Source organism: Cornus florida, unplaced genomic scaffold (genome assembly GCF_030987335.1).
Source record: "Cornus florida cultivar Cherokee Brave unplaced genomic scaffold, ASM3098733v1 CherokeeBrave_3.0.0_Hap2_Chr05, whole genome shotgun sequence".
Lineage (NCBI taxonomy): Eukaryota > Viridiplantae > Streptophyta > Magnoliopsida > Cornales > Cornaceae > Cornus > Cornus florida.
Window position 1 is genome coordinate 15,293,256 of NW_026775575.1, and position 72,089 is coordinate 15,365,344.

The 72,089-nt window shown below is 35.9% G+C and overlaps 6 protein-coding genes across 6 annotated transcripts; 3 read left to right on the forward strand and 3 right to left on the reverse strand.

Annotated features, from left to right (window-relative positions):
* Positions 1 to 2,175: 2,175 nt before the first annotated feature.
* On the reverse strand, positions 2,176 to 5,679 carry LOC132309045 (uncharacterized). Its single transcript, XM_059807399.1, has one exon. It carries the CDS (start codon positions 5,677 to 5,679, stop codon positions 2,176 to 2,178), a length of 3,504 nt encoding a protein of 1,167 aa, XP_059663382.1.
* Positions 5,680 to 7,772: 2,093 nt separating this feature from the next.
* On the forward strand, positions 7,773 to 8,478 carry LOC132306140 (copper transporter 5.1-like). Its single transcript, XM_059803392.1, has one exon. The coding sequence runs from the start codon at positions 7,776 to 7,778 to the stop codon at positions 8,433 to 8,435; it is 660 nt and encodes a 219-aa protein (XP_059659375.1). The 5' UTR covers positions 7,773 to 7,775; the 3' UTR covers positions 8,436 to 8,478.
* Positions 8,479 to 16,068: 7,590 nt separating this feature from the next.
* Positions 16,069 to 18,879, forward strand: LOC132309046 (uncharacterized). Its single transcript, XM_059807400.1, has 2 exons — positions 16,069 to 18,018; positions 18,163 to 18,879. The coding sequence occupies exons 1-2, from the start codon at positions 16,069 to 16,071 to the stop codon at positions 18,877 to 18,879; spliced, it is 2,667 nt and encodes an 888-aa protein (XP_059663383.1).
* An 18,402-nt stretch (positions 18,880 to 37,281) lies between these two features.
* On the reverse strand, positions 37,282 to 37,796 carry LOC132309047 (TMV resistance protein N-like). The gene is made up of 2 exons (XM_059807401.1): positions 37,735 to 37,796; positions 37,282 to 37,678 (listed from the first exon to the last, which is right to left on the reverse strand). Exons 1-2 carry the CDS (start codon positions 37,794 to 37,796, stop codon positions 37,282 to 37,284), a joined length of 459 nt encoding a protein of 152 aa, XP_059663384.1.
* Positions 37,797 to 67,343: 29,547 nt separating this feature from the next.
* On the forward strand, positions 67,344 to 68,688 carry LOC132309048 (uncharacterized). Its single transcript, XM_059807402.1, has 3 exons — positions 67,344 to 67,493; positions 67,559 to 67,822; positions 68,179 to 68,688. Exons 1-3 carry the CDS (start codon positions 67,344 to 67,346, stop codon positions 68,686 to 68,688), a joined length of 924 nt encoding a protein of 307 aa, XP_059663385.1.
* Positions 68,689 to 69,623: 935 nt separating this feature from the next.
* LOC132309050 (uncharacterized) lies at positions 69,624 to 70,610 on the reverse strand. Its single transcript, XM_059807403.1, has 2 exons — positions 70,531 to 70,610; positions 69,624 to 70,392 (listed from the first exon to the last, which is right to left on the reverse strand). Exons 1-2 carry the CDS (start codon positions 70,608 to 70,610, stop codon positions 69,624 to 69,626), a joined length of 849 nt encoding a protein of 282 aa, XP_059663386.1.
* Positions 70,611 to 72,089: the final 1,479 nt, after the last annotated feature.

The window sequence follows — 72,089 nt, forward strand, 5'->3', positions numbered from 1 at the left end:
TATAACATGACCTCAACCAGAATAGACAGTGATCACTTAGACTCACACTAGGTGGTCAAGTGTCGCCTTTCCCTACCCGGGAAATCAGCTATTATACATGGTGCACGGTACTGACAACACAGACTATAACGAACTACACAGTGATAACACCTCTCAAAGTACTGATGAATATACTGAGCATATCAATTAGGCAACACATGCCAACAATATTAATAAATATACCGAGTATGTCAATTAGGCAACACATGCCAATAATATTAAACCACATACCCCGACAGCCACACATCTGTCTATAGCAACGAATGCATAAGGTATAAATGAGTCTAAACTTATTAGCCAGCTCATATGGTTCTATATGGCAACACATCCATATAATATAAATGCGACATAATTAAACAGGCCATTTATTTCCTGAAATGCACACAGCGTAATAATCATGGTTTATATATCTTTTAACAGTATAAACATCCCATAAAATATCATGGATAATTTATCTGAAACACTATTTATATTTAACAATGTCGTTAAATAAATCACATTAGTATCCGTACTGTAAACGAGCCAATAAATGCTTATAAAAGATTAATTGGCCATAAGAATAAGTAACGGGTGTTAAAATAATAATTTCGTGGCCCGTTAAACCCTTAAATACCAACACAGTACCTAAAAATCCAAGTTTAAGGTTCTGGAATTTACAAAACAGTCCCTAGGGGTATTCTGGACTTTTTCAGTAGCTGTAGGGGTCCCTCACGCGCCCCCACGCGCCTCCCCGAGCTCCCCACACGCGCCGCCAAGCTTTCCCACTCTCCCACGCGCCTCCACGCGCGTCTGGCATCGGCCACGCGCGTGCACGCGCTCCCACGCGCGTCTGGAGCGTTCCACGCGCGCGCACGCGCTGCCACGCGCGCACTAATGGTAACTTGCTGACACGGCGGCTCCTGATTCGGTGGTTGCATCATCCTACTATGGGTGCGCTACACTGAATCATCTCACCCTCTCATCACTCAATCCTGTGCTGATGGATCCGGGTGTACCGCGGTAGCATGGACCACGATGCACCGGATCAATCAGACTCTACCAATGGCCAGGATGAACGCGCGCACTAACCTACCATGCGCCGCATCACACCGGATCACTCCGGTCATCTTCTTCACTGCCGGTGGCCGGAATCCTCGCCGGAGGCTCGCCGGAAATTGCAGAAAAGCCCCGGAAAAATCTAAAAAATTCTAGAAAAATCCCTAAAGCCTTATTTAATTATTTTCAGCTATATTTTAATTACATAGGCTAATAAATAAATAACTAACTTCTTGAATAATTAAAACACATTATTTTAATAAACTAAAAATAATTTATTGAAACTCCTAGCATGGTTTCTAGTCTCTAAAAAAATCCGAAATAAATTAAATGAATAATTTATGGATTCAAAGGGGAAAAATAGATAATAACTTGCCTTTTGGATTTAAAATAAATTCGCCGATTGCGCGTAGTCGGGTAAAATCGCCTACACCGGTCCAAGCTTCTTTTTCTCTCTCTTTTCCTTTCACTCTTATAAAATAGCTCTCTGTAATGTTTAAGCTTTCTAACTTAAGTAAGTTGCCTTTAGAGTGAGTTGGCTACTAATATATATATACAAACTTATATAATATATATAATACAAATATCTAATTTATATTAACTTCTCACCCATTTCTCATATCCCTACCTATAACATTTAAGCCAAGCAAGCCAAGTCAAGCAAGATGTCCTAAGGTAAATCCTATCCTAAGATTTAATTTTTCATCATTACATTGATTTAATACTAATATTATTATTACTAATATTATTTTTAATAAAACTTTTATTATTATTATTATATTATATTATTATTATTATTATTATTAAACTAATATAATCATTATTATTGTTATTACAAAATAATACATTATATCATCATAATACTTTATAACACAAATATAATACTTTAATTAACTAATATTGCTTAATTAAACGTAATCAACAAATAAAATTAATTATAATAATACATGCACAATTAAATGAATAAATTTACTATTTTAACATACACAATTAATTTACATGCACCATTAAATGAACTTAATATAACAATGTAGCATGCACAATAATAGGTAAAGGAATTCACACATAATTGAATTTAAATAAACTAAACTCTTTAATTAATTACGGGGTATTACAGCAAGTCCTCACATATGTCTCCACATCATCACGCATCCGAGGCCAATAGTAAGAATCTTCTAGGAGTGCTAGTGTGCGCCGCATACCTGGGTGACCAGCCCATTTGGTGTCATGGCACTCCCGTATCAACTCCTTTCGTAAGTTGCCCCACCTGGGCACAAATAGTCGGTCCCCTGTAGTGAGAAGTAAATCATCCCTTAGCCAAAAACGCCGAGTCTTCCCTTCCTTAGCCAGCTGAATAAGGCTTTTGGCTAAAGGGTCATGCTGTAACCCCTCTTTGATCCGCTCCACAAGAGAGTGTTGGGGCCGACTGATAGCTGCGAGCTCGGCCTTGCGACTAAGCGCATCCGCCACAACATTGGCCTTGCCTGGCTTATATTCAAAATGATAAGTGAACTCCGCTAGGAAGTCCTGCCAACGAGCTTGCTTGGGGCTAAGCTTCTTCTGTGTCTGGAAGTAGCTGGTGGCAACATTATCCGTCTTGATCACAAATTGTGCCCCGAGCAAGTAGTGCCTCCAAGTACGTAGGCAATGGATGACCGCCGTCATTTCTTTCTCCTGCACCGTATAGCGCCGCTCGGTGTCATTAAGCTTGCGGCTCTCATAAGCTATGGGGTGTTCTTCCTGCATTAACATGCCCCCAGTAGCGAAGTCTGATGCATCTGTGTGCACCTCATATGGTTTGGAGTGGTCGGGCAAGCTAAGTACCGGCTCCTCTATAACTGCCCTCTTCAAGTCATCAAATGCCCCCTGGCATGACTCTGTCCAACTCCAAGCACGCGCCTTCTTGAGAAGGTCTGTCAATGGGGCTGCTCTCGCCGAGTAACCCTTGATAAAGCGGCGGTAGTAGTTGACAAGCCCAAGAAATGAACGTAACTCTGTCACCTTAGTGGGCGGCTCCCACTCTTGAATGGCCCTCACCTTTGCCTCATCCATCATCAACTTGCCATTCCATATCTTATGCCCTAGGAACAACACCTTCTCTTGGGCAAAGGAGCATTTCTCCATTTTCACATATAGGTCATTCTCCCGTAGGACTTGGAAGACCGCCCTTAAGTGCTGCACATGCTCCTCTAGAGTGGCGCTATACACAACAATATCATCCAAGTACACCACCACAAAGCGATCCAAGTAGGGATGGAAGAGCTTGTTCATCAAAGTACAGAAAGTAGCAGGTGCATTGGTGAGGCCAAACGGCATAACAAGAAACTCATAGGAGCCATACCTCGTCACACACGTAGTCTTAGGCTCATCCCCGTCCGCTATTCGCACCTGGTAGTACCCTGAGCGCAAGTCAAGCTTAGTGAAGTAGCATGCTCCACCAAGCTGATCAAAGAGATCGGCAATGAGAGGAATGGGGTACTTGTTTTTTATAGTCACCTTGTTGAGCGCCCGGTAGTCGATGCACATGTGCAAGGACCCGTCCTTCTTCCTTTGGAACAACACCGGTGCGCCATATGGGGCCTTCGATGGTCGAATATACCCCGCATCTACCAGTTCCTTAAGTTGCCTCCGCAACTCCTCCAACTCTGGGGGTGCCATCCGGTAGGGCACCAAAGCAGGGGGTTTAGAACCCGGTTCCAGCTCAATCTTATGATCCACCTCCCTCCTAGGTGGAAGCTTCTTGGGCAGCTCCTTAGGCATCACGTCCGTGTACTCGTCTAGCACGGCTCGTATCTCCTTACGCACCTCTTCTTGTGGGGAAGGGACTAGCTCATCTTCGGGTGTCTCCAGTAACGTAGCAAGGTAGCTAGTCTCTCCCTTCTTGAAGCCCTTCTTGAACTGCATAGCTGACAAAGCTTGGGCTTCCAACTTGGCGCCTCGCTCCACCGGCACCATGCATGCTGTGTTGCCTTCCATAATACACATAGTGTTAGCAAAAGGAATGGGGAAGGCTCTCACCTTGTCTAAGAACTCAAACCCAAGAACTAGTTTGAAGTCATCCATGGGTACCACCGATAGATCTATGTGGCCACCCCACTCGCCAATGCATGCTTGGACGCCATGTGCCATGCCATGTATAGCCTTTGCTGCCGAGTTAACTGCCTTCATGGAGCCCCCTTCTTTGCTATACTTGAGGCCCAACCTCTTGGCCTCGTCAAGGCTCACAAAGTTGTGGGATGCACCCGTGTCCACCAAAGCACGTGTGGGTGTCCCATTGATGCTCGCCTCCATGAACATTAGCCCTTTAGCCGCCGCCTTAGGGACTTCAGTTTTACCCTTGATGGCATTAAGGATTTGTAGTGAACCTATCTGCGCCTCCTCCTGTTGTTGCTCTTCATAGCGGCTCGTTATGGCATTGAGGGTCTTCCGCTTTGGGCAATCTCGTACCCAATGTGGTCCGTCACATATGAAGTAAGAACCCTTAGGCTTGGGTGCTCCTTCCTTGTTCTCCCTTCCCTCTTTGCCTCCATGGCCACCACCTGGCTTACGGGACCAATCCTTGTGGGGTGCAGCGCCCTTGTCTCCCCCACCTTTGCCGGCATACCTTCCCTTGTCCTTGTCTTTGTCTTTTGGCTTGGACGAGGGTTCCTTCTTGGAGCTGAAATCAATAAAGGACTCCGCCTCTGCAATAGCTGTGGCAAGGTCTTGCACGTTGCGCCGCCTCAACTCCGTCTTAGCCCACAACTGCAATCCATCCATGAAGAAGAAAAGAGAGTCCTTGTCGGATAGATCCGGGATCTCAAGAGTCAAGTTAGTGAATTCCTTCACATAGTCCCGAATCGACCCAACTTGTTTTAGCCTTCGGAGTCTGCCCCTAGCTTCATCCTCGGCATTCTCAGGATAGAAATGCTTCTTAATTTCCCTAGTGAAATCAGCCCAAGTATCAATAGAGACCGTACCTTTGCCTATGTCACCATACTTTTTCCTCCACCAAAGCATGGCATGGTCGGTGAGGTAGTGGGTCGCCGTGCGTATCTTGATGGTCTCATCGGTCATGCCCGTAGCCTCAAAGTATTGCTCCATGCTGAAGAGGAAGTTCTCCAACTCCCTCGCTACCCGGTTCCCACCATAGCACTTAGGCTTGGGAATATCAACCCGGGGTGCTACTACCCCCGTAGTAGCTGTGCCGGACGCCACCGCCCGTTTGCACAATGTCCAATCCGCTCGCATTTCCTCCATTTGCTCGCGGAAAGTGCCAAGCTCCTGATCAACATAACCACGTAGGGTGGCAAACTCCCCCAACATAAGTTCTCGAAGTGCTTGGAGCTCCTGCCGAAAGTCACCACTTAGGGCATTGAGTGACCCTTTGACAGCATTTTGGACCTCAGCATCCTCCGACTCCAGCCCATCCATGCGCTGGTGAGCATCCTCAAGCTGCTCCAACACGTTGGCTATGGACCCCTCCATGTTTGCCACACGTGCCTCTAAGCCCGCCATAATGTCCTTCGACCTAGCCCTCGTCCTCACTCCGCCTGGAGGGGGATTTGTTTCCCTTCCACGTAGAGTCTCCTCTTGGGTGCCAGTCACGTCTGATAGCTCCGCCATAGCTTCCTCCACACAAGGTGTGACTCCTCACGACCTTAGCTCTGATACCAACTGTCACGGACTTGAACCTTTTCAAGCTCCCATGCGGCCTTAGACACTTTCAAGCCCCTTGAAGCGCTAAGTCAGCCTACCGGAGTGTGCTAGCTTAGTGAAGACTAAGGCTAGACAAGTGTTTCGCTTACTTGGGTGTGTAGGAAGAGGTTAGGCAAGTGAGCAAGAGAGTTTGGAAATGTATAGAACTTGTATTGCTTGAGAGGAGAGATTACAACTTGGTTGCTTGGTAAGGTGCAAATGAACTCTCACCTCCTATTTATAGGCCTTTGGCCTTACAAGAACATTCTAGATGTGTACAAATGTGTGGCCTAGATTTAGTATCTAGAATCCTCCAGAAATATCTACACAACACTAGAACTATCTACTATGTACAAGACAAGTCTAGAGAATTCTATACAACTCTAGACAAGTCTAGAAAAGGCTAGACAACTCCACACTAATCTAGAGAATTCCAGAAAGTTCCATACTTGTGTAGAGAAGTTTAGAAAGCTCCAGTCCATGCAGGCTCCATGTCATCGTCTGCTGGGCGTCTGCGTGGCATAGCCTCTTGGTTGCGGGGTGTGACATTAGGCTGCAATCTTTGCGAAATCTCTTGAACAATTTGTTGGACAAACTCAGCCTAATCCCTACGTATTAAGTATAAGGCACGTTAATTCTAGTGCAATAGATGGTATAAAAAGGAGAAATATAAAAAAGTTGAGATAAGTATAGTAATTAGTGTTTTTCATTATAACTTTTATACTGGCAAAAATATTAGTAAATCACCATTTGCTAGAAATAGAATAAAAGTATAAAAATGTTGACATCTGTTTGATAGTTACAAATTAGTAACAGAAGCCATGATATGCATATTCAAACTCTACTCCCCTACTCAAATGTTAAGTTTAATTATCAATAGGGATAGGGGTGACAAAAAGACGAGTTGAGTTGAGTTGGGTTGGGTTAAATATGAATTGTAATTCATATTTAATTCATTTATACTGGTTAAATATGGATTGTGTTAAAACGAGTTGGGTTTACCCATAAAACCCAATAACCCGTTTCTTCTCTATTTCTTTCTTTATTTACTAAAACATTTTGGAAAAAATAAAAAACAATTTTAACTACTATACAAGTGGGTTGAAGGTAAGCAGGTTTACAAAATCCACTTAATCCATATATATTCTACAATCTTTTATTAAAAATTCTTTAAATTTTATACTGTTTTATGAAATTTTAAGTCAAATTAGTATGGGTAGCCCGTTTTACACAAATGCCCGTTTCATACAACCGACCCGTTTTGTATAGCTCTATCCGTTTTGCACAACCCATTTTTTACTTTTTTATAAATTATATATATATAAGTAATTTAGGCTAGACAAAATTCAAAGCAATATATCCAAGTTGGCATGCGCTTACCCATTTATAAAGATCGACCCAGTTAGAAAAATTATATGTTATTATAACCCGACCCATTTAATGCAGCCTGACCCATTTCTGAAATTGAACGGCTCACTATTTCTCTCTCTCATACTAGTCTGGGTTCTTACATACCGAACTACTTTGTCAAAAATATTAGTAAATCACAACTAATAACAGAAGCCATGATATGGAAGGAATTAATTTGTAGTATTTTAGTAGAACTCTGAAATAGAATAGAAGTATAAAAATGTTGACATCTGTTTGATAGTTACTGTAATGATTCGAATTTTTAAGATTTTAAATTTAATTTATTTCATAATTTTTAGTGATCTTATTTAATTTTAAATTGAAGACTCAGTATAGTGGATTTGGATTTGTTGCATTATATATATATATATATATTTTTTGTGTGGCATCTGAAGAGAGCAGCGGCGGCGGATAAAAAAATGAAGATTGGATTTGTGATTTTTGCGGGTCCCATGATAATTGAATTTGGTTTGTTTTATATATAAGAATTTTTACATGGGCCATATTTACCTATATATTAAGTCCAAGTCAAATAATTTTTTTAAAATGTGTTTGACTCCAAAGTTGACGTGGCATATGAAAAAATATTTGTGTTGTCTAAAATACTCTTTTTCATGCCCTTTCCTCGAATAACCCAATTACAAGCCCTAATGCTCTTTGATATCCATTCGGTGCAACCAATCCCATCTAATCCAAGCCCCGCTCTCCCTTTCTCTCTCTCTCTCTCTCTCCTCTCTGCGGAAGTACAACCGAACATTCCTCCTCTTTCTCTCTCTAACGATAATTCATCGGAAAATAATCAGACGGCCAAGATGATGCACATGGCCTTCTACTGGAGCCGAGAGGTGACTCTGTTGTTCGACTCGTGGACGACCGAGTCATGGACGAGTTACGGACTCACCCTCCTCGCTTGCCTCCTCTTCTCCATCTTCTACCAGTACATGGAAGCTCGTCGCCAACAATTTCAGCTCCTTTCCGTCAACAACAAGCCCTCCTCCGCCGCCGCCGCGACGCAGACTGCGATCGACACGCCCCTCCTCTATCCCAAGCTCACGCCGGCCTCCCGGATCTGGAGTCCGGCGAGGTTCGCCGACGCCGTTCTGTTCGGCATCAACTCGGCGATCGGATACCTCCTGACGCTGGCGATCATGTCGTTCAACGGCGGCGTCTTCGTCGTTAAATTGGATCTGTTTATCTCGAATGACCCAGTTTCATTTTTCGATAATTTCATTTCTCTCTATATAATATATATATATTTGTCTCAAGATATGTAAATTGTGGGGATTTGAATCAACACCGAATGGACATGAAAGAGCATCAGGGCTTGCAATTAGGTCATTGTATAAAAGGACATTTTAAGCAATACATAAAATTGAAAAAAATTAATATTTTAGACAAAAATCACTATGTTTTTTCATGGGTCATTTCAACTTTTGAGTCAAACATAATTTAGGAAAATTACTTGAATTTGAATGTATGGGTAAATATGAATTCTTAAATTTATTTATACGTAAAAATCATTTATATATATATTTGAGTTGTAATATATAGATATATATATATAATATGTTTGTCATCTGATGAGATAAAAGGGAGTAGCCGAGAATGGTGAAAAGAAAATGAAATTGTAACGATGGGTGGTGGGATCGGTGGAAGATTTTTTTGGCTAAAGTTTCCTTTGTTTTGGTTCCTTCACGTGGGTTTTGATGGAGTAAGTTGTGCTTTGGTAAGAAAAAGATAGGAAAGGAAATTGAAATAATAATGTAAAATGATGATGTGGGACCACTTAGATTTTTGGTCAAATTTTCTTCTGCGTTTGAATTGTTCACTTGGGTGGTTTGTTTGTCTGATGGAGGCGTAAGTGGTGAGTAGTTGGATTGTGTCAGTGGAGGCCATTATAAATTAAAAGAGTTGCGCACTGAGTGAATACAAAGACACAGGAGAAAAATTAGAGAAGATATGAGAGTGAGTTTGACAGACAGAAAGAGAGAAATAAAGATACAGAGTGAGTTTGCAAATAGAGGGCCTAGAGTTTGAGGATAGAAAGGAGCTAAGTTGCATAGAGGACAAAGGTTTGAAGCTTTGATGATCCAGTGAGAAAATATATTTTTTTCAATGTAGGATTCTCTATACCTTGAATGGCTTGGGGTGATTTTATTTCAATAATTTTGATTAAATGTATATGTATTTTGTTTATATACTCACATGACTATGTACATTTTGTGAAGCTGTTTTGTTAAATCTCCATGAAATTCTTGTTATGGTTTTATTTATTGGGACTTCTCGTCTTACCAGCCTCCAGTTTCAGGTACCGAAGATGAACTGGGATTGCTAGATTCAGGCTTAGGATGAAGAGTCGGTGTTGCAAGATTTATTTTGTTTATTTGGAGAATTTTTTATGTATATTGAGGAAATTGACTTGGTATAAAAGAGAGGGCAAATTTTTTGTGCATTTTGATGTATTTGTATTTAAATAAATCGAAAATTTTATTAGAAAATTTTGGATCGTGTCAAAATGGTATCAGTTTATGGTCGTTACAGTTACAAATTAGGAACTGAAGCCATTATATCCTTTATTCAAAACTCTACTTCCCTGCTCAAATGTTTAGTTTAATTGTGTCAAAATGGATTGGGTCTACTCATAAAACCCAATGACCCGTTTCTTCTCCATTTTTTTCTTTATTTTTTTGAAAAAAAACTTTCTTACGACTTTTTTTAGTCTAATTTCATCTTTATTTACTAAAACATTTGAAAAAAAAAAAAAAAAAACAGTTTTAACTACCATACAAGTGGGTTGAAGGTAAACAGGTTTACAAAATCCACTTAATCCATATATATTGTACATTCTTTTATAAAAAATTCTTTAAATTTTATTCTGTTTTATGATGTTTAGCTCAAACAAAAAAGGAAATAGCAATAAAGTTGAAGTCAGTGATATAATGAGATCGAACATACCCATTTGCTGCATCTTCCAAGTCCAAACCGCTTATATTTGCTGCTTCCTTCAAAGCCTCCCTCCTTCTCTCCGACCTTTCAGTCTCTTGAGAGCAGAATATGTATCTAAATGCTTCCGCAAAACTTCAAAGCAGAATATATATCTAAATGCTTCCGCAAAACTCCTCTTTTGTTTCCGAAGTTGCGAAGGTTTCACATCGTAGAAGATGGGCAAAACTATCTGTCCCTTGGTCCTCCTGCACTCGAGGATCTCCACCAGTTCATCCAAGCACCACCACTAATTAGAGTAGTTTTTAGAGAAAACAACCACTGCAATGTTGGATTTGTTAATATTCTTGAGGAGCTCCAGAGATACGGATTTTCCTCTCTCAAGCTTTTCGTCATCCTTAAAGGTGATGATTCCTCTCTGATCTAGAGCCCTGTAGAGATGGCCTACAAAAGTTCTTTTTTCGACGGCAACAAAAAATCTCTGCAAGTGTCTTCACCTCTAAAGCTCAAGAACACTTCATATTCCCATCCAGGCAGTGAGGAATAAGAAGAAGAAGCAGCAGCAACTGCCATAAGAACCTTGCTAGTGATCTGGAGAACAATGAGGGCTAGTTTGGTGCGGTGAAATGAATTGGAATGGAATAAGAATGGAGGTGAGAATTGAATAATTTTGATGGAATGACCATTCTCCAAGAATAGTGAGGAATGATGATTCTAACTTTAAATTTGACACTAAAAAAAAAAAAAAATCATTTTATTCCTCTTTTTTTTATTTCATTTCACCGCACCAAACTAACTTTGAGTGTCTATGTTATATATAGACGCGAATATGAAATAGTAGAAATTAATAAAACTAAAATCATATTTAAATCATATATAGCCACTTCCTCCTACTGTATACATGATGTATTTCGTTGTGAATTTCCACAAAACTTCCCGTCATTCATGGGTGAGTTGGTGTCCGTAATAAATACACGTATTGACCCCAATAGTAAACTTTTTCAAGAAGTCGGTTCAAAAGCATCCAAGAAGCAAAAACTGCAGCGTGTGATGAACGGTTAAAATATTCAAGCCCCCATGTGAACAAGCAGTCCAAAGCCATTTATGTTGTCTAGTCAATAACCTTTTTAGGTAGTGCCATTCCACCGAAAGCCAGTTCTCTTATTTCAAAGCCATTTATGCTGTATGTGTTGGCACCAAAACTTGGCAGCCATCTCAGTGATGACGTGGACCAATGAAAAGCCGATAAGTATTTTTAACATGGCGTAAAGGGAATCAGCCAGTTAAGAAATATCAGGAGCAAGTATTGGAGAAAGTTATTCAGCCACTTCATTAACAAGGCAGTTGCTAAAATATAGCAACAAACATTTGACTTTATTCAAGTTGGGTTATCAACAGGAAATGAAAGACTAAAGTTTTAAGGAAATCAGACAACTGAATTCCTATTTTATAGGAATTCTAGTTGGATGGAATAAGGAAAAATACAAAAGGCAGCTGCGTCATGAATATAAAAGCGATAAATGGCTTTGGGGCCATTTAAGGGAATGAAACGGGCTGCTAAACTTAAGGAGGGGAGTTGCTAAAAATTAGCAACTTTTCAGCAACTTTCTAGCAACGTTTTAGCAATATCTCGGCAACTTACATGTGATTAAATCGAGGAAGGTTGTTTTTACAGAGATTTCCTACTGAAACAAAACAAGAAAGGAAGCAGAATAACAATAGGATTTGACTGAGTTCAAATTGTGAAGAAAAAGAATCAAAGAAGGAGAGATTTTCTAGCAATAACTTAGGAAAATAAGTTGAGATAGAACTTCTATAAATAAAAGTATTGTATTCCATTTCTAACTCGTCCAGCACCACCACAAAACATGCATTTCAACTAAAAATGTTTTCAATTGACTCTACGTCATTTTTCCTATCAATTTCTTTATTTCAATTTAATGGCAATTGATTAGATCATTGTCAACTATTTCGATTCAGCCATTTACTTTCTTTCAATTTCAATTATGCCAATTTTAATTACGCAATTTTAGTTAGGCTTTCAATTCAATGGCAATTGATTAAATTCTTGCCATTGAATCGTAGTGACAATTGATTAAATTCTTGTCATTACTTGGCTGATGGCAATTGATTAAATTCTTGCTATCACGTTTCAGTGGCGATCGATTAAATTCTTGCCATTGTGTTTGGCTGATGGCGATTGATTAAGTTCTCGCCATCACGTTCGACCGGCGATCGATTAAGTTCTTGCCGCCTGTCTTCACTCGGCCATTCCATCCATTCAAACATTCATCAGCCGTTGCATTTCTTTAGACACTCTAAAAAGTCCTTACTACAAATAAGGCATAAAAGAACCTTGCTGGGAGTTCTTACTAGTCTCTCTCTCACACAATCGCCTGAGAGTCAGCCATCGGAAAAAGGGATAGGCTGGTGTTCAATTACATATTTTGGGTATTTTGTACAAATACTCTGGCACGCCCGCGAAGAGTCCATCGACCGGCGTAGGGAATAAAAATCGCGCGAACACGTTTTGGCACGCCCGGTGGGACCGCTACTAGAGTGTTATAAAAGAGGCAAATATGCCGCGGCCCACAAAAAATTCTAAGGCCGTGGCTACTGATGAAGATTTAGAGGAAGGCGATCAGCCAGTACAGGCTGAGAACTCTGCAGCAGGTCCTACTGATGAGTTAGCCGTACTTCAAGCACAGGTTAGCTCCTTGGTAGATGCAATAGGAAGGATGGGAGCACGCTACAACGACTTGCATGAAAATATGTCCCAACTCTCAGCCTTTATTTTGAACAAACCGACTCAAGCTAGCAGCTCCAACAATCAGGAACCGGTTTCTCAGCCGAATCTATCACAAGCTGTTCGGCCAGAGAGGGCCATTAAAACATCACAGCCATAGCCGCCAGTAGTGACACTCCAACTAGTTACAACATCAAGTCAGCCGGTTCATACGCTACTCACCTGGGCAGAAAGCTATCCTCAGCCTACGTTGGCAGGTTCTAATCAGCCACCAGTAGTAAGTTCGCAGCCACAGGTAATTCTACCAAACCCTCCTCGGATGCCTTTGAACTCGGGGGGCAATCAGATCAGGTGGAGGCCACCGAACCCACTATATACTCATGTGCCGCAACAGGTAGGGCTCGGGGGGGCAGAATATGGCTAATCAGCCACATGATTGGCCGAATTGCTATCAACCAGCGTTTTTAATCAGGTACCACCAATATTAAATCAGCCACCTTAAGTCATGTTAGATAGAAGACAATTAGCTGATTTACTCACAGAAGAATATGGCCTGGAACTTAGAGGTGCCGGCCGACCAATTTATAGAACTCCTTATCCAGAAGTGGTAGACCAAGTTGAGTTCCCTAGAGGATATAAAGTCCCTGACTTTGTAACCTTCAGTGGAGAGGGGAATCAATCGACCGTGGAACACATTGGCCGATTCACAGTTCAATGTGGAGAGGCCAGTGTTAGCCCGTGGTTGAAATTGAGACTTTTTCCTAACTCTTTGACAGGGGCAGCTTTTTCATGGTATATTCGTCTACCTCCTAACTCTGTTTTTAATTGGCCACAGATGGAGGAATTATTCCACAATCAGTTCTACCGTACGGAGACAGAACCTACTCTGGCCGATTTATCCAGGCTAAGTCAATTGCCTAGCGAATCGGTCGAGACATTCATTGCAAGATTCAGGAGAGCAAGATTAAGATGTCGTGTACCTCTTCCAGAACAGGAGTACATTCGTTTGGCTTTGAACGGCCTTGATTTTGAACTTCGGAAGAGGTTTGAAGGAGTTCCATTTCGTGACATGTATGACCTGGCCGAGAAAGCTACCAGGTATGAGTTGGTTCTCAAAGAGGAGAAAGAACGAAAAAATTCCTCTAAAGGTACGTACTATAGGGACCCCAACTATGAAGTTTATTCAACTGATGTGGTTGAAGAGGAAGATTTTGAAGCTAATTTAGCCGAAGTCATTCTAAAGAACCTTATGTATGTGACGCTTTAACAAAACCAAATGTATCCACCAGTGGTACTCAGCCATCGACTTCATCGGCCAGGAAGGGTACGGCTGATACTGGTAAGGTTTATACGTTTGATCTGGCCAAAACAGAACAAATTTTTGATCATTTGTTGGCCGACAAACAAATCGTTTTGCCAAAAGGACACAATATACCATCGACCAATGATTTAAAAGGAAGAGAGTTCTGCAAATTTCATAATTCATGGAATCATACTACTAACAATTGTTATGTATTTAGGAATGTATTGCAGAAATCTATCGATGAAGGTGTATTGAAATTCCCTGAAAAGAAGCCAGATGTAATGGGGGTCGATGGCAATCCATTTCCTAATATTGTCAGTACCAATGTAATTAGCCTGGCAACTGAAAAAGCCGCTGATAATGGTAGACATGAAAGATTACCAAAAGTTCTTGGTAGTTCATCGGCCAGTAATGATGAGCAGAAAGTTAAGGACTTGGAAATTCAGTTAAGAGAAGCTCAAATTGCCCTCATCAACCATGGTTGTTGTCCAAATTGCAAAGGCCGAATGAATGACTCAGACAAGAGGGGCTATTTCCAATCAACCAGAAAGCGCAGTGTCCATGAAAGGTTAGGCCATCAGCCTAGACAGAATCACGAAGAAATCAATCGATCAATATTTAGAGAAAATGGGCCGAGGGCAGTGAGAATCATTCGGTCATCGGTGACCGATAGAGTCCTGCCAGAACAACATTTTTATCCTAGTTTCAAAAGGAAACCAATAATTCAGTCAGAAATATGGGTTCAAAAAGGAGAAGAATCTAGCCGTGTAAGAACGGTTAGACCTCCTTTGGTTGACTATGGCAGATGGACTCGAGTAAGTCACCCAAAGTTTCCTAAGCAGCCTCCTACACGTACCCAAAAAAGGAGGATGCAAAGGAAAAATGCAGAACTCAAAAGGAAAGAAGACAAGATCGATCATGATCAACTAGAAAGGAAAAATGAACAAGTGGTGGCTGAAGACATGGAGGTCGCTACATCCTTTGAGAATAAGGCATGCTTTTATGAAGAAAAAGATGATCAGCCCGACCAGGATCCAAAGCATGCGGCCAAGTACAGAATTCGTTTTGGTTCTCTCCCGGATAAGGTAAATTGTAACATGGTATTTGTTTTGCCTTCTGTGTTTGAAGCAAGGATAGAACCAACGGTGAACAGGGATGTTGAGTCAGCCAAGCAGGAGGAAAAGGCTGAATCTTCATAAATTAAGAACGATTCGACAAGTTCATCGGCCAGGATAGGATTGATCTCTCAGGATCAGCCATCTAAGGCCGATAAAATCATTTTAGAAAAAACCACCTTTGTCCATGACACAGCAGTTGAGGCCGTTGAATGTTAAAGTATGGGTTGAGGGTCAGCCAATCAATAGGGTTTTGGTTGACAATGGTTCGGTGGTGAATGTCATTCCATCAACTACTTTGAAGAAATTGGGTAAAACCATGGATGATGTAGTTCCAACCGACGTGGCCATCAGTGGTTTTAATGGAGGATCTAGTAACACCAAAGGTATTCTACCTTTGGAAATTACTATTGGCGGTAAGACATCCTTTACGGCTTTCTTTATCATTGATTCAACCGCGGCCTTTAATCTCCTTTTAGGCCGAGATTGGATTCATCCTAACATGTGCATCCCATCAACCTTGCATCAAATGTTGATTTTTTGGGATGGAAATGAGGTAAAAATTGTTGAGGCCGATAACAAACCCTTTATAGCTAGAGTGTATTCGGCTGAGGCTGCACTTTATGATGAAACTGTTGTACCTATCAAATTTGTTGGCATTAACAGGATGGGACGACCAGCAGCGGCAACAATGAAGAAGAATTTAATTAATGCTGATATTAAAGAATTATTGTCAGAAGCAGCTCGGCCGAAAATTGATATTTTCAGGTCGACCATCAAGGACATTGAAGATGTTACTGATGGATCACAAAACCAATGAAGAAAAGAAGCGGCAAGCTTTCAGGGCTGCTTGCATCAGACTGAAAGCATATCTGGCTGAGAAGAGACTGGCCAGAGAAGAACAACTATATGAAGAGGTATCGGCCAGCACGGCCGATATAATTAAAGAAGGTTTCGAAAAACTGGATGCAATCCAACTTGAAGATTTGGAGTCAGCCCCTTCCAGGATGGAAGATAATAAAGCAGAGGTGCAAGATCCTTTATTGGAAATAAATGTTGGTACTAAAAAAGATAATCGGCCATTATTTGTTAGTGCTTTGCTTGAGCCTAAATTACAGGCCGATTTGATTAAATTATTAAATGAATATAAGGATTGCTTTGCTTGGAGTTATGAAGAGATGCCTGGCCTGTCTAGAAAATTGGTAGAACATAGATTACCGATCAAGAAAGATTTTCAGCCATATAAACAACCACCAAGAAGGATGTCTTCGGAAGTAATGCTCAAAATTAAAGAAGAAATTGAAAGACTTCTTAAGGCAGGATTTATTCGAACAGTTAGGTATGTTGAATGGTTGTCTAATGTTGTTCCTGTAATGAAGAAGAATGGCAAACTTAGAGTTTGTGTGGATTTTCGCAATTTAAAAAATGCCACTCCAAAAGATGAATATCCAATGCCTGTGGCCGATCAACTTATTGATTCGGCCGCTAAGCATGAAATATTGTCTTTTATGGACGGCCATTCAGGTTATAATCAAATCTATTTAGCCGAGGAGGATGTTCATAAAACGGCTTTTAGATGTCCTGAGTCAATTGGTACTTTTGAGTGGATTGTGATGCCATTTGGCCTAAAAAATGCTGGGGCTACTTATCAAAGGGCAATGAATTCTATCTTTCATGATATGATTGGCCGATTCATGGAAATTTATATAGATGATGTGGTTGTGAAATCATCGGCCAAGAGACACCATTTGGAACACTTGAAAAGGGCCTTTGAAATGATGAGGATTCACAAATTGAAAATGAACCCATTGAAGTGTGCATTTGGAGTTTCAGCCGGGAATTTCTTAGGGTTCTTGGTACATAAACGAGGTATTGAAGTTGATCAGAACAAGGTCAAAGCTATTATAAATGCTAGGGCCCCAGCCAACAAAAAACAAGTGCAAAGGTTCCTCGGCCAGGTAGGTTTTCTTAGAAGATTTATTTCTAACCATGCTGGCCGAGTGCATGTCTTTTCGACTTTAGTGAAATTAAAGTCACATGAGAAATTTCATTGGGACGAATCCCATCAGAAGGCCTTTGACAAAATAAAAGAGTATTTGGCAAACCCCCCGGTTGTAATGCCTCCAAGAAAGAAGTGGTCGTTAAAGCTTTATTTATCGGTCGCAGAAGAATCAATTGGTAGTATGCTCGCACAAGACAATGAACATGGAAAGGAGCAAGCTGTCTACTACCTGAGTAGAGTACTAACTGATGTAGAATGCAGATATTCCTCAATTGAGAAGCTTTGTTTATCTTTGTACTATTTGGCCATGAAGTTGAGAGTATACATGCGGCCTGTTGATGTTTACATTCTTTGTCAGACTAACGTGATCAAGTATATGCTATCAAGGCCATTGATCATTGGCCGAATAGGTAAGTGGGCTTTGGCTTTGATGGAATTCAATTTTATCTACGTCTCACAAAAATCAGTAAAAGGAAGGGTTCTGGCTGATTTTTTGGCCGATCATCCTTCAACTGATATTGATCCATGGGTTTATGATGAATTGGAGTCATCAGCTATATTTTTAACTCATTGGATCTTAATGTTTGATGGATCAAGCACGGCTGATGGAGCAGGAGCAGGTATTGTTATTATTTCGCCAGCTGGCAGAAAGGCTTCATTCTCTTTCTTTTTAGATTTTAAATGTTCAAATAACCAGGCCGAATATGAAGCGCTTATAATCGGCCTGGAGATTTTAATTGAAATGGCTGTTAGAGATGTAAAGATTTTGGGAGATTCAAACTTAGTCCTTAGCCAAATTTCTGAAGATTTTAAGTGCCTAAGTTGGCAATTAAGGCCGTTTCATTCTCTGGCCACTTCATTAATTAATCAATTTGATAATGTTCAACTTAAGTTTTGGCCGAGAGGGCAGAATAAGGAGGCCAACAGCATGGCCCAAGCAGCCTCAGGAATAAGAGTACCAGTCGGAATAGAAGATCAGTTGATAAAGATAACACGAAGATCTTTGCCGTCGGCCGAATTGAGAAATACTATGTTTGATACTTGGACAATTGATGTAGAAGATTTGGCCGACGATGACTGGAGGATACCATTTATAATGTTCCTTCGAAATCCAAACATCAAGGCTGATAGAAGTATTAAAAGAAAAGCGATCAACTTTGTGCTTCTAGATGGGGATCTATACAGAAAAGGGTTAGAAGATGGGCTCTTACTACAATGCATAAGTAAGGAGGAATCACTTCAGGTTATGGCCGAGGTACATGAGGGCCGCTGTGGGGCTCACCAAGCTGGGATTAAAATGAGATGGCTGATTCGCAGGTATGGATATTATTGGCCGAGAATGAGGAAAGATTGCATAGATTACTCAAAAGGTTGTCAAGCTTGTCAAAGACACGGGCCGATTCAAAATGTACCAGCAAAAGAATTACAGCCAATAATCAAACTTTGGCCATTCAGAGGTTGGGGCCTTGACCTTATTGGTAAAATTAATCCACCATCAAGCGAAGGCCATCACTGGGTGATTGTTGCCACAGATTATTTTACTAAATGGGTTGAGGCCAAGGCTTGCAAAGCGGTTGATCAGCAAACAGTGATTAATTTCATGGAATAAAACATCATCCAAAGATTTTGGATTCCAGAAACACTTGTTTCAGACAATGCAACAGTATTTAGGGCAACTGATGTACTACAATTCGGCCACAACATGAATATTCATATGTCAGCCTCTACGCCATATTATGCTCAAGCAAATGGCTAGGCCGAATCTTCAAACAAAATTTTAATAGAGATCATTGAAAAAATGATCAAAGATAAGCCAGAAGGCTGGCTGAATTATAATCAGCCAGAAGGTTGGCCGAATTATAATCAGCCGTTGGTGGTAAATCAAGATCGACCGGTCATTGATTATCTTAATCAGCCAACGACGGTCGATAAGGTTCAGTTGGCTGATCCTATTAAGCAAGAATATGGTAATGGCCTTAAGCGAATATGTCGACCAATGTACAAAAAGCCAAAATCAGCCACATCCGACACTCAAACATCTACCATATCTGCCAAAAAGGGAGCAGATGATGAAGTCATGGAGGTCGACAATGATATTTTCATACCAGGTAGTAATGTGATTGGCCAGGCTCCCAAGGAAAAGTTTGATGAAGGGAATCAGCCTAAGGTTGCTGAGAGCAAACCGTCAGCCACTCCAAGTGCTAAAGTGGTGGAAGAATTAGAAGAATAATTGAAGGAAACACAATCTGCTCTAATTCAACATAGTTGTTGCCTTCAGCGAAAGGTTATTAACCGAGGTAAAATTCAAATTTTTCATAAAATAAAAGTCCAAACTCGGTTTTCTAACAGAAGTGTTCAAGAGAGATTCACTTCTTAACGAAGTAAAAGAATTTCAGGATCAAATCGGCCAGATTACCAGAATGCTTGGCCGAGAGTGGTATATAATCCTCAGCCAGAACCATCATTGGCTGAGAGAATTCTTTTAGCTCGTTATCCTCAACCGAATTTCAAGAAAAGAAAGCGGGGATGGAAACTAAAAAGGGTTAAGTGGAGAAAAAATTCGCGGAAGAAAGTTTAAAAATTCAAGAGGATCAGCCATCAGAAAAGCTCTATACTGGCAGAATGTTGTTCTTTTAATGGAGAAGCCAGTTAGATCGGCCCAAATAATATTACATAACAACTTGATCCCGGCCGATCACGATCATACCTTACTAGTAGAGTTGGGAAACTTCAATGGTGAGGTCTATCATGTTTTGAGAGGTATCAGCCAGCTTTGTGGGAATAATAGAAGAACCAGGATCGGCCAGCCCTGGCTGACGCAAAATAAAGACCAACATAGAGGTGGTTCGGAAGAAATAAAGTCTAGAAGCTCGCTGGCTACCAGTTTCTTTCATGTTATAAAAATTCCAAAAATCTTATCGGCCTGAGTGGCCGATAAGACATTTGAAATTTGAGGGGCATTTGTTGGTACCAAAACTTGGCAGCCATCTCAGCGATGACGTGGACCAATGAAAAGCTGATAAGTATTTTTAACATGGCGTAAAGGGAATCAGCCAGTTAAGAAATATCAGGAGCAAGTATTGGAGAAAGTTATTCAGCCACTTCATTAACAAGGCAGTTGCTAAAATATAGCAACAAACATTTGACTTTATTCAAGTTGGGTTATCAACAGGAAAGGAAAGACTAAAGTTTTAAGGAAATCAGACAACTGAATTCCTATTTTATAGGAATTCTAGTTGGATGGAACAAGGAAAAATACAAAAGGCAGCTGCATCATGAATATAAAAGCGATAAATGGATTTTGGGCCATTTAAGGGAATGAAACGGGCTGCTAAACTTAAGGAGGGGAGTTGCTAAAAATTAGCAACTTTTCAGCAACTTTCTAGCAACGTTTTAGCAATATCTCGGCAACTTACATGTGATTAAATCGAGGAAGGTTGTTTTTACAGAGATTTCCTACTGAAACAAAACAAGAAAGGAAGCAGAATAACAATAGGATTTGACTGAGTTCAAATTGTGAAGAAAAATAATCAAAGAAAGAGAGATTTTCTAGCAATAACTTAAGAAAATAAGTTGAGATAGAACTTCTATAAATAGAAGTATTGTATTCCATTTCTAACTCGTCCAGCACCACCACAAAACATGCATTTCAACTAAAAATGTTTTCAATTGACTCTACGTCATTTTTCCTATCAATTTCTTTATTTCAATTTAATGGCAATTGATTAGATCATTGTCAACTATTTCGATTCAGCCATTTACTTTCTTTCAATTTCAATTATGCGAATTTTAATTACGCAATTTTAGTTAGGCCTTCAATTCAATGGCAATTGATTAAATTCTTGCCATTGAATCGTAGTGACAATTGATTAAATTCTTGTCATTACTTGGCTGATGGCAATTGATTAAATTCTTGCTATCACGTTTCAGTGGCGATCGATTAAATTCTTGCCATTGTGTTTGGCTGATGGCGATTGATTAAGTTCTCGCCATCACGTTCGGCCGGCGATCGATTAAGTTCTTACCGCCTGTCTTCACTCGGCCATTCCATCCATTCAAACATTCATCAGCCGTTGCATTTCTTTAGACACTCTAAAAAGTCCTTGCTACAAACAAGGCATAAAAGAACCTTGCTGGGAGTTCTTACTAGTTTCTCTCTCACACAATCGCCTGAGAGTCAGCCATCGGAAAAAGGGATAGGCTGGTGTTCAATTACATATTTTGGGTATTTTGTACAAATACTCTGGCACGCCCACGAAGAGTCCATCGACCGGCGTAGGGAACAAAAACCGCGCGAACAGTATGGTATTAAAGTACTATTTCATATTTTAAGAATCGTCTCACTTTAATTTGTGAGTCACAATTTCTTAAAAGTAACATTTTTTATAAAACAGAGAGAGTAATAATGTACTTAATTTATAATTACTTTATTTATTTTATTTTTACAATGAACCACTATAATAATCAATTTTAAGAATCAAATAGAATTTATGTAACATTTTTTTGGATTTAAAATTATTATTTACTTAGTTTATAAGAGGATGGAAACATTTACGCTAATTTTATTTATTTTGTTTGAATTTAGTCATGTTTTATTTTAATTATTTTACTATAACAGATTTATTTATTTACTTCTTTATTTATTTTTGTCCTAAAAATTAATTCTCACACTGTACTTAGGGAGACTTCACCCTTTACCTTTTGTCTTGAAATGAGAGAAAGTACTACTACGTCACGTACTTTACACTAATAGACATTTTATTATATATAATATATATATATACATATATATATATATATATATGTGTGTGTGTGTGTGTGTTAAAGTAATAGACAGTATGATGACGAAAATAATTCAAGTTTAATTATAAAAATTTATATAAAAATAGATTCAATCAAATTTGTACTTATTTGAACATGCACTTTTTTGGCAATTATTTTACTCATGTAATATATTACACAGAAACAAACATACATGATATGAGATAGCTATGATTTCCTAACATTTCCTCACCACAGTAAAGGATAAAAATTCATATTGAGATTTTTCACAATGAAATCTAGTGATAAATCCTAAAATTATTATGATGATAGAAAGTTTGAGAGTTTAAAGTCATCGTATGAAAATTAATAAAAGAGAAAGTAATAAAGTATTATCGGTGCATTTTTTTACCCCAACATGGCTTTTGTACTGGTCACAGTGATACATACTACAGTTAATGTTTAAGCAATTTTCTATGTCGGTAAAAGTTGGGCTCTACAAGAAAAAGTAGACCACAAAGTTCTAAAATTTTCATTCTTATTATCATTGCATTCGAATAATTACAAAAGTGTGAACTAGGAAAGTAATGAAAAATGCTTCCATCACTTCTTTGAAACGCCATATGGTACTACTGTCAGTGACATTGACCCCACACGAAAATGATGATGTACAAGCAATTTCCCACATCGATCCTAAGTGGCCGTTAGTGAATACGGGAATAATGATATGAAAGACTAGTACTATTATTTATTTAATTTTTTTTTTTTAAAAAAAGTGAATTACTTTCCACAATATATTCAACTTTCTAAAAACTAGAGATGCAAAAAAAAATTGGGACCGACCTTTTTGAATCGTGCCCTTAACAAGCATCTTTCTAACATTAATGGTCGTTTGGATTAAAATTTATTTATTTTTATAATTTTTTCATTATATTATAATTACTGATTAATTATTTAGTATGCTTATTTCATTTTGCTTTATATTTTGACTAAATGCTCAACAATTATGTTGAATTTATTATATTATTTTTATATTGTGCATGGGATGGATGACAATTTATTAGTTTTTTTTAAAATAAAATAAAAAAATTTATTATTGATATGAAATTGTGACATATAAAAAGTTAGTAAAACATGTAGAGCTGAATTTCAAGTATGTACCCATTTATATATATAATCTTTTATTAAATAAATTATATGAAAAGTTTTGACATATATATATAATTTATTTAATAAAACTTTTCATATAATTTATTTAATAAAAGATTAATTGATACTCATACTTATTCAAACCGGTACTTTTTCATAATTTTTATTATTTTTTCATAATTATTTTATTGTGTAATGGCTCTATATCTTTTTGGCTTTCCGCGTGGGGCCAAGTAATGTAGTGGGGTTGGGCACCACCATTAAATTTTTTAATAATTCTACTTTTATCCCCACTTCAATCTTTTGCTCCCTCGCTTTTTTACTTCACCATTAAAATTTTCAGTGTTTAAATTCTCCCTATGGAATAAAGGGAAAAGAAAACAAATGTTTAAAGTTTTTATCTCGTGGTTGGCATCTTTTTACTGGGAACAGATCCTCTGAGGTTTACCCATAAAAAAAAAAAAAAAAAAAAAAAAACACTTTCTCGTCTCTTCCTTCTCTATCCTATATATAACACACACACACATATATATATACACACAAGGCTAGAACAAACCCAATTTGCTCCTTTTCTTGATCCGCCATTGACAACTCTCTCTCTCAAACCTCCTCTTTCTTTTTTTATTTCTATGTCGCTCCAGAAAGTTGTGTATCTCATCGAATTAGGTTTAGAAGAATCTATTGAAAAGTGGCGAACAAATGCTTCAAACCTTCAATCAACAAAACTGTTCAAGCTTGAAGCCTTCGAATCAATTAATAATTCCAATGCTTAGTGATGGCAATCAACAAAACTGTTCAAACTCTTAAATATATATTATTGGAGAACTATAATTGAATTTCTTAAATCAGATATAAATACAAGTTGAAGGATCATAATCAATTTTAATTGGAATTGACAAAAATAAAAAATAAAAAATCCATTCAACAGTAAAGAAGAGAGTTGAATCGTATATAATCTGTAGTTATATATATATATATATATATATATATATATATGATATATATAGGAGAGAGAAGGGAGAGAGGAGAAAGAGAAAAAATTTTTTTTTTTTTTTTAATGTGGATAAACATGTAATTTAATTTAAGAAAGTGCAGTAACTTTTAATATATTATATAGGAGAGAGGAGAAAGAGAAAAAAAAAAAAAAAAAATTTAATGTGGGTAAACTTGTAATTTAATTTAAGAAAGTGCAGTAACTTTTAATATATTTAGTGAGTCAAAGAAGTTGTTGATGTGACACATTAATGGTAGTAGGATTAATACTTATAGATGCTTAGACAGAATTTTTATTGGAGGGGATCCATTCCTTTTTTTCCACCATTCATGATTTTCATGTTGACTGCAATTAATGTTGAAGTAATTTCCTAAGTCCTACCTTGTTAAGAGGTGCAAAGTTGGATGCCTTTATAAAAGGAAAAACCAGACCACAATGTTGGAAAGTTTTCGTTCTTACCGCCATCGTGTTCACACAAATAATGACAAGGTTTGAATGCTTTACTGTTCATCCAATGGTGCTGCTTTTGCTTTTGAAAATGTTTTTTCTTTGAAAAGGTTGCTACGCGTTATTTATTTATTGATTTAATGTAAATAATTACATACATAACTCCCACAAATTTTCACTATGACACATAAATCTCCCCTTAAAAACAAGAGATATTTTAGAATCTAAGCCAATGACTCAGTGATATACTACATGTTATAAAGGTCTCATTTAAATTAGTTTTAATTTATTTATTTATTTTTATCTAAGCAAGAAACTCATACACTTATTTTGTCCCTATAGAGATTTGAATTATTTATCTTTTACTTTAAAAGATGAAAAAGAAGGATAATATTACAAACCTTGGATATTATAAGCTTATTTTAAATTAACACTTTAAATACTAAAATATAGTAAACAAGTTACATATTATATTGAGCATATTAAAGTGGTCTCAGAGTTAAGAAATAATAATAATAATAATAATAATAATAATAATAATAATAGAAGAGATTCAAAGCACCTTAATACAAGTAATTTAATTTAAACTTTGGTTGTAATATGAATTAAACTTGCTACGGTCCGATTGCATGGAATTAGAATTATTATAAAAATACTTTAAACTTTGAACTAAGTTTTTATTTTTTAATTTTAATTCCAAAGTACTAATTTCATATGAAATCGAATACAACTAACGTTTTATTTTAGTTTTAGTAAACCATTTTCAAATTTTTTTTTTTTTTTTTCCAATTATATTCAATCAAAATATAAAAATTTAACAAAAACCTAAGTTATTATGTTAAAAAAATTGCAAGAACACCATTTTAAGGGGGAAAAGATGATAACAAAAAGGTAATATATAATTATTGTCAATTTCTTGTGGTTGACTGCCTTTCCCCACCATTATGGCTTTTTGTGGGTCACATTGACTAAAATTGCTAAAAAAAGGCCAAGTTATTATTTTTTTTTTCCACTTCCCATCCGGATCCGATATGGGACAAGTCTTCCCTTATAATATTTTCTTCCACCTGAACTCGCAACGCCCTCGTTGTGGTCGGGCCACCTGTCCACTTGGGGTGGCTTACCCGGACGCCTTCCGGGTCGGGTACCTGACCAGGCACCTGGCGTGACACCGGATCAAGGGCTGGGTCTGACTCTGATACCAACTGTAATGTGTGTGCGCTTGCCCCTTTATTTAAAAGCTCAAACTGTTAAGTAATGCTGCATATTTACTCATTTATAATCATGTCAATTTTCATCCGAATTCGACGTAAAACAAGTCTTCCTTTGTAATATATGCCTACCACAAAAACAATGAGAAACGCATTCATCATCACAATTTTGAAAGTAGTGAGAAACTCACTCATCTCTTGTTTCCAAAGTAGTGAGAAACACACATCAATATCTATGCTGTTTGATCATTTAAAAAGACCAATACAAAAGTTATTGCGCATTAGAGTACGACAGGAAGATAATATGATTGTTTATTTATTTTTAATATTTTATTTTATTTTGTGTCACCGAACAACATTGCATAGGCATCACAATTTCATAGAGAAAATGAATATAGTAAAAAAAAAAAATTATGGCAAAAGGCAAGCACTAATATTTGGAATACTATATATTTAATGGCAACATCAATTGTCTAATAAATCAGTTTCACACTTCTTTTTGTAGAGTTAGTCCCTCTCAACCACAAAAGAGTAGACACATTTATGACGCTCTCTCTCAACCCAATCATAAGATTTATATACTTACATTGTGCAAGTCAAATATAAATCAATTGGACCAAGTAAGTTCCAATCCCTAGTTTGGTACGCAGGACCTTTGTTTAGTATGACATAAAAGTAGGAATTCAAGTTTTATAAATAAAATGATAAAATGAGAAAAACATCCTTAATATTTAAATTTTTTGATAGATATTACCATAATATATATATATATATATATATATATATATATTTGGGTATATAGGTGCGTTAAGTTTGAAAAAATGATCAAAGAAGGACTTGTTTCATTACAAATTTAGTGATGTGCAATGTAAATGACATTTTTAAGATATAAAATTTCGAAAATAACATTTAAGGCTTTTCCTTCTATTTTTTATTTTTTAATTTTAATTTTTCTCTTTCCTTTTCTATCCCTCACAATCTGAAAATAAAAAAAATAAAAAACTCACGGAAGGATTAGAAAGCTCCTGAAACTATACAATTATTATATCAATGCCATTTGTTTAATTAGCTAATTTCAATTGGCATTCACTGATGGTCCATTTAATTAGACAAAAACTAATCGTGGAGGGTGAAATAAATAAAAAGGAAAAAAATCTTAAAGTAAAGTCCATTTCATACCAACAAACATGAGAACAAAAATAAAAGGGAGAGTGCAAAACAATGAAACATCCACCAAACAAAACAAGCAAACCTCAATAACCTATACTACACCATATATTTAAGATCAATCTGCACTAAATCATTGTTTAGCAAAATCTTGCAAGGAAAATAAAGTTTCCAACGTTCATTTGATTGGTATGAATTTAAATTAAAAAAAAAAAATACTACAAATTACCATTTCATAATTTAGAATACGTGAAACTTACAAGGAAAAAAAAAAAAGTAATTAGAGGCAAATTGAGGTCGGGTTTGTGGGCTGCCAACATGTGAACTCAGACAAATTAGGGGTTTCTAGGAATTTTCAAAATACGTATATGTGAGATCAATGACTTTTAAATATTTAATTCGGAAACTATTTTAAATAAATAACTTATGATATAATAAATTATAAATTACCTTCAATCAACTTGACAAAATAATTTGCAAAGAGAAGCATATTGCACTTGAAATAATAACATTACCTTCATCTCGTCAAATTCAACCTCAACCAAACTTTTACAACCAATGAGATGCAATTCCTCTAGACATGGCAGGAAAAATAGGATTTTTTACCAGATTTTTGCAGTAACTGAGATCAAGGAATTTTAACATCTTTGCAAACTGTTAAAAATAAATACAAGGTAAAATAAGTTAGCTTCAATTGGCGAGACAATTATTATTTTTCAAAAAACAAAAAAATAAATAAAAAATAGCGCGAGTAAAATAATCATCTTACTTTTGTATCCGTTCAAATCCCTTTGATCAGGCTATTACGTAAGTGGAGTTGAACAAGTTTTTTTGGACAAAAATTGTTTGGCAAATATTCTGCGGGATAGCCACTCCAATTAAGATATCTTAACTCTTTTGAAAGATATGTAAGGCATCCATCAAGTTGCTCTCCACTGATTTTGAGTATTCTTAGCTACTTTATCTTTGCAAAGGCATCAGGGCTTACACCCTCCCTTGGAATTGTCAATGCCTTCTAAAGAGAATCCTTTCTCAGGTAACATAATGGTTTTGATATTTTCTGTCACCTACCAACCAAGAAATATAAACTTAACTAAAACTATACAACTTCAAAGAAGACCACGTGGACATTATAATACAAGAATTTTTTTTTTTTTTTTTTTTTTTTTTTTTTTTTTTTTTTTTTTGGCACATCTTGCACATGGAAAGAAACTAATATATATGCCTTCAACACATACCGTATTTTCAATGAATACTTCATAAATGTCTTCGTAAGTCCACAGCCTGCTACGCTTTCCAAGATTTTTAGATTCCTAATGAACAATCTCTCGACCCATTTCTTGTATCAAATCATGCATCTGGAGCTCGTTATATTTTGATATATTGATGAGGGACCTGTTAGTGAGAACTTTTAATCTAATGACCGGGTGAAATCTGTGACTCTCAAAAATTCTCTCTGCAAATTCTTTTTGAAATCCTTTGAAGAAACATGCGATATCGAGAAATATAGCCTTCTGTTCTTCATCAAGGCTATCATAACTTATCTTGAGAACATCTTGAATTTCTTGGGGAGGTTTGCTGATCGATTTATCCAATTCACTTTTCCACTCATCAATGCTTCTTTTACATAAAAGAGATCCCAAAACTTAAAGAGCTAATGGAAGACCTTTGGAATAATATTTTACACAATTTGAGAGTTCCCGATAAATTTCTACAGGATTGTCCTGTAAACTTTAATAATTCGTGTTAAACCATTAATCACAAATTTACATGAATCCCATATCTTAGAACTTCATGATTTTCACATATCTATAATGCATAAATAAATTGTTAGATATAAATACCTCGATTCATGATATCAAACATTGTTGAGATTAAATCCAACGTCTAGATCATTTAACCACGAACTAATCTACAACTCTGATCAACAGGCAAAGGTGAAAACTGGTTTCTCTCTCTTGGCCTTTTGCACACATAAAACTTTTACGTGTTGTATCATTAATTGTACATAATTGATAGAATATATGCACTTTTATAAAGGCAGAGAGATGACCAATTTTCCTTTTAGTAACATAATTATACTTTCCATCAAAGTAAGAAATAAGAAAGGAAAACACTTCTCCAATAAGTAATTACCAAAAATGTAATTTATAAGTTGACTAAATAATATAATATTAATCTGATATTTATTTTATTTAACCACCAAATAATATGTCACATGTCCAAATCATGTGGGCCACAATTAAATAAATAATCTTACATTCTCCCACTTGGCACATATGATAATTTCTGTAGTGGTTTAGTAAAATAGTCATTAGTGTGCACCATAAATCAGATTAAGGTATTAAGTTGGTCATCATAAATATTATGGTAAACAAACTACCAATGTGAGTCGTGGCAGTTGTATGTCCCTAAATGACACAGTCCCTTCCATGTACCACAACACTAGTAACCTATTCAACATAGTTTATAAATGAGAAGTATCAACAATGATCTAACAATAATGTCTTTTCCAAGACTATTCCTATTGCCACTTATTAAAATAATACATACATGTACATTAACTAATATGAAATATCAAAAACACATTTAATGAGTGCAAAATGTCAAATATATATAAGCATTGTTAAGCAATCCACAATTAAAAAATAATCATCATTGATTACATTTAAGACCTATTCTTTTAACATGTTTTATAAATGTCTTGGGTGGTAGTCTATTCGTTAATGGATTGCAATCATAAGTTGTGTGCTTATATATTTAATAAACATTCGTTATTTCTAAATATCTTCTTTAATGATAAAGTATTTCAACTTTAGAATACTTATCATTTTTCATACAAGTAGATCAACAATTGCAGCATAAATTTTCAGCAATCTGAAAATGGTACAAATAACTCCAAATCCTGAAATAAATTCAGCAATAATAAATTGTAACCTCAAAGATGCTACAAATTAAAAATTTATAACACACAAAGTAATAAAAAATTACTTTATACTTTTTCATAATATTGTTTTTCCAGCTAAAAGAAACAAATAACCAATTAAAAAATGTCTTCCTAATTGTGAACATATAATCTTTTATTATATGCCAACTTGTATATACATCAAACTCCACAATATATGCATAAGAAATATTTTTGCTTCTTTACCTTCTAGCTAACTCATTCTTTGGGATTGCATTAGGCTGAATTTATCCCCTTTTATATATAGAACAATACTGGTTGAATAATGTTCCATACTAAATCTTTCTAGAACTCTTTCAATATATGCTTTCTGAGATAATCCTAAAAATTCACGTGATCTATTATGAAATATTTTTATTACTATCACGTAGGATGCCTCATCCATATATTTCATTTCAAAGTTCTTAGAGATAACTTTTAATTTCATATAATAAATTAAGATCACTACTAGTAAATAAAATATCATCAATATATAGAATCAGAAATATAAACTTAATCCTACTAACCTTCTAGTATATACACTGATTAATAGTGTTTTCCTTAAAACCAAAAGAAATAATGGTATCATTAAACTTAATATACCATTGTTAGAAAAGCTTGTTTAAATCCATATATTGGCATCTTAAGTTTACAGACCATGAATTCTTTACCCTCTAATGTGAAGCCTTCAATTTGTTCCATATGGACTTTCTCTTATAAACTCCCATTCATAAAAGTTGTATTCACATTAATTTAATGTAACTCTAAATCATAATAAGTTACTAATGCCATAATATTTTAAAAGATCCCTTCTTAGATACTGGAGAGAAGATTTCTTTATAATCTCTTCATTCATGGCACTAATCTATTTAGTAAAATCATTACTGTTAATGGCTTGTGAATATGTAACTGAATCTATATATATCTCACTATATATCAAAATCAGATTCTTGCAAATATATCATATAGTCATCCGGAATAGCAGATCTCATTTCTCTTTGAGATCGTCTTAATGTTATTTCTTATGATTCTTCTATAATCTATCCATTGGTGAAAATCTCATTATAGAGTTGTTGATCATTCAATTATTCTTCATTGTTATACAGTTTAACAACTGAATGAATAATTATTTCTTTAAAAGTTATGGATAAATAAATTTATACCATAATTTCTTGAATGATCACATTCTTATTTTTATCACTCCCACTGACTTCATCATTCTCAATGAATCTGACATTACCAATTTCAATAATTATCGTACTATGTTTAGGATAGTAAAATTTGTACCATTTAGATTACTTAGCATCCACAATATTATGGGTAATGAGAAATTACTTAACATACTCTTAACCAATTCCATAAGAGTACGATTACGCCTTACAGCTACACATTTCTGCTATGGCTTATATAACAAAGTGTGCTGAGCACAAATGCCGAGTTTAACAAACGGTTAAAGTATTAATCCGTTTCATCATACTTTCCATAATATTCACCACTTCTATATGACCTTATGATTTTCACTTTTCTATATATCTAATTGTTTTTCAACCTCATTTATATATACTTCAAGAGTACCCACTGCTTGAGATTTTTCATACAATAAATAGATATATGCATAATGTGAAAAATCAACTATAAAGGCGATAAAATACTTTTCTCCTCCAAAAGATGGAATATCAAAAGGTCTACAAATGTCTGTATGAATAATTTCAAGAAGCTATTTACTTATTGTGACTCATTTCTTTGTGTGTTTGGTTTGTTTACTCTTAATACAATACACACACACACCAAAATCAGTAAAGTTTAGATTCAGAAGAATCACATCCTTTACTAATTTTCCTAACATTTAACTAGATATTGACCTAGTTTTTTATGCCACAAGAAAGATAAATTTTCTATTAATTGAGCTATGCTTAATTCCAACATTATGATGCAAGATCAAAAGGTTTTTTAATAAATAAACTATAAAGTTTGAATTTACAGAAATCATCAACAATAATACCATAATTCACAAATTAGAATTTCTTGAATAAATATCATTATCAAATTTAAATGAAAAACCATTAATATAAAGTTTTGAAATAAAATCAAATTATATGAAATTGAATAAATATAAAAAGTTTAAAATAATTTAAATAAAATTCACTGTGTAACATTAAACATAATGTCACAATAGTTTCAACAAAACTTTTTCCCAATTATCTTAAATAAGAAATTCTTATTTGAATTTGTGATTTAGGCCATAAGAAATTCTTGCATCTATTAGGATTATAAATATTAGTACTTAAGTCAACTTATCATGTATTAGAAAGAATTTCAATAAGTAATTCGAAATATACAAAAGCCAAAAGCTTACCATTCTTTTTCGAATCATTCTATATATTTCATGTAATCTTTCTAAAAGTGTTTAATACATTAATGACACTTTTTCATTATTACATTAATTTCTTTTAGTAGATTAACCTAAATCTTTTAATTTTTGGGTTTTGTTCACTTAATGCCTTTTCAGGCTTATTCCCAAAATTTATTTATAACTTCTTGAGTCATCAAATGAACATAATGATTACCTTGCTCCTTAAGTCTTGTCTCCTCCTAAATTAACATAATAGTCAATTAAGTCACTTTCCACTTGTCTTAATAGTGTTAATTTGAAATGACCATACTGAATAAACAAGAAATTGATAATAAATTGAATAAGAAAATTTTCATTCACAATCATCCATAAAGTTTTTAATTTTGCAGCAACATTAGTTATCTAAAAATACGTTCATACATAGTACGAGTACCAATAAAAAATGCATAGCAGTTATATCAATTAATAATTTTCATTTTAGATATTTATCTACAATACGAAAACATTTTTATAATCAAATATTCCTTAGCACTATCACTATCATTATGGGAAACAATTATTCGCATAACCATAATACTTAATCCGTTCGATCTCTCCCAAGCTTTATGGAGAATCTTTTCTTCTTCACTGTCTTTATCAATAATAACATTAGGTTTCTCAATTTAAAATACTAAATCTTTGATTTAGCACACTTAAATTTTGAACTTAATTTACTCATTCCATTATGAGAAGTTAGTCCTATTGAGAAGTAGAATAAATGTAGCATGCGTATTAAAGGATGTAATAAAACAAATAGAAGAAGATAAAATACTCACAACAATAATGCTTTGAGTTAACAAGATGTATATATAACTTAAAAATATAAATACAATGTATAACTATAGTACCCCTTTAAGTGGCAACTGTAAAATACTAATAATGATGCTTATTTGTATTTGTATGTATTATTTCATTGGTGATGTATTATTTAATTAAACAGATACGTTACCTTTGGATATCCTATATCTACCTAATTAAAAAATACATGCAATCCCTTAATTTTCATTTAATCACTTGAAAATCAATTCCCTTTTGGAGAATTATTTCTCATAATTAAATAAACTCAATATTTATGAATATCACAAAAAAATAATAAGTATCATAATTCATGAAATATTGCAATTATATTTTCTACTAAAATTAATATTCATCAACCATTATGGTTAGGCTACTTTGGTAGCTACCAATCTTTACATAATATGAATATTAAATTAGATAGTAACTAATTTATGATTAATTATGTCTACTACAAAAATTAATATTCATCAATCATTATGATTGTGCCACTTTGGTAGCTACCAATATTCACATAATATGAATATTAAATTAGACAGAGATTAATTCATCATTAAGTTATATTTACTACTTATATTTACTACTAAAATTAATATTCATCGACTATTATGGTTAGGCCACTTTGGTAGCTACTCACCCTCACATAATATGAATATTAAATTAGTTAATAACTAATTAATCATTAATTTACCCATTTAACATTATACACACATATTTATACTGATCGATCCAAATTTAGATAGGTTCGATCCCAGAAATTTAATAGTCCAAAAATTCAATAAAAAATATTATTTTACTTTATATATAATATATATATATATATACGTGTATTTTATTTTCGGACTAGAAGGTCATAATTGAATCAATTTAAAATTGATTCTCCATTATGTATGTATGTATAGGTACAAAATAATTAGTTATTTGAATGTCCAATAAAATAAAATAAAATTTCTAAACTCATACATTATTCTAAAAATTTTAAATTTTTTTTAATATAATAAATAAATACACATACTTTTATTTATTTAATATATATATATATATATATATATATTAGAAAATAAAAAGTACGGATCTTTGAAAGCATTGGACAAGTTATATCTTCAAAACAATAACAAATAGTTCTTACAACTTTTCAATTTCATGTATGATTCAAATCATGCACGAAAATCGAGAACATAAAGCATATATGTTGTTTGTCTTACACGCATTATGCATTTGTTTGAACTATTACTCATATATAAACTATCATGTAAACTATATATTAGTATTCAACTTTCAGTAATTCAATTTGGCTCGAAAATCAAGGTTGAAAATCAAAATAAATTGTTTGGTATATAAACCGATCAAGATCTGCCCTTGAGAATTATAAGACATTATACAACCAAGCCCATAAGACTGATCAACATGAAACTGATCAAAAATATACCTCCGATTCCAAACAAATATACTATACAAATTATATTTTAAATGTATACATATTATTTATGCAACTTTAAAGGAAAATAATGAGTTCCTAAACTATTAGCTCTGATGCCACCTGTAAACTTTAATAATTCGTGCTAAACCATTAATCACAAATTTACATGAATCCCATATCTTAGAGTTTCATAATTTTCACATATCTATAATGCATAAATAAATGGTTAGATATAAATACCTCGATTCATGATATCAAACCTTATTGAGATTAAATTCAACGTTTAGATCCTTTAACCACGAACTAATCTACAACTTTAATCAACAGACAAAGGTGGAAACTGGTTTATCTCTCTTGGTCTTTTGCACATATAAAACTTTTACGTGTTGTATCATTAATTGTACATAATTGATAGAGTGTATGCACTTTTATAAAGGTAAATAGAAAACCAGTTTTCCTTTTAGTAACATAATTTTACTTTCTATCAAAGTAAGAAATAAGAAAGGAAAACACTTCTCCAATAAGTAATTACCAAAAAGGTAATTTATAAGTTGACTAAATAATATAATATTAATTTGATATCTATTTTATTTAACTAACAAATAATATGTCGCATGTCCAAATCATGTGGGCCACAATTAAATAAATAATCTTACATGTCCTACTCGAATGCATGCCAACTGAAAAGTTCAAGTGCTTCTTTATCATCTAATATCTCAGTTTTGTATGTTTCAATATCGTACTTCCTTAACAACCTTTCATCCAAAGTAGTTATAATTATCTTATTTCTCGAACCAAAACCAATTTTCTCTTTTCCCAGCTAGACTCTATAATTGCTTCTCATGATTTACGTCATCAAGAACTATAAGAATCTTTTTGTGCTCAAGTCTAACCTTTATCTCATTCATTCCTTGGTCAGAATCTGATATCTCTAAATAATTATCCATTAGGGTCTTTCTGAGAAGTTTTTGTTGTAGTTTAGCTAGTGCATCTTGCCTGATTGATCCATCTTGCTTGGTTAATTCTTCCCTCATATTTCGAAGAAAACAACTTTTTTCAAATTCTTTTGATATTTGGTTGAAAACCGCTTTGGCAACGGTTGTCTTACCTATTCCTCCAGTTCCACAAATCCCGACAAAGAGGTTACCCTCTGACCTTTCATTTAACAACATGATTATATTTTTTGCTCGAGAATCAATACCCACTCCGCACTTAACAACACTTAATGGTGTAGGTGGTAATTGTCTTGAAATGACTTGAACAATTTGTTGGATAAACTTGTCCTCATTCGTATCAAGTATAAAGCACATTAAAATATAAGTACAGTGACAACAAAAAACGGTGACAATAAAAAACAGAGAGGGAGATGGTAGGGAGAGAAATACATAAGGGTGTGTTTGGTAAGGTTGATTTGGAGGGATAGGGAGAGAAAATAAAAGAGAGGATAGTGTAAGAGTGTGTTTGGGTAGGTTAAGTGGTGAGATAAAGAGGGATAGGGAGAGAAAGGGAGGGATAGCTATCCCTTCTTATCACTTGTGGGCTTCCTCTCCCAATTTGAGAAAATAGGGAGAGATAGGGAGGGATAGTAAGTTATAAATTATGGGTTACCAAAAATACCCTTTACAAATCAACATACTTAAAAGTAATTCCATTTATGTCCTAACTCTATCTAGAATAGCAGTTAAGAAGCCACTGTAATTCAGCCGATTGAAGTTTGATCTAGCAACAAATTCACAAAAAGATACAAGATTTTATTGGTGATCATCTCACAGAGTCCCATTAGCATTTTTTTAGGGGCGGAAATTGAATCTAACAAAAAAAAAGATTTTGCAATATGTACACAGATATGTACATGATCCCGTCAATAGCATATAATTTTAAGATGGCAGTACCAAATTTTATAATTGTGATTTTATCGTTTAATGTATTACTTTTTCTGTGGGCTTTAGGCAAACAATATAATTTCTACTTCCCGGTTGCTTAGGTTGAACGAGTCCTATCTAATTTTGTTTTTACCTATTATTTTTATTTTTTACTTTTGTTTTTACCCATGACATTGAACTATAAAAAAGAAATAAGATTTTGGAAATGGATAATGTATGAAGTGGTTATGAAAGGGCAGGATAGTAATTTTGTCACTATCCTTTCTTTTCTTTTCTCTCCTCTATCTTATCCAAATAAGAATAATTATCATTTCTTTTCTTTTCTCTCCTATCTATCCAAACACGAATAAAAATTATTACTATCCTTTCTTTTCTTTTCTTTTCTCTCCTATTTATCCAAACACACCCTAAAGGTTTAAATAAGTGCTTGTTCACTATGACTTATATATATATATATAGGGAAAAAAAAACAGTTGAAAGGGTTTAAATAAGTGCTTATTCATCTAAATATTTTTAACAAGCCATTTGCTAGAAATAGAATGGTAGTTGAAAATGCTGAAATCCAATTAAAATTTAAAAATATAATTACATTGAAGTACTAACATTAATTATAGATATTGAAATTTTCCACCATAAATTATAGATAAGATAAGAAATTGTATTGTATTAGGATGTTAATAATGATATATACATTGAAGTACTAAGCTAGTAATAATTGATAAAGCAGAACATGTATAAGGAATCTATATTGTATTAGGTTGCTGATATTGATAAAGTGGTTATGTTTTACCACAAACTATAAATGAATTGAAATAGTAAATAATGAGTTGAAATAGTAAATAATGGAATTAAATATACCCATTTGCTGCATCTTGTAAATCCAAGCCGCTTATATTTGCAGCTTCCTCCAGAGCAGCCCTCCATCTCTTCACCCTTTCCATCTCCTTCTCATGAATTTTTTCAGGCTCTGTAAATGCTTCCTCAAAACTCCTCTTCTGGTGCCGAACTTCGGATGCTTTGACATGGTAGAAGATGGGCAAAACTGTCTGTCCCTTGTTCCTCCTGCACTCAAGGATCTCCACCAATTCATCCAGGCACCATGACGAATTAGCGTAATTCTTGGAGAAAACGATCAGGGCAATTCTTGATACATTAATATTTTTGAGGAGCTTCGGAGATATGGATTTTCCTCTCTCAAGCTTTTCATCGTCCTTAAAGGTCCTGATTCCTCTCTGATCCAGAGCCCTGTAAAGATGGCCCACAAAGGTTTTGGAGTATCTTCACCTCTAAAACTCAAGAACACGTCAAACTCCCGAGACGGGAGAGGAGGAGGAGGCAGTGAAGAAGAAGATGAAGCAGCCATAGGAACCTTGCTTAATTGTGTGCCAAATCCCTTAGAGCTAGAGACCAATTAATGTATAGATATATATATATAGAGAGAGAGAGACAAAATGTAATAGCTACGTACGCACAGTACTCTGCATATGTTAGTGTTGACATTGACTATGTGCAAGCATTGTTCTTTCCGTTGGCCTACGCGTAAACATTGTCGTTTTATAATAGAGATCTTTTCATGATCTCATTTTATAATTAATTGTCATCTATAAATTAGAGATCTTTTCCTGATCTCATTTTATAATTAATTGTCAATTTAATTTATTGATGCGACTCTGTCTGGTATTCATACACACACACCTCCATTAAGTCTTGAATCCATGATCTCCCTTTTAAAAATAAAAGCCTAAGTACCGTTAAGCCATTAAGTTCTCATTTAATAGGTTTATAAAATTATTAATAAATTACTTTTATAGTGTATGATTGTGACATAGAAAACAAAAATTACCAAAAGTAGCATTAAAGTACTATTATAATAATGTACTTAATTTATAATTACTTTATTTATTTTATTTCTACAATGAACCACTATAATTATCAATTTTAAGAATCAAATAGAATTAATGTAACAATTTGTTTGGATTTAAAATTATTCTTTACTTAGTTTCTAAGAGAATAGAAACATTTTACTCTAATTTTATTTATTTTGTTTGAATTTAGACATGTTTTATTTTAATTATCTTCATTATTTTAGTATAACAAAAATATTTATTTATTTATTTTTGTCTTGCAAATTAATTCCCACAATGTACTTAGGGAGACTGTACCCTTTACATTTTCCCTTGAAATGAGAGAAAATACCAATTAAGTCACATACTTTTTGGTTACACTAATAGACATTTTATTTATTATATATATATTTTTGTTTTGATGTGATAATTTTTATATTTGATGTATAAAACACAAAAAAATAATGCATATGATAAAGTAATAGATAGTAAGATATGATATCGAAAATAATTCAAGTTTAATTATAAAAATTTATATAAAAATAGATTCAATCAAATTTGTACTTATTTGAACATGCACTTTTTTGGCAATATTTTACTCATGTAATATATTACATGGAAATACACGTGATATGAAATAGCTATGATTTCCTAACATTTTCTCACCGCTATAAAGAATGAAAATTCATATTGAGATTTTTCACAATGAAATTTAGATAGAAAGTTTGAGAGTTTCCTAACATTTTCTCACCGCTATAAAGAATGAAAATTCATATTGAGATTTTTCACAATGAAATTTAGATAGAAAGTTTGAGAGTTAATACATACTACCGTCAATGTTTAAGCAATTTTATGGGTTGGTAAAAGTTGGCTTTTATAAGGAAAAAATTTTCATTCTTACTATCACTTCATTCACACAAATAATTACAAAGGTATGAACTACGAAAGTAATGAGAAATGGTTCCATTAGTTCTTTGAAATGTCATATGGTGCTACTATCAGCGACATTGACCCTACATGGAAATGATGATGTGCAAGCAATTTCCCACATTGACCCCGAGTGGCCTGTTAGTGAATACGGGAATGATGATATGATAGACTAGTAGTACTCTTAATTTTTTTTTTCAAAAAAAAGTGACTTATTTTCCATAATATATTCAACTTTTTAAAAACTAGAGATGCTCAAAAATTTTGGGACCGACCTTTTGAATGTTGCCCTTAAGAAGCATCTTTCTAACATTAATGGTTATTTGACTTAAAATTTATTTATTTTTATAATTTTTTCATTATATCATAATGACTGATAATTATTTGGTATGCTTATTTCATTTTGCTTTATATCTTGACTAAATGCTCAACAATTATGTTGAATTTCTTATATTATTTTTATATTGTGCATGGGATGGATGACAATTTATTTAGCTTTTTTAAAATAAAAAAATTTGTTTATTATTGATATGAAATTGTGACATATAAAAGGTTAGTAAAATATGTATAATTGAATTTAAATTGTTTATTATTGATATGAAATTGTGATATATAAAAGGTTAGTAAAACATGTATAGCTGAATTTCCTGTATGTACTCATATATATATATATATATATATATATATATATATATGCAAACTTCAAACATTTTATTTAATGAAAGATTAATTGAACACGTACTTTTTCAAAATTATTTTATTGTGTAACATACAAACACGCACAATATGACATAGGCTATTGTCTTCTTGATTTCCTAGCAGGTTCTTCGCTATTTTAAAGGATAGAAATACAATTTGAGGAATTTGTTTGTGGCATTTTTTTTTTTTTTTTCAAACAAACATAGACTATATCTTTGAGAGTTTTATACAATTTAGTAGTATACAGCCTATGGATAATTTCTTTTGTTCCTTTTCGCATGTAGTGGGGTTGGGCGCTACCATTGAATTTTTTTAGTACTTGTTCAAACACCCCCACTTCTATCTTTTCCTCTCTCACTTTTTTCCTTCTCTCCCCCCACCGTTGATAACTCTGTCCGTTGATTAACTAAATAAATAAATAAATAAATAGTCGAAAAACTATCTCTTCGTAAGATGATAAAAAAATATTAATTAATTTATGATTGAGATTAAAAAATAAAAAAACAAAACATAACAATTTGTTTATTTATTTGTGATATTGTTGTTGATTCTACCGATTAGGACAGTCATTTTAGAGATTGAGAAATATAAATTTAGTGTTGATGATTTTTTTTCTTTGAAAATAATATAATTACATATTTTATTCTTATTGAGACATGAACTCTTTATCTTTGATAATATAAATAGCGAAATTGAAAGGTTTTAAAAACATAAAAAGTAGTTAAGGAAAATTATAAATGTATTCAACGAAATTATTATCAATTCAAAATTAACTTAAATCTTATTTTTATTAAGAATTTAATCTCATTATTTTTTAAAGTTGTCCCCACCCAATTAATTTATGACTTTGTCAACGTGATGTTCAAATTCAATAAAATGAAATCAAATGGCAGGTTCTCGAATTCTAAAGGTAATGAAAAGTTTCGGGTGTTTAAATTTTCCATGTAGAATAAAGGGAAAAGAAAATAAATGTTCAAAATGTCTCATGGTTGGCATATTTTTACCACTCACCATTCATGGTTCATGTTGACTACAGTTGATGTTCAAACAATTTCCTAAGTCCTGCCTTGCTAAGGGGTGCGAAGTTTGAATGTTAGACTGTCCATCACATGGCACTTTTGAACGTATTCTTTGAAGAAGTTTTTTCGTTAAAAAGGTTTGTTATTTATTTATTTAATGTAACTCTCACAAATTTTCAATATGACACCTAAATTATAATCTCCCCTTTAAAACAGGAGATTATTATATAATTCGGGCCAATGACCAGGTGATATACTACAAGTTCTACCGGTTTTATTTAGTTTAGTGTTTTTTAGTTTTTATTTTTATTTTTTAAAAAAAGAGTAATTTTTAGATAATTAAAATGGGGTTGTAATAGAAAATTAAATATTTTCATTTAAATTAGTTTTTATTTTATTTATCTAAGCAGAAAACTCATACACTTATTTTGTCCTTGTAGAGACTTGAATCATTTATCTTTTACTTTAAAAGATGGAAAAGTAGAATGATATTACAACCCTTGATATTTTGAGCTCATTTTATTAACATACTTTGGATAGTAAAAAATAGTAAACAAGTCATATATATATTTTTTTCCTAGTTGGTAGTTGGTACTACACACGCATGTCTCTTTTGAGATTTAAACTCCTGACCTTTCTTTGAGAAGTAAGAAACTGATACCGCTAGGCCACAGGTTCATTGATTACATATTATGTTGAGCAAATTAAAGCGGTCTTATAGTTAACAAATAATAATAACAATAATAGATAGATATTCAAAATACCTTAATACAAGTAATTTAGTTCAAACTTTGATTATAATATGAATAAAATTTTTTCCTTATTGTATGATTTTTCAATTCCAATCTTAAAGTATTAATTTCATATGCATGGTATGGTTTTTCAATTCCAATTTTAAATTATTAAAATTGGAATTGCAACCGAATACAACTACCGTATTCATTTTAGTTTTAGAAAATCATTTTCAAATTCTTTTGAATTATGTTCACTCAAAATAGAAATGTTGAACAGAAACCAAGTTCTTACTTTAAAAAAATTGTACAAATACAATTTGAAGGAGAAAAAAAGATGATAACAAAAAAAGACACGTTACTTGTCAATTTATTGTGGCTGGGCCTTTCCCAATATTAATGGCTTTTTGTGGGTCTCGTCACATTGACTAAAGTTATTGACCCTAAATAACAAAAATAGTTATTCTGAAGGATAAAGTGCAAAAAACCCTTCCTGAACTATGAAAAAATTTGCAACTAACCCCCTGAACTATTACAAATGCAATAAACCTCCTGAACTATGCAAAAAAGTTGCAAATCACCCCATTCGGCCAAGATCCGGTGGAAATTAACCATTAAAATTTGTTAAATTATTTTAAAAGATCATACTACCCTTAGAAGCATGAAAGGACAAAAGCACCCTTAATTTCCAACCTTTAGACCCCAATATCCCAATCCTTATAATGAGCAACAAAGCCAAACATGGCTTTAACCAAATTTCCCAAATCATGAACTCTGCAACTCTGGAAGGGGTTTTTGTAGGTGTTCTTGTAGCTCAATGGACTGTTAATCTTGGTGAATGAACATTTGTTTTGGGAGTTTAAAAAAAAATCCATCACTCATTGCTTGTGATTCTATATATACATCCAAAACTCAAATCCTTGATTTAATTTCTTAATAAAAGTTGAATACACAATTGATTTAATTGCCAAGAACTAATTAATTGTTGTGTTCAGATTCAGAAGCTGTATGGAGAATATGTTACACTTTTCATGCTTGCTTGTGTACTGACATTAATAGCTGAGGCATGGACAAACATTTCAAGCCGTCGTTACGAAGAGGAGAGGAACCGACGGGAACAGTCTCTTCACGGCGTCGTTGAAGGCGATGGGATTGGCGGTGGCGGGCGCCAGAGATCTAAGGTGGAGGACGGTGAGGAGGTTCTTGGATCTGTGAGAAGGGTCGGTGTGTTGGGTATCTGGCAGTGATGGTTGACAGCGAGTTGCTGTGGATGACGCGATGGTTGGCGCGTGCAAACGTGTTAGGTGACGGTGATGATGAATCGTGGAAGACACTGGTGAGTTTGGTTCAATTTTCCAGCAAAAATGAACTTACCAGCGTGTATAAATTTTCCGGTGGTGATGATAGTGAGATGACGAGCCGGTGATGGTGAGCTTGTTAAGAAATGGGTCTTCACCAGCAAGCACCAATGACAATGAGTGTCTGGTGCGTATAGAGAGGTAGTTGGCGGAGAGGTTGAGAACGGCGAGGACAGACTGAATGACGGGCAGCAAGGAGGAACGATCAGTGGTGACGACGAATTGCACGATCAGCAGATGGTTGGTTTATCCATGTCAGAGACTTCTCTCGGTAGTCCATGGCCGAATTCATTGACTTCTCACCATCGGTGTCTGTAATTTGGGGAAAGAGAGGGGAAAGAGAGATGACGTGGAAGGGTTCATGGTTTGATTATATAAAACTGTGTCGTTTTATTGGAAGGGCAACTTCGTCTTTTTTCTTTTCCGGTGGCCTGAGTGGGCAAATTGCAACAAATTGAAAGTTCAGGGGATTTCTTGTAGTTCAGGGGGGTTAGTTGCAAAACCCCCATAGTTCAGGGGTTTTTTTTTGCACTTTACCCTATTTTGAATAACTCTTTAAGTTTGAATTTGCAATATTTATATTGTCATCCTATTTTGCATGAACTTTTAAAAAATACACGTACCCTTTTCAAAAAAATGAAAATAAATAAATAATTGAAGCAACTGATCTCAGGTGAGACATGACTAGGAAAAATGTCGACCATGAAAAATCATGTACAAAGACTTTATAGCACATATACCTTGCTAAAATACCCAGCCAACAATGCACTATGAGGACGAAAGGAAACCTAAATCATTAGACAGGTAGCAAGAGCATGAAATATACTTCACCTTAACACAATTACAATATTTAACACAATTACAATATGAGAAACAAACACAACCCCAATAATTCCTATTTTCCTATCAAATCGTAATGACCTACTTGAAGGTTCGTTTGCTTTCAGCATCCTCAGGAGGCTCTTTAACTATATACCGCAATAACTGCTCCACCTGGGTTCTATCTCGCAAACTGAAAACACAGATGAATATTTTTAAGAATCAGCCCCTGTATATTAAACATGCAAGCTACATATTAAGCAAACACAGTATAGACAAAGCGTGGGATGGACAAAAATGTCTGCCAAGAAAATTGCATGCAAAACTAAGAAAAGTTGTCCCAAGAAATTGAATTACAAATTAATGAGACGATTGTTTGAAGATTTGCATTCTTGGATTATCTCCTCTTCGTCCAGAAGCTCTTCCAAACCAAAGTGAAATTTTCCTTGTCTAATACTGACTCAACCTATAAAAGGAAAAGAGGAAGAAAAGACAATATAAATAATAGGTTAGGAGAAAACAAAAGGAAGAAGTAAATAAATAAAAGCTGGATTTATCATGCCCCTAAAGACATTACAAGTTTACTTTAAACAACAACTCATCCCATGTTACATCACCATCATCCTTGCCTTATCCCATATTGACTGGGTCATTCACATTAATTCTCTTTTTCCATTATTTCCTACTATACACAGTGTCTCCTCTGATATTTAATTTTTTAAGATCATTTTAATTAATTCATCCCATCCTCCCATATAAATTTTGAATGGCCTTTTGTTGATTACCTTCTAGGAAAACTAGTCTTCCTCTTCTAACCAACCGGTGTATCTTCGAATCAACGTTGTCTAGAGTATAGACTATATAGTCATACCACCTAAGTCTACTTTCTTTAATTTTATCATTAATGGGCACTATTCCTAGTTTTTTCCTCACACATTTATTACTAATTTTATCTCTTCTAGTCACTACTATCATCCATCATAGACTCCTCATTTCCACTACGTGAATGTGTTAAGTCTATCTTTTTTTTTTTTTTTTTTTTTTTTTTTTTTTTCAGCATCCAACACCCTGCTCCATACAATATAGATGGCCTAAAAACTGTCCTAAGAGTTTTTCCTTTTACTTTATTTGATATTTGTTTGTCACTTAGGATACAACTAGGTTACCTCCATTTTGTCCACACCCTATTCCAATCATACTTGCTATATTTTTTAATTTTTTATAAGTAAGATTGTATTAGAAATCGTTCAAAAAAGGGGAATGCACCTGCAAAAGCTACACAAGGCCAAATAAGCCCCCTAAAGTCCAAAAAAATCAACTCTCTCACCCATGGAATTGCAGTTTCTCCCAAAAACCCAACAAAAAAAAAAAAAGAGAGCTAAGAATAGAGAACTTCAGCACCCCAATAGGAGTTTCCTCTCCTTCGAAGAATCTTCTATTTCGCTCAAGCCACAAGCACTACCAAACACACAGAGGTGCTAGCCTCCAAAAACATGGGCTTAGGCACCCACTAAACACCCTCTCCAAGCCTCAACCAAACCTCTTGAAGTCCGAGGCATAACCCACTGAACCTCGAACAAACCTAACAGTGAACCCCAAATAATCCAAAGAGAAAGGGCAGTGCAACAGGAGATGATCAATTATATCCTCGTCACGCTTACACATACAACACTAGTTGACCACCACCTACCTTCTCCCTCTCAGGTTATCTAGAGTCAGAATCCTCCCTAGAACAGTCGTCCACGCAAAAAAAAAAAAGAAGCCACCTTAGGTGGGGCCTTGGAACGCTAAACGGCCTTCCACAAGAAAACACCCATTGGAGCTTTAAAAAGGCATCTAAAAAGAGATTAAACATCAAAACGCCCACGAGCCGAGGGAACCCAAATTCGGGCATCTAACCCATCACCTACAACCTCCTGATGATACAACAGGTCCAAGAAGCCAATGACATACTCCAACTCTCATCCTAAAAAATGCCTTGAGAATAAGACATTCCTCCCACTATCAAGCCAATAACAATCGGCCACCAATTCCAAAGCATGTCTATCCAAGGCAATCCTAAAGAGTCTGGGAAAAATGCAAGCCAAAGATCGGTACCCACACCAGATATCTCCCCAAAAACGAATTCCCCTCCCCATACTTACTATATCACCGTCTATCTCCCCATTTTTTTTTGTAATATTGACCCTAAATAACGAAAATAGTTATTTTGAATAACTCTTTAAGCTTGAATTTGCAATGTTTATATTGTCATTCCATGTTGCATGGACTTCTCAAAAATGCATGTACCCTATGTGTCCAAACATTTGGCTGGAGGTGAACTTAACAAACATACCCAATCAATAATTCAAATTGATTATATAATCATTCATAAAACTCTCATAAATGATCCTTTTGCTACATTATTGCTTCAAATCAAATATGGTTCCTATATTGAATACCATATAAAAACTTTACCTTACTCTAAAAAATAAAAGGAGAATATTAAGTAATGAATATATCATCGTGCCCCTATGTCTTTAGGTTTGGGAATTCATTATATCTGACACAAACTGAGAAAAGAATTTCCTTCATTGATAATGAATAATACACAAAATGTTAGCTATATACATCAACCCCTAGCAGCAGAAAAAGGAAAACTAACTAGGTTATATCAGATCCCATGATTTATGGGATATTCTAACAGAATAGAAAACTAACTAAATCAGCCTAATTCTAGGAATACAGCTGTTACAAAATCAGCCTAATTCTAGGAATACAGCTGTTACAGAATCAGCCTAATTCTAGGAATACAGGTTGTTACAGAATTTCCTAAATAGCTAACTATACACGTATAGAATACAAGTCATTAAACACGTTTTCCCACACTCCCCCTCAAGCTGGCGAATAGGTATTTTCCATTCCCAGCTTGGATACAATACTCTGAAAAACTAAACTACTTAACCCCTTAGTAAGTACATCAGTAAGTTGGTCATGTGTAGACACATAAGGTGTACAAATCAATCTGCTCTCCAACTTTTCTTTGATGAAGTGTCTATCAATTTCAATGTGCTTTGTTCGGTCATGCTGTACCGGATTATGAGCTATGCTGATTGCAGTCTTATTATCATAATAGAGTCTCATCGGACCATCCCACTTAATCTTCATGTCTTCTAAGATAATCTTCAACCAAAGTAGTTTACATACACCCTGAGCCATTGCTCGGAATTCTGCCTTCGCACTAGACCGAGCCACTACATTTTGTTTCTTACTCCTCCACGTCACAAGATTTCCGCTAAGAAAGGTGCAATATCCAGAGGTCGACCTCTTGTCAACAATCGACCCAGCATAATCGGCATCTGTGTATGTCTCAAGAACTAAGCCTCCGTTCCTTTTAAACATAATACCATTTCCTGGTGTCCCTTTGAGGTATTGTAACACTCAGTGAGCTGCCTGCAAATGGACTTCCTTCGAGCTATGCATAAATTGACTAATCACACTCACTGCAAAAGCTATATCCGGTCGTGTGTGAGACAGATAAATGAGTCTTCCTACCAGGTGTTGGGTACATTTCTCTATCTACTGCAACATCCTCCTCTGCCTTTCCAAGTCTAAGGTTAGGATCTATTGGAGTACTTGCTGGTTTGCACGCCGTCTTACCGGTTTCTTTGAGGAGATCCGTAACATACTTCTGCCTAGATATAAAAACGCCCCGTCTAGAGTGAGCCACCTCGATCCCAAGAAAATATTTCAGCCTCTCTAACGCCTTGATCTCAAATTCCTTAGCCAAACACTGACTCAAAATTTGTCGCTCCTTATCATTATCCCCTATCACTATTATATCATCGACATATACCAAAAGGGCTGTGACACCCTGTAATACCCCTAGTTTTCCAAAGGATAGAATAGGGAATTTAATTTTGTTTTTCATTGATTAATTGATTTAATTATGTGACTTGGTTGTTTTGTTTTCTTAATTGATTAATTATGTTTATTTAAATTAATATTGTTTAATTGTGTTTTTCTTTAATTATTTATTTGACTTGAAATTGTCTATGTGTTGTAAGTGAGGTATGTAGTTAATTATTTATTTGTTTGACTTTATTTATTTGTTTTAATTGTAATTATTTATTTGTTAAGTCATTGGTTTAATGCATCGTTTGAGTTATAATTAAGTTTAGGGTTTATGTTATAATTAGGTTAGCCGACTTATAATGAGTCATGGAATTAGGATTAGGGTTTAGCAGGAACCTATATATATATATATATATATATATGACAGTATGGTCTGCTAGGTTAAAAACCCTATTCACGACATAGTGTCTTGAGAGGAAAAATAGAGAGAAGCTGCAGAGGGAATCAGAGAGGGTCGTGAGAGATCACCTGTAAGGCTAAAGGAGAAAGAAGGGGTTACTTTGGGATGGAATAAGGAAGTAACAAAGGGATGAAACAGTAATCAGAGGAAGGAACGATCTTGGAGAATTCTGAAACTTGAGACGGTGTTGAAAGGTTTCAAACCGAAACCTAAAGGCAAGTTTCATTCTATCTCTTTCCTGTAAACTTGTGTTCTGTGCATTCTAAATAGTCTCCAGGAACCTAATTAACTTTTAAAACAGACTTGTATGCATATTAGATTAGGTTGTAATCTGTGTTATGCTTTTAAAACTGGAACTGTATTGTCTTGCATAAACTGCTTTGATTCGGTTTTAATTTTTGTCAAGCAATGCTAGATGGAAACTTGAGGAGTTTCTAGGACTGTTGAGACTTATATTGAACCTTAAGAACTTTAAGAAAATTTGGAACAGAGGATTGAACTTCGCCGGAAGCGAAGAAGACAAACGGAAGAAGAATAAACTGTTTCGATCATGGTTTAAGCTTTTGTTAAGTAATTCATACTGGAATTGGAAAAATTTCTAGGGTTACTAGGACTTAATTTGAACCTTAAAAATATTTAACAAAAGGGGGATAGAGGACTGAAACATTACCGGAAGCGAAGAAAGCAAACAAAGGAAGCGGAGAAGGAAAAAATAGAGGCTGGGGAAATCGAGGCGGCTCCACCCTTCAATGGAGGCGGCTCCATTGAAGTGGAGTTGGCTCCACAATATGTTGAGGTGGCTCCAATGTGGGTGGAGCCGGCTCAACCTAAAATTGGAGGTGGCTCCCTTGAACAGAACTCCTTCGGGGGTATTTTTGGTAGTTTTCTGACTTCAGGGGCTTGAACGGAGTTTCTGGAAAGTTGTGGGAAGTTGTAAATACATAAAATTAACCTGTTAGACCCTTAGAATAGTTAGTATAAGTTGGTGGGTTAATTGGAGAAGACGATATGAATTATAAAATATTAAATGTGAATGCCGTCGGAAGGAAGGAGGACTGTATTGCTAGTTGTTTTAGCAAATTCAATGAACTGAGATAACGGGTATTTTTTTTAGGCTTTTATATCAAAGATAATTATGACATATTTAAGTTCCATGATTGTTGGTTGGGTTGTGGTTGTGGATGTCATGTAATTTAAATACAGGGTTGCATGTTGTCAGGAGTGGAGGAGCTTTTATTTGCCGGTTTGTTTTAACCAGTTTGTTTGGGTAAGTATAAAATACCGTTGGGGTTTTAGATAATATGTAGTGGGACTTCTTTGTTGAAAAATTATGTCAGGCACAGGTTTTAAGATGGGGGATTATATAGGGCGTCATGTAATGAAACGATAATTTTCATGCCGTTAGGGATTAAAGAGGACTTTCATTACTAATCTTTGTTTTAATAATTTAAATGAACTAGTATGAGAGTATGGTTAGGGATGTCTAGTATAATGTGCTCTGGTTATGTTTCTGATAGTCATTATACCATGATGTGGATGTTAATTGATGAACTGTTTAATTTATATTTTATCAATTATATGGACGTGGATAATATAAATTGTTTATCACTACTTAAACAATTTATTTGGAGGATTTATGGTTATAATCATATATTGGATGCATGATGGGATCTTAATAATATCTTTTTTCTATTATGCTGGTTTCTGGATATATTTGATGTTCATTTGAATGTGCATCATCTGTGGATCATTTGCATTATATGTACCGGTATGGGACGGTGACATATCAGGGATGGATTAGATCAAAAAGCTAAGTCCTACCCTTTTATACATACGGAATGGATTAACTAAAATAGTTAAATCCTACATGAATGCATGTCCTGTCAACTAAAATAGTTGAACGACATAACGGATATTTGTTTTATCTTTCTGCATTAGGAAGGAATTTATATATATATACCTATGGTACTATGATACGAGCTTGAGTTTCCTGATTATGGTTAGGGTGCGTATATCGCATGGATGGATAACTGAACCTAAAGACGTTCCCTGGTAGGTCTAGGTGTGCATGACTACGCTACGGCATTTTGCGTGTTACCTTCTACTCAGGTGTGATGACTATAGGTTAGAGAATATCCTATAGTGTGTATCTATATCTATATGGACTATTTTAGATATTGCCGAGCTATCTAGGATGTATCTGCGTATCGGGTTTATGTACGGATTGTAGTAGAATGGAACTTGCATGTGGGCCCGACCCACTCATATTTTTTTTTAGGTGTTCGCCAGTACTAGGCTTAGAGCTTGATCGTGTTGATGCAGATACAGACACTCACTCTTCCGACTACATAGGATTTTCTTTCCTTTTTAGTTTTGGATTTAAATTTTGTAAATTTATTTATCAGTTAGAATTATTAGGGGTCCACTGGATGGATTCCCGAGTTGTACGGATTTGAAGGATTTAAATAATATTAATTTATTATTTAAAGGTTGAGGATTTTTTTTTTTTTTTTTTTAGATTTCTTTCAGCGCATTATTATTTTATTCTTAATTCAGTTTTTATTCCTGTTTGTTTACATATTAATTGTTTGGTATCCCTCAGATCTGTACTCGGACTTGATCACCCGTGGCTCTAGAATCGAGGGGTATCACAGTTGGTATCAGAGCACTCTAGGTTCTAGTGTCCTTAGGAGTGTCTTTCGTTAGAAGTCTTCCGCGTTGCGTCTCTTAAACAAACTTAGAGCCATATTAGGATTCGTAGTACTCTTTTACGGTTTGTTAGGAGGAGCAGCTTAATGTCAATTATATTCCATAATTATGAAATGGTTGACACTAGAAGAAGGATGGGGTCCGTGGAGATAGCGAATTAGACCCGACAGAGTAAAGGAGTACGTTATCGAGTTCTTTATTAGAAGCAGAACTTGGAATCGAAGGTTTAGTTCTGGTTGGCACTACTTTTAGAAGTATAAGCCAAGGAAAAATGTAAGAGTGTGTTTTAGGTCACCGTATAAAGGGACCAACACGATTTCAGTTGTTCTCCTAAAGGAAACAACCGAGGAATAGAAGTCCGAAGAGGATTCTAGTGGAGGAGTTTTCAACATACCCAAGAAAGAGGGTATTGAATTTTGATAATCAAGGATCGCGTATTGATCACTCGTGTTCACTAATAAAAAAGTGACTGATGTTGGTGGAGTTGGTAGGGATCGACCTACATATAGTTAACCTTCCATATTACCTTTAAACGAGGTAGAGAAAGAGAACTCTTCAGGAGTTTAAGATCGGATGGAGTTCTTATCGGAACGCAGTAAAGATTATATAGCACGTTCCAGGGAGTAAGGGGATTAGGTTGTGACGATCTAAGTTGCTTTATAAGTTGATGGGTTGCATTCTGTGTATAAGGAGGTTGACAGTTAAGCCTTTGGAATTTTCTGAGGCAAATGGATGTTGTTTTAAGCTTAGATTTCGAGGTTGGATGATTACCTCTGGAACTAGAAAAGGAGATTGTGAACCAATCGGGTAAAGTTGATTTCTAAAAGAGATTTTCTTTGGTGGGAGGAACGATGTGTTACGTAGATTTTTATTTTGTTTTATGGTGTGTGTGCATTATGTGTTTTCTTTTTGTTAATTAATCAGGATCGGTAATGTGGTTTAGTTGGGGACACAAGTATGTGATCAACCAACTATCGTTTTGGAGGAATAATGTTAATTACACTAGGATTGTGAGCATGTGGTCATAGGATTTGGTAGGTATACATAATTCTAGCCAATTTATTGAACCTAGACACACGTAATTATGGTATGTTTTCAGGATGGGATAATGAGTCAAATAATCTAGTACGATTAGTTTGATGTGTTTTAACGCCATAATGATTTATCGGAAGTACTGATTTTGCAGAACATCTTCTTGGAAATTTCAGAAGTTGTTCCTAAGTCAGCAGGAGGATTTTGTACTGGTTTAAGTACTTATTGGAATGACATCGACTGAGGATAGTAAACGAATTAACTATTCATCAGTTTATCCTTAATTAAGAATTTGATTCATGAGGGCGTGTCGTTAGGAGGAGTTGCTGGGGTTGCATATCATGGGGGAAGCAAGTCACTTCATTTGCACAAATAATATGGAATTTTTTTTTTAGGTCGCAGTTCGCAACAAATAGTTGTTGCTCGAAAATTGTTGACTATTTGGGAGATGGAAAGATTTCATATGCGTTTGAAGTTAGACAGGAAGTCTAATAGACACTTATTTGAGTTAGAGAAGTAGGATGTCAAAGACTTAAAGGTGAGCAAATAGCACGGATCACGAGATGGCTTAGATGGATAGATGTGATGGTTCACACTTTGCATTAAGTTTCGTTTAGTGAAAGTAATAGGGAGGAGGAAGATCTTATCAACTGATGTGGTAATTGGATCTGCAGTGGTTATTGCATAATCCGTTGCATTTTAGCACATGAGAATAATAACACTTGCTATTACTAGGGAAATGGAGGCGGTCAACTTGGAATATTTGGGCTGACCCCACAGGAGGTAGTGTCTTACTCAGATGAGTTTAGGGTACTGAAGGAGGATTGGTAGTTGTCTTTTTGATTTTAGGAAGGTCGGAGTGACTAAAATGTAAAATTCATAAATTTTATGGTACAGTCAAATGGATAGGAGTTACAGCACGACTTACCAGGTTCGTCTTAGTGAGCCGGTACGAATAGAGACATGTATATCACTATCTCCAAGTGTATCACCTGCTAACAAGGTGGGAAATTGATACTTGGATATCATTGGCGGTTTTAGCCACTTCCTATATCAAAATGGGAGTAGGACTAATCAGGAGGGGATGATTGGCAGAAAGTACCGACATTGGTTGGAATTTTTAATTCTATAAGGAATGTGAGTAGTGGATAAGCAAGTTCAATGGTGGATATCACTATTAGTGGTGTTTGTTTTGGCTGGTTATGTCAGTTCTACATTGCACTAATAACAGAGTTATAGTCTGTGGATATCTCTTAAAGGAGTTAAACACTGCTATGTCAACGGAGTTTCGAAGGTGTTGGAGCAACAACTACGCTTCGCATCTCTAGACAGGAAATTTGAACACGATACAATATTGGATCATGGCAAATACGCTTCGGATATATATCCTAGGTAGGGATGGGTAATTGAAAGCATTACTTAGCTTTTCAGTTGTTATCTGTGCTATTGTTGGCACGAGGAGGTTAGTGCGATAATGTTTGAAAATTTTGGTTAGGATGTTGTATGGATCTCTCACTGGTTGGTTTGGCATGGAAGTGAGGTTATATAATACGACCTTGTCTTTATTTAAGGATACAACGGAGACAAATACTCTCTTTTGGTAATGATTGCGCGCGGGTTGGAGGCTGCAGTTGGAGGTTGTAGATAGTTGAACTCATACATAGGAGTTTTCTATCAGGAAATGGTTATTTGGGAGGTTTTCCGTATAGGAAGCAATGTGTTTTGGAGGAAGGTCTGTTTTACGTATTTCACTGACTTTTCACGGATTTGGTTAATCAAGTTAGGCAGTTGCCTATACTATAGCATTACCAACTTGTTAAGCGTTGGTTGCATAGGAATTTTATGCGTTTGTTCTATGGAACTTGATAGCTACAACCTAGGAGTTGTATGTTTTTGCTATTTTCTTAAACAGAGAAACTTAGTATATTGTTGGATATGTTAGACTTTAGTGGAGCTCATACATAGCGGCTGTGCCACACGAAAACGGAAATGAAATTTTAAAAGTCATTAATTCAGAGTTTCGTGAATTCCGAGGATGGAATTCCTTTGGTTAGGGGGGAAGAATGTAATACCCCTAGTTTTCAAAAGGATAGAATTGGGAATTTAATTTTGTTTTTCATTGATTAATTGATTTAATTATGTGACTTGGTTGTTTTGTTTTCTTAATTGATTAATTGTGTTTATTTAAATTAATATTGTCTAATTGTGTTTTTCTTTAATTATTTATTTGACTTGAAATTGTCTATGTGTTGTAAGTGACATATGTAGTTAATTATTTATTTGCTTGACTTTATTTATTTGTTTTAATTGTAATTATTTGTTTGTTAAGTCATTGGTTTAATGCATCGTTTGAGTTATAATTAAGTTTAGGGTTTATGTTATAATTAGGTTAGCCGACTTATAATGAGTCATGAAATTACGATTAGGGTTTAGCAAGAGCCTATATATATATATATGACAGTATGGTCTGCTAGGTTGAAAACCCTATTCATGATATAGTGTCTTGAGAGGAAAAACAGAGAGAAGCTGCAGAGGGAATCAGAGAGGGTCGTGAGAGATCACCTGTAAGGCTAAAGGAGAAAGAAGGGGTTGCTTTGGGATGGAATTAGGAAGTCACAGAGGGATGAAACAGTAATCAGAGGAAGGAACGATCTTGGAGAATTCTGAAACTTGAGACGGTGTTGAAAGGTTTCAAACTGAAACCTAAAGGCAAGTTTCATTCTATCTCTTTCCTATAAAATTGTGTTCTGTGCATTCTAAATAGTCTCCAGGAACCTAATTAACTTTTAAAACAGACTTGTATGCATATTAGATTAGGTTGTAATCTGTGTTATGCTTTTAAAACTGGAATTGTATTATCTTGCATAAACTGCTTTGATTCGGTTTTAATTTTTGTCAAGCAATGCTAGATGGAAACTTGAGGAGTTTCTAGGACTATTGAGACTTATATTGAACCTTAAGAACTTTAAGAAAATTTGGAACAGCGGATTGAACTTCGCAGGAAGCGAAGAAGACAAACGGAAGAAGAATAAACTGTTTCGATCATGGTTTAAGCTTTTGTCAAGTAATTCATACTGGAATTGGAGAAGTTTCTAGGGTTACTAGGACTTAATTTGAACCTTAAAAATCTTTAACAAAAGTGGGACAGAGAACTGAAACATTGCCAGAAGCAAAGAAGGCAAACAGAGGAAGCGGAGAAGGAAAAAACAGAGGCTGGGGAAGTGGAGGTGGCTCCACCCTTCAATGGAGGCGGCTCCATTGAAGTGGAGCCGGCTCCATAAGAGATTGAGGTGGCTCCAATGTGGGTGGAGCCGGCTCAACCTAAAATTGGAGGCGGCTCCCTTGAACAGAACTCCTTCGGGGGTATTTTTGGTAGTTTTCTGACTTCAGGGGTTTGAACGGAGTTTTTGGAAAGTTGTGGGACGTTGTAAATACTTAAAATTAACCTATTACACCCTTGGAACAGTGAGTATAAGTTGGTGGGTTAACTGGAGAAGACGGTATGAATTATAAAATATTAAATGTGAATGCCGTCGGAAGGAAGAAGGACTGTATTGCTAGTTGTTTTAGCAAATTCAATGAACTATGATAATGGGTATTTTTTTTAGGCTTTTATATCAAAGATAATTATGATATATTCAAGTTCCATGAGGGTTGGTTGGGTTGTGGTTGTGGATGTCATGTAATTTAAATACAGGGTTGCATGCTGTCAAGAGTGGATGAGCTTTTATTTGCTGGTTTGTTTTAACCAGTTTGTTTGGGTAAGTATAAAATACCGTTGGGGTTTTAGATAATATGTAGTGAGACTTCTTAGTTGACATATTATGTCAGGCACAGGTTTTAAGATGGAGGATTATATAGGGCGTCATGTAATGAAATGATAATTTTCATGCCGTGAAGGATTAAGGAGAACTTTCATTACTAATCTTTATTTTAATAATTTAAATGAACTAGTATGAGAGTATGGTTAGGGATGTCTAGTATAATATGCTCAGGTCTTGTTTTTGATAGTCATTATACCATGATATGGATGTTAATTGATGAACTGTTTAATTTCTGTTTTATCAAGTATATGGACGTGGATAATATAAATTGTTTATCACTATTTAAACAATTTATTTGGAGGATTTATCGTTATAATCATATACTAGATGCATGATGGGATCTTAATAATATCTGTTTTCTATTATACTAGTTTCTGGATATATTTGATGTTCATTTGAATGTGCATCATCTGTGGATCATTTGCATTATATGTACCAGTATGGGACAGTGACATATCTGGGATGGATTAGATTAAAAAGCTAAGTCCTACCCCTTCATACATACAGAATGGATTAACTAAAACTGTTAAATCCTACATGAATGCATGTCCTATCAACTAAAACAGTTGAATGACATAACGGATGTTTATATATATATACCTATGGTACCATGATACGAGCTTGAGTCTCCTGATCACAGTTAGGGTGCGTATATCGTATGGATGGATAACTAGACCTAAAGACGTTCCTTGGTAGGTCTAGGTGTGTAGAACTATGCTACAACGTTTTGCGTGTTACCTTCTACTCAGGTGTGATGACTATAGGTTAGTGAATATCCTATAGTGTGTATCTATATCTATATGGACTATTTTAGATATTGCCGAGCTATCTAGGATGTATCTGCGTATCAGGTTTATGTACGGATTGTAGTAGAATGGAACTTGCATGTGGGTCTGACCCACTCATATTTTTTTTCAGGTGTTCGCCAGTACCAGGCTTAGTGCTTGATCGTGTTGATGCAGATACAGACACTCACTCTTCCGACTACATAGGATTTTCTTTCTTTTTTAGTTTTGGATTTAAGTTTTGTAAATTTATTTATCTGTTAGAATTATTAGGGGTCCACTGGATGGATTCTCGAGTTGTACGGATTTGAAGGATTTAAATAATATTAATTTATTATTTAAATGTTGAGGATTTTTTTTATTTTAGATTTCTTTCAGCGCATTATTATTTTATTCTTAATTCAGTTTTTATTCCTGCTTGTTTATATATTAATTGTTTGGTATCCCTCGGATCTGTGCTCGGACTTGATCACCCGTGGCTCTAGAATCGAGGGGTATCACATACCCCCTAAAGGTGAGTGTTTAATGAATAATGTATGATCCCCTTGGCTCTGTTTATATCCTATAGCCATCATAACTCTTGCAAACCTTCCAAACCCTACCCGTGGTGATTGTTTAAGACCGTACAAGGCTTTCTTAAGCTTACACATAGTATGATTAGCCAAATTATTCCCATAACCTTGTGGGACTTCTATATAAATTTCTTCCTCTAGCTCTCCATGCAAAAATGCATTCTTGACATCAAACTGCTGCAAGTCCCAACCATAATTAGCTGCTAGAGACAACAAGATTCTAACAGTGTTCATCTTTGCAATTGGAGCAAAAGTCTCTAGGTAGTCAATTCCATAGGTTTGAGTATAACCCTTGGCCACTAACCTTGCCTTGTATCTCTCTATTGATCCATCTGCTCTATATTTCACAGTGTAAACCCCTTTACACCCCACGGGTTTCTTTCCTATCGGCAATTTCACCAACTCCCAGGTTTTATTTTTTTTCCAACGCCTCCATCTCCACATTCATAGCTTGTTTCCATTTCTCATTGGATAAAGCCTCGGATAAGGTGGTAGGGATAACAACGGTGTTTAAGCTAACAAGAAAGGATCTATGGGATGGTGAAATTTTTTGAAGGACAAGAAATGTGAGAGAGGATATAAAGGTCGTTTTGTGCACTCTCTAGTTCCTTTCCTAGCAGCAATGGGAAGATCTTGGTCACTAACCTAAGGTTCGGTTTCAGCTTGTAATGAAGGGTTAGAAATTGTAACCTCATTCTCAGGATCCGAGTTGGAGTCTCGAACTTGCACAGATTTAGGGATAACCATCTTCCTCCTTGAAAACACATTGCCAAATCTCACATTCTTAAGAGCAGAATCCGTTTTTTCCTGGGGAATTTCGGGCACGGGTTTGGACATATGATTTGGCATAGGATTTGACATAGGCTCATACACGAACTCAGACGCAGGATTTGGCACAGGGGAACTAGAAACTGATTTAGATACGGGAAGTGACAACAAATCAAGTAAAAAATCCCTATCCTCCCTATCCTTATCTTCCATTATTGAACTTTCCCCCTGAAGATAAGGAGTGGTGAAATAGGACTCTTGTTCATTGAAAGTTGTTCAGCTCGTGGAAAAGCGCTAGTTCCACTTTCCAGGTGAGTGGAAAGTAGGAGTGGATGTCGGGTGTGCAAGGAACTACTGTCGTTCCAAAGTGGATATCCGAACAACTATCCAGTAGGAAATTGCAGGGATCAGGCGATTGAATGAAGGACTGGAAGTACCACCTTCAAGGGTTCTTTTTGCCTTGAAAAAGGACTTTCGGACTGAACTATGGCTAGTGGAAAAGAAAGCGGTATTGAAAGTGCAGGACTTCAAAGTAAAGTGCTGGAAAGTAGGAATAATAAGTGCAGGACTTGAATTAAACATATTGAAGTTGCATTATATGAATGTAAAGATACATGAATGTAAGGAATTGAAGTGCTGTTTTGCTGTGTGATTTGAACAGGGTTTGCAAACTCGCTCTAAGTGCTCTATTTATAGAGCTTCATGCATGTATTAACTAGGTGTGGCAACTTCAGCAGCTTCCACGTGGATTGACTTCAGATTGCCACGTGTCCCATGATCTTCTAACCTTCTCTAGATATTGCCAAGTGTAAAACCATTTTCTTCCATGATCTACAACTGATAATTAGTGGCCTTGGCAGTTATATACATGTTGGTGAACTTTCTCCCACATTCTGGAACTGCCCAGATGGAAAGGCAGCAGTTAAGAATTTCCACCTGGAAGGTCCAAATCATGCCACATGTCCCATGTCTTCCTTAGTCTTCTCCCTCATGCGTGGTCTTCTCCTTTATTTCAGACCATGATTCCCCTAATTATAGCCATGTCATCCATTATCTTCAAACACTCCCTTAGTTAGTGGTAGTTACCATATGAAGTTTCACCACTTTCAACCGACGTGTTCTTGTTTGGCCAAATGTCCCCACGATCCTTGTAATTCCATATATACATGTATATATATATATATGTCTAATTCTGTAAACCCATGTCTCCTTTATTTGCTGCTGATTTCTTCTTTTTCTCAGACACGAATTACTTACTTCAAATAGTGGTAGTTACCTTTCATGGTTCCACCACTTTCAACTGATCATGTTCCACGATTTCTTGTAATTACTTCCTTCTTTAGAATCCTTGTTTCCCTCTAATTCCATACACCATGCACATATATGGAAGTTATTCCATATCCCATGTTTCCTTAATTTTAGTAACCCCCTGAATTAGACTTTCCTTTCTGATTTTGGAATTCATGCGTCGTGGCCCCAAGACTCCAACGATTTTTCTCTTCATGGGTAAGATATATATAAATATATAACCAAAAATATACGTCATTGTCCATGATCTTCTGCCAACCACGTTCCCTTGGATTTTGGTAACTTCCCTTCTTGAGACTTCTTTTCTAGGTTTAAAGTTCATGGTGCCATGTACTCCCTAATTTCAGTAGCTTCTTCATCGTGGATAGTATCTTGATATAATATATATATGTATGAATATATATATATATATATATATATATATATATATATACCCATTAATATAAGTCGCTGCCCACATTCCCTCTTTTTAGCCACGTAATTGACTTAGCCAAATTATCTACTAAAGCCTCCTTTAATTTAGGAGAAAATCCGGCTCAAGTACCTTACTTAGTCAACTTTGGTCGTGCCACCTTTGGTAAGTCTTCCTTTTACTTAGGAATATATGATCTTTGGCCCCCTTGAAATCTTTATAACAAATAAATAATTCCTAAAAGAATTGAAATATTTCGTGGTAAGTTCCATAGAACTCGCCATGTGTCAAAAGCCAATTGGTTGAGTTTGTCTTGAACAATTGCATGATGGTAGTAGTATTTTATAAAATAATTCCTTCATTCCAAAAAGGAATTTGTAGGCCATCACTTTAAAGATGACAAGTCCTAATAGGACTCACCTCTTTCTTTTTAAAATAGAAAACCCCATATGGTAGGATTATACTGGCCCACTTGTTTAATTACTACATAATATTGCATAATTTCCAATAATAATTCATAAGAGTTGCGATCCAGCGTGGTAAGTTCCATTGGAACTCGCCACATGTCGTCTTTCCATTGGGCTAAAAATATTGGAATAAACATATGCCCCCTAAATTCTATGCCTTATGGAGCAACTTGATAATAAGGCATGGGATTTGAATTCCGCCATCATGAGGAAGAAGGAAAGGAAATTGAAGAAGAAAAACTGGAAGTACTAGAAAAAAAAGGAGAGGATGTTTTGTATAAAGCAAAGGGATAAGAAAAATTTTATTAGGTACTTTCAATATGGCTGGACTTAACTTGGAATGGCTAACATGGAAATACATATATAGGCAAGATTACTAATTTCCAGTATGAATAGAACCTGGACCATGTAGTGTAGCCTCTTTCTCAATGAAATGCTCCATACTAATCAGCTGATCTTGGAAATTCAGCTAAGTCTACTTCATAACTTTAGCCAATATACTTTTCCAAGTACTTAGCTTTTCCTTCTTGGAATGGCCGAAGTATGGCCATTATGCTCCCTTTCAAACTTTTCGGTTCACTTGGAAAGGACGGGATGTGGCTAGCTGAATGACTGTGGCTTTTCAGTCTTTATAGATGGAACGATGATACTCTTTCAAGTATACCCCATTCACAGGATGCTTGTGGGATCCTTCATCAATCAGAATGTAATGTGGTGCCAAAAGCTGAATTCTCTTGTCCACTTTGGAGCTAGGCTCCTGCAAGAATTGGATAATTGGTGTCCTCCAATCATCCAAATCTAATCCATCTATATCAATATTGAAAACCTCCCATGGCTTATTGGTAAGTTTGATTCTTTTTGGCTCTTCAGATTGGAAATGACTTGCCATATCATACCGTAACTCTACCGAAGGAAGAGTCATTCTTCTAACTGTGATCAGAGCGTCTTCCACACCAGGTGGGACTTTCACTCGAGAGGCTAATTGTGCTAGATCATCAGCCTCCGTATTTAAATGTCTAGGCCAATATTTGAGTTGGAAATCATCAAACTGGCAAAGTAACTCTAAGGCCAAAGAGTGTAAAGGCCTCAGACGCTAGTTAAGATATCTATATTCTTTAGATAGTTAGCTAAGTATCAAGTTGGAATCTCCAATAATCTGGACCTTCTCCACCTTTAGCTCTAGCAGAATCTCCAGCCCAATAATTAATGCCTCGTATTCAGCTTGGTAGTTTATACACTTGAAATCCAAGAAGAAAGAAAATTTGGTTTTCCTTCCTTTCGGAGAAATGATGACTATTCCAGTTCCACCTCCATCATGAGTGCTTGATCCATCAAACATGAGAGTCCAAGGTGTGTAGTCAAGGTAGAGATTATCCACCTCATCATATATTTCTAAATCTATCTTAATGGATGGATAATCTGCTAGAAATTCTGCTACCGCTCTTCCTTTGACTGCCTTTTATGGAATATACTGGAAGGAAAACTCTATTAAGGCCAATGACCACTTTCCAATACGTTCAGTGATCAAAGGCCTTGAAAGCATATACTTAATTAAATTTGTTTGAGAAATGATATATACGGCCACTAGTAACATATAGGTTCTTAACTTCATAGCCGCATAGTATAAGGAAAGGCACAACTTTTTAACGGAAGTGTACCTATATTCCACTATAGTGAGCACCCTACTTAGATAATAGATGGCTTGCTCTTTCCCCCATTCATTATTCTGAGATAATAGAGTTCCAATGGACTCATTGGCGGCCGATAAGTATAATCTTAAAGGCCGCTTCTTGATTGGAGGCATTAGCACTGGAGGGTTAGCCAGGTAGCTTTTCAAACCTTCAAAGGCTTGCTGGTGCTGTTCTGTCCACTTGAATTCCTCAGCATCCTTTAATTTCAGCAAAGGGGATAAAACATGAGTCTTTCCAGCATGGTTGGCAATAAACCTCCTTAAATATCCAACCTGGCCGAGGAATCGCTGCAACTCTTTCTTGGTGGACAGTAGCTTTGCTTCAAGAATTACCTTTGCTTTATTTTTATCTATCTCAATACCCCTTTGGTGGACCAAGAAACCTAGGAAATTTCCAGCTAAAACCCCAACTTCAAAGGATTCATCTTCAACTTGTGCTGCCTCATCCTTTCAAAAGCCATCTTCAAATTATGGAGATGTTGATCTTTAACCGAGGATTTGATGACCACATCAACAATGTAGACTTCCAAGAAATGGCCAATCATTCATGGAATATGGTATTCATGGCTCTTTGATATGTTGCTCCAGCATTCTTCAACCCAAATGGCATGACAACCTATTCAAAGGTTCTAATGGAACCTGGACATTTGAAGGCTGTCTTGGCAATATCTTCATTTGCAATGTAAATCTGGTTGTACCCGGAATGTCCATCCATGAATGAAAGAATTTCATTCTTGGCAGCAGAATCTACTAACTGGTCAGCTATAGGCATGGGATACTCATCTTTTGGAGTTACAAGATTGATATTTCGGAAATCCACAAATACCCTTAGCTTGCCATTTTTCTTAACAAGATATTTCGGAAATCCACAAATACGCTTAGCTTGCCATTTTTCTTAACAACTGGAACTATATTGGAAATCCAGTCAACAAACCTGGTGGTTCTTATAAAACCAGCCCTATGGAGCCTTTCTATCTCTTCTTTGACCTTTAGAACAACTTCTTGGGACATCGTTTTTGGAGGCTGCTTGAAAGGCTTGAAACCTTCCTTAATTGGCAACTTATGCTCTACCAACTTCTGGAAAGACCTGGCATTTCCTCATAGGTCCATGCAAAGCAATCTTTGTATTCTTCAAGTAAGGAAATCAATTCTTCTCTAAAGGTTAGTTCCAAAAGCTTACTGTTCGGCTCGCGGAAAAGCGCTAGTTCCACTTTCCAGGTGAGTGGAAAGTAGGAGTGGATGTCGGGCGTGCCAGGAACTACTGTTGTTCCAAAGTGAGTATCTAAACAACTATCCAGTAGGAAATTATAGGGATCAGGCGATTGAATGAAGGACTGGAATTACCACCTTCAAGGGTTCTTTTTGTCTTGAAAAAGGACTTTCGGACTGAACTATGGCTAGTGGAAAAGAAAGCGGTATTGAAAGTGAAGGACTTCAAAGTAAAGGAATTGAAGTGCAGGACTTGGAAAGTAAGAAAGATAAGTGCAAGACTTAAATTAAACATAATGAAATTGCATTACATAAATGTAAAGATACATGAATGTAAAGATATTGAAGTGCTATTTTGCTGTGTGATTTGAACAGGGTTTGCAAGTAAAGCCTAAGTATTCTATTTATAGAGCTCTCCATGCATGCATTAACTAGGTGTGGCAACTTCAATAGCTTCCACGTGGAATGGTTCTGGACTGCCACATGTCCCATGATTCTTCAACGGTTGTAACTTCTTCCGTCTTATCCATCTTCTATTGTAAACTTCAACCACGTCCTCTCTAGTTTTCAACGAATTTGTGTTATGGGTAGTTTCAGAATGAATTGCCACTTGTTCTCTTCGTGACTTGGCAAGTGTCCCACGATTTTGTTCTTCTTCCTCATATCGTCAACTCCTTTCCTTAACTTCAGACACAATTTCACCAACTGTTGCCCTGTCACCCATGACCCTTGATAACTTTCCTTGGTTAGTGGTAGTTTCCTTATAGGTTTCTACCACTTTCAACCGATGTACTCTCGTTTAGCCAGGTGTCCCACGATTTTGTAGTAGTCTTCACTTCTGCTAGAACCTTCCTTTCATGGCGTCGTGGTTTCTGACTTTTGATAAAACTCCTCATCGTGCATAACTTCCATCTTGAGACTTTCCTTCTGAAGTTTGGAGTTCATGGTGCCATGACCTCCTTAATTTTAGCAACTCCTCCATCGTGGGTAGTTTCCCAGAGTATATTTGTACACACTTATATTTCTCCAACTTACCTCCCTTTCTTCTGTAGACCACGGTTTCCTTGATTTTAGGCTGAACCTTCCATGGTGTCATGGTCACCGAGTTTACATCGTGGGTTATGGTTGTTGCTTTCTTCCTTAATTTTAACAACTTCTCTTCAACCTTGACTTCCTCTGGATTTAGACCTCATGGCTTCATGGACTCCCTTTTTACGGTGATTCCTTCATCGTGGGTTTAAGCCTAATATATATATATATATATATTTATATAAGGAAATAAATTAAATCCCACGTCTTGCTAAATTTTAGCAACAGAAGTTGACTTAGCTGAACCATTGTTGAAATCTCCTAAAAATAAGGAGAAGGTTGCCTCCACGTCCCCATAACTTAGTCAACTTTTATTTAAATGGAAAATACCCATCTAATTGGTATCCTACTAAAATAGGATCTTCCAAATAAATTCAACTTTAACAAAATTAATCCATCGTGGCAAGTTTAATAAAGATCGCAATGTGTCGATAAATTATTGGTTGGCTGACTTTAGCCTTCTTATGAGATTGTACTCATGATAATAACTCCACGCCATTTTCTTTTCCTTTTAGGACATTATATCCCAAATTTGGTAAGTCCTAAAGGGACTCGCCACTTGTCTTTTTATTTCCCATAATTTAAATATTCCAAGGTGGAATATTTGTCAATATTGTAGTCTAACATGGCAAGTTCCATTGGAACTTGCCACGCACCTCTTTTCTATTTAAGGAACCACATTAACAATTCCATGTCACACCCTCTTTTCCTTGGACAATTAGAACATTAAATCAATATGGTAAGCTTTGTCAAAACTCGCCACTTGTCTCTTTTCCATTGGGTAAAATAATGGAATAAACATATGCCCCCCAAATTCCATGCCTTGTAGAACAACTTGAAAATAAGGCGTTGGGTTTGATTTCCGCCATCAGAATACCATCATGGTCGCTTGATTTTCTAACCCTAACCACAACTAATTTCTTGGCTTCCATCATAATAATTTCCTTTTATCACCAATCTCTTAGATGTCGTGTGCCCCTAAAAGACCTATTCGCTACTTCCTATAAAAATCTCTTTACTTTCCTTTTTTGAATTTCAAAATTCCAACTGAAACCCTTCCAATAGCACCCTTAGGTTTTTTGAACACTCAAGACAATCATTAAAAGGAAACACATGGCTGCTCCCCATGTATTTTCTGAGAACATCCTCTCCAATCACTGATTTTCGTATCTTCAAGGAGATCCTAACCATTTATGGCATAGAGCCTTCAACCTTCTCAATCCTTATTATTTCCTTTTCCTTTTGAAAGTCCTCCTCTAACTACCCCTCCTGAAAAGGCGTCCTTGAACTTTGAAAGATTTCACCATAAACGAATAAAATCTTCTACGTGTTATTTGGCTGGTCTCTTGATTCTACCATGTTAATCTTTCCAGCCGCCAAGCACATTCCGTCTCCCAATAAACCTCTCATCCATTTATTACACCATCCAGCTTCCAAAACCTTTTAAGACTTCCTTTTGAATTTTGAAAATCAATCACCCATCCTTGGAAAACGCCCTCAGCCTTTACTTCATTCATTATCGTTTCTATATATGTATTCCCTCCATCCTTATCGTTTGCCACCAACTCTCCTTCTATCATCTTTCCTCCTTCTGAAACCCTAAAGGACATCTCTACCCACGAAACAATTACAGACCATGGCTCTCAAGAAACCTTCCAAACCAACTACTAGCTCATCCCTGCCAGCTCCTTCTATTCAAACCAAAACCAAAATTTGAAGCCAAAGTCACCAAGTTCAAGTACTCTTGAAGTCTCTAAACCCTGCTAGGCTTCATCTTAAAACTCTGATCCACTTCAAAGATGACTCAGTTGGATTGGGTCCAGCTTTTGCCAATGTGGCCCCCTCTGAATTAGCTGAATTCTACCCTTCTAGTAAGTCTCCACTTCCTTTCGATTCAGAGTTCCCTCCTATTTCAAAGAAAGGGAAAAAAGTAAAACCCTCATTCAGCATAAGAAACTGGCCAATATATCGTTCATCCTGGTCTTCATGGGTGAATTGTCTTTCCAAGGACGAGAAAATTTCTTCACAGTGGAAGAAACAGGGCATCTACGACATTATCCAAATCAGTAAGTCCTCCATAACACTTGATCCGACCCTCCTCTTTCTAGCCCTTTTTTTTTGGTCTTCAACCACCAATTCTATGCATCTTAAATGTGGAATGATGTCTCCCACTTTGAGAGATATTTGTTGCATCATAGGTCTTAAGCCTCATGGAGATGACGTAAGTGCCACTCTTTTTGTTGAACAATTCCTCTTTCCAACCAAGACCACTGGAAGTAAGAAGTTTATCTCCTCCCATCTCCCTTTTATTAAACATTGTAAGCAAACTGGCCCAGTTCTAGAAGATGAGCACATTGTTTTCCTGATTTGTTGGCTTTCTGGCCACTTGCTATGCGTTCTATCTGGCCAAGTCATAAAAGACTTTGTGCAAGTGGCGGTTTCCCTAGCCAGAAATGGAGACTTAGCATTAGCTCCCCTTGTACTTTCTCATTTATACAGAGGTCTTCACGATCTCCTTACTTCCAAGTTTTCAAGGTTCCAAGGCCCCTTCTGGTTATTCCAAATGTGGCTTAAAGTGTACTTCCAAAACAGAACTTCACCCCTAGCCACTCCAACTGGAAAATCTCTTCTGTGCCATTGTTTGGCAACCGCAGATCCCTCTCCTTTCAGCTTTGCTGAAAACTTTGAATATTTCTACAATCAATGTGAGACTGGAAACGATGAGTTCTTTAATCTATTCACTGCCATTGGTCGCATGCCATCATGGTTGGTTCCATCTCCCGGGGTATCCACCAAGAAACATTCTAAAGATTGGAAAAATATTTGGGCCAGCTTCCTTATTGCTCGTGACCTCCATTATAGCACTGCTCAACCAACTTTGAAGAATAGTTTCTGTGGAGTTGAGTTCTACAACCCAGCCCAACCAGCAAGGCAAATGGGCTTTATCCAAATGATTCATTTGCCACCCTGCAAATCTTACAATAGATTCTTTGACCAACGTGTTCGTCTTACAGATATTGAACAATTTACAGCGATTGACCAAGCCAACGCAGCAGAAAGAATAGCTTTTAATTTCAAAGGCCATACTAACAAGCCTCAATCAACCAATGAATTCGATGTATGGTGGTCAACTTATATCTCTTCCACCTGAACCAAGAATCATAAGGTTGTCTGTGATTCCATACTGGCATCTTTCAAGCCTCTGTCTCCAGGTATTAATGTATTTACTGTAAATTCCATTCCCTTTTGAAATCCATCAACCTTCCATATGCTGAGACTTGGTTAATTTAAGATGAAGAAGAGGAAATACTCGAAGAAAGTGAAGAGGAAGAAGGTGGAGAGAAAACCACCACAATGGCTAGTAAAATTGAAGGTGTAGCCGAAAGTGGCGATGTAGATATTGAAAGTTTTTCCTCAAGTGATGATGAAGAAGAGGAAGAAGAAGTGGAAGAGGAAGAGGAGGATGCTTTATACAAGGCAAAGGGAAAAGGAAAAACTTCTCAGGTATTTCAATATGGCCGAACTTAACCGTTCCATATTCTAGACCTTACTTATACTTCCTCTTGCAGGGACTGGCCATTGTCAAAAAAGAATTTCAGGCCCAACTGTCCTCTTCTAATGAAGATTCTTCTGATGGTGAAGTTGGCCTTTCCAAAGGGCGAACCACTACTCAACATTCCAGCAAAGCCCTAAAAATGCGTAGCCCTTCCGAAAAAGTTATTAGAAAGGCTAAAAGGAAAATCATGCCTGAACTGGAAAAAACAGAAGAGTACAAACAAACCGGAGACTCCCCAAAACACAAGAAACCAAAGTCATCCAAAGAGCTTGTTTTGGTAAGTCTCAATCCCTATCCTTCTCTATCTCGTTACTTTATATTTTAAAATGTTTGTAACTTCAACTTGACCAATAAGGCTTTACTATGGGACACAATTTCATGAATATCCACCTAGATCAATAAGTTACACAAGGAGAGGATTTGGCCCTTCAAGCTTCAATTATGGAAAGTTTGACCATAAAGAATGAGAAAAGTCAGCCCATTCCAACTTCCACTATTGGAATATCCATTCCTTCCGGAACTGGTGGAACTTCTACTGGTCATACTCCTTCCATCCCAAAGGCAAGTCTTCATTCCTTTACACTTCATCTCTTTTCTTTCTTTTTATCTAATAGAAACTTGTTTCCATTTCAGGCAACGCCTTCCTTATCTACCTCAACCTCCTTTATGATGCAGAGGAGAGCCCTTCCAGCCTTAGCTGATCTTTACAAAGTGATCAAGGTCACTAAATCTTCCAGTACTTCTACTTCAAGTGTAAGTGTCCTCACACTTCCAGGACCTTCAAATGATACTATCATGGTGGCTAAAGAAAAGTTGCTATCTTATCTTGCCCACGATGTGGAGGATGTAGTCTCTTTCCACTTAAGTCTAGCCAGTACTATTGTGACCCTCAAAAAACATTCAGAATTTCCTGATTCCATCCAGGCTTCTTTGACCAAGCTGCAACACCAACTCCAATTCATTGTTGCCCATGTGAGCTCCAGTACTTCTATAGTTTCCAAGTATGAAAAGGAAGCCAAGCTCAGAGAGAAAGCTCTTGAGGATTTTCAACTCTCCTTAGAATCCTACCCAGAAATCAAGGATCGGGCTGAAAAGCTTATGATCAAGAAAGAAGAACTGAATGAAGAACTGGCCAAAGTTTAAAGGGAATTGGAATAAGTGGAACGTGAAGAACTTGAATTGGACCAAACAGCTAATGCCCTTGTCAATGCGTCCGAACTTTTAAGGAAAGAATGGGAAAAGCGAGTTGATGCCTTTTCTAAATTTAAGGATGTAAGGGTTAGAGCAGTGGCTGTTCTTGAAGAAGTAAGGAAAATTTGGAATGAACTTGGAGGTGTTCTTGCCTATATCTGATCTCACGTGTTTCTCTTTATGGTTCTATCGTGTGGTTGTTTTTGGGAAACTTGTGGATAGGAAATAAGTAATGGGTACTTTTGCATGGCTAATCCAAGGTTTAGGAGGCCATTTTTGAGTTTTGTAATGAAATCCAGTATCTAATGAGATAACGCTCTATTTCCAAACCCTTTGCATGTGACTCTTTCACAATTTATACAGAAAAGAAACTTCTAAGTCACTGAAACTGGAAAACTTCTTCACATATATTTACAATAAGGCATAGCCATATAATTGGCTGTTCATAACAGAGGAAATTCAAAGAAATAAAAGAAATTGCCATAATGGAAATGCATGTATACACAAGCAAGATGAACAATTTCCAGTATGATCAAAACCTGGAACACGTAGCATAGCCAGTTCCTCAATGAAGTCTTCCATACTTAGGAAATCAGCTGATATTAGAAATTCAGCTAAGTCCGCTTCATAACTTTAGCCAATGTACTTTTCCAAGTACTTAGCTTTTCCTTCTTGGAATGGCCGAATGGCCATTACACTTCCTTTCCAACTTTCTGGTTTACTTGGAAAAGAAGATACCAGCCATTCTACATGGCTGGTTGAATGATTGTGGATTTCTAATTTTCATAGATGGAAGGGTGGTACTCTTTCAAGTACACACCATTCATAGGATGCTTATGAGACCCTCCATCTATATCCATCAATTTATAAGCCCCTTTTCCAAGGATTCATTCTACCAAATAAGGACCTTCCCAATTAGGAGTCCATTTTCCATACTCCAAACTTTTAACTCCAGGTGGAAATTTGACCTGCCATACCAAGTCTCCTTCTACAAATGTCTTCACCTTGACCTTCTTGTTGTATGCCCGCATGACTTTCTTCTTTTGAGCAATAATATGATCTAGAGCATTGAGACGAACTTCATCAAGGTCTTCTAATTCCACTAACATGGCATGGTTGTAATCTGCTGGAGTTAGCCTATTTTGGAAAGCCACCCTTGCAGACCTGATTGTCATCTCCATTAGAAGGACAACATCATGTCCATACGTAAGCACATATGGTGTGATGCCTGTACTTGACCTTTTTGAATTTCTGTAGGCCCAAAGAGCTTCAGAAAGCAAGTGATGCCACTCCCTTGGATGATCCTCAATCATCTTTTCAATGATGTTGAGAATTACTTTGTTGGAAGCTTCTGCCTGTCCATTTGCCTGGGCAAAATATGGAGTGGAACTGATCACTTGTACACCACACTCAGCATAATAATCCAAGACCTTGCCTCCAACAAAGGAAAGACCTCTGTCAGTGGTGATAGTCTCTGGAATTCCAAACCTATGTATAATGTGCTTCTTGATAAAATCAATCACCGTTGACTGCTCACAAGTCTTTAGTGGAATGGCTTCCACCCACTTTGTGAAATAATTTATTGCCACCACTATGTGAGTATGGCCATCTGAAGATGGAGGCCTTAGCTTTCTAATAAAGTCCAAAGCCCACCCTCTAAACGGCCATATTTTTACTATCGGCTACATATTAATAGCTGGAACTCTTTGGATCGGGCTATATTCTTGACATGCAGTACAAGTCTTGGCAAACTCTATGCAATCTTTCAATATGCCTTTCCAATAATAACCATACCTTCTAAGGAGCCACCTCATCTTGATTCCAACTTGATGTGCTCTGCATATTCCAAGGTGTGTTTCCGCTATTACCCTCATGGATTCATCCTTTCCAAGGCATCTTAACAAAAGTCCATCTTCTTTACTCTTCTTGTAGAGGTCCCCATCAATCAGAATGTAATGTGGCGCCAAAAGCTAAATTCTCTTGTCCACTTTGGAGCTAGGCTCTTGTAGGAATTGGATAATTGGTGTTCTACAATCATCCAAATCTAATCCATCTATATCAATATTGAAAACCTCCCATGGCTTATTGGTAGGTTTGACTCTTTCTGGCTCTTCAGATTGGAAATGACTTGCCATCTCATGCCGTAACTCTACCGAAGGAAGAGTTCTTCTTTTAACTGTGATCAGAGCTTCTTCCTCACCCGGTGGGACTTTCACTCGAGAGGCTAATTGTGCTAGATCATTAGCCTCCGTATTTAAATGTCTAGGCCAATATTTGAGTTGGAAATCATCAAACTGGCAAAGTAACTCTAAGGCTAAAGAGTGGAAAGGCCTCAGACGCCAGTTAAGACACCTATATTCTTCGGATAATTGGCTAAGTATCAAGTTGGAATCTCCAATAATCTGGACCTTCTCCACCTTTAGCTCTAGCAGAATCTCCAGCCCAATAATTAGTGCCTCGTACTCAGCTTGGTTGTTTGTACACTTGAAATCCAAGAAGAAAGAAAATTTGGTTTTCCTTCCTCTCGGAGAAATGATGACTATTCCAGCTCCACCTCCATCATGAGTGCTTGATCCATCAAACATGAGAGTCCAAGGTGTATCGTCAAGGTAGAGATTATCCACCTCATCATATATTTCTGAATCTATTTTAGTAGATGGATGATCTGTTAGAAATTCTGCTACCGCCCTTCCTTTAACTGCCCTTTGTGGAATATACTTGAAGGAAAACTCCATTAAGGCCAATGACCACTTTCTAATACGTCTAGTGATCAAAGGCCTTGAAAGCATATACTTAATCAAATCTATTTGAGAAATGATATATACGGCCACTGGCAACATATAGGTTCTCAACTTCATAGCCGCATAGTATAAGGAAAGACATAACTTTTTAATAGAAGTATACCTACATTCTACTGGAGTGAGCACCCTACTTAGATAATAGATGGCTTTCTCTTTCCCCCATTCATTATTCTGAGCTAATAGAGTTCCAATGGACTCGTCGACGGCCGATAAGTATAATCTTAAAGACAACTTCTTGATTAGAGGCATCAGCACTGGAGGGTTGGCCAGGTAGCTTTTCAAACCTTCAAAGGCTTGCTAGTGCTATTCTGTCCACTTGAATTCCTCGGCACCCTTTAATTTCAACAAAGGGGAGAAAGCATAAGTCTTTCCAGCATGGTTGGCAATGAACCTCCTTAAATTTCCAACCTGGCCGAGGAATCGCTGTAACTCTTTCTTAGTGGCCGGTTGCTTTACTTCAATAATTGCCTTTGCTTTATTTTGATCTATCTCAATACCCCTTTGGTGGACCAGGAAACCTAGGAAATTTCTAGCTGAAACCCCAAAAGCACA

Coding starts and splice junctions, on each gene's coding strand:
- LOC132309050 (XM_059807403.1), bottom strand. CDS start 70,610: ATGAGGGTAATAGCGGAAACACACCTTGGAATATGCAGAGCACATCAA. Junction 70,393..70,530: donor ATGAGGTGGCTCCTTAGAAG/GTATGGTTATTA, acceptor ATGGCCGTTTAG/AGGGTGGGCTTTGGACTTTA.
- LOC132309048 (XM_059807402.1), top strand. CDS start 67,344: ATGGCTAGTAAAATTGAAGGTGTAGCCGAAAGTGGCGATGTAGATATT. Junction 67,494..67,558: donor GAAAAGGAAAAACTTCTCAG/GTATTTCAATAT, acceptor TTCCTCTTGCAG/GGACTGGCCATTGTCAAAAA. Junction 67,823..68,178: donor CATCCAAAGAGCTTGTTTTG/GTAAGTCTCAAT, acceptor TTTCCATTTCAG/GCAACGCCTTCCTTATCTAC.
- LOC132309047 (XM_059807401.1), bottom strand. CDS start 37,796: ATGGCTGCTTCATCTTCTTCTTCACTGCCTCCTCCTCCTCTCCCGTCT. Junction 37,679..37,734: donor CCGTCTCGGGAGTTTGACGT/GTTCTTGAGTTT, acceptor CCATCTTTACAG/GGCTCTGGATCAGAGAGGAA.
- LOC132309045 (XM_059807399.1), bottom strand. CDS start 5,679: ATGGCGGAGCTATCAGACGTGACTGGCACCCAAGAGGAGACTCTACGT.
- LOC132306140 (XM_059803392.1), top strand. CDS start 7,776: ATGCCCTTTCCTCGAATAACCCAATTACAAGCCCTAATGCTCTTTGAT.
- LOC132309046 (XM_059807400.1), top strand. CDS start 16,069: ATGGATCACAAAACCAATGAAGAAAAGAAGCGGCAAGCTTTCAGGGCT. Junction 18,019..18,162: donor AGATTTTAATTGAAATGGCT/GTTAGAGATGTA, acceptor GTTCAACTTAAG/TTTTGGCCGAGAGGGCAGAA.